The 72,089-nt window shown below is 40.9% G+C and overlaps 1 protein-coding gene across 1 annotated transcript; it reads right to left on the bottom strand.

Moving 5' to 3' along the window:
- Positions 1-27,744: 27,744 nt before the first annotated feature.
- LOC148018761 (amino acid transporter ANT1-like) lies at positions 27,745-34,254 on the bottom strand. Its single transcript, XM_087701447.1, has 2 exons — positions 33,806-34,254; positions 27,745-32,722 (listed from the first exon to the last, which is right to left on the bottom strand). Exons 1-2 carry the CDS (start codon positions 34,025-34,027, stop codon positions 31,685-31,687), a joined length of 1,260 nt encoding a protein of 419 aa, XP_087557573.1. The 5' UTR covers positions 34,028-34,254; the 3' UTR covers positions 27,745-31,684.
- Positions 34,255-72,089: the final 37,835 nt, after the last annotated feature.

The raw sequence follows: 72,089 nt of genomic DNA, 5'->3' as shown, positions 1-72,089 counted from the left end.
TGGCAATATCCATGGTCCTTTGTATCCTATGAAGAAACAAAATGTCAAACCAAGATTTAATTCCATGATGAATGACAATGCCTATAAGAAATGCTCATCTTTTATGTTGGACAAGAGAAGTGACTCTCTCCAATAGAATCTCAACACCACACTCACCCTCAGCCTCATTGTCCCCCCCTCAATCATTTCCATAACCAAGTCCCTTGTAGCACTTGTCTCCAACTTTTTGCACTTCACATCAAGATCTAGAATGGGCTTCCATAGTTTCTATATTCTTCCTACGAACCCCATTTGATATGGGGTGATTATGATATTCCATGTGTATGGAACACCTCTTGGTATTGGCTCTATTGGTAGGATAGCAATAGGATATGCAACACTCACAAATAGCTAGACACTCTAGGTTGATGGAATAATGATGGCACACTAGTGTCCTATTTGATTGTGTCAAAATATTGATAGAGAGCACTTGGCGTAACTTGCCCTTCCATTGTACTTGATTGTATTGCTTAGTGCATCCATAATATGGCCACTCTAAATTGAAACATCTCACATTAGGGGCAATATGGACTCAAAAGGGCCTTGCAAGAAATTAATTAGTCCTCCTTATTCTTGGATTAGTCCCTCTTCAATGGTCATCATTACATGCCTTTCTGTCCTCTAGCCCCCCTACATTCCTAGGCTCCACCCACTTTTTGTGGTGGACCCTATTTAGAAAAGAGGGGGTATCCCTTTCTTTTCACCCTAGTAATTAGCCCTTTTCATTCTCCAAGTTGGGACCACCACTCTTTCAAAAGTGTCGCATTAGCAACTCGGATTTACTTTTGCCCCCAAAAATAATTTTTTATAAATTTTCACAAAACTAAGTTTATTTTTCTTAAAAGGTACCCAATCATATTGCAAGTTGAAATGCTCATTGTCTATATACATTTTTGAAAGAAATGTGTGTGTGTGTGTGTGTGTGTGTGTGTGTGTGTGTGTGTGTGTGTGTGTGTGTGTGTGTGTGTGTGTGTGTGTGTGTGTGTGTGTGTGTGTGTGTGTGTGTGTGTGTGTGTGTGTGTGTGTGTGAGAGAGAGAGAGAGAGAGAGAGATGGACAAAGCTAGGCCAAAAGGGTAGCATCCATGATCCATGATCAATCCATTATCATTCACACAATCAAGTCAACTACAGTACAACACACACACATACAAAGATCAAGTAACCTAGATCTAACCATGGTTAAGCCAGTATGACCTAACCTTATTCAACTAAGGTAGACAACTGAACCAAAGACTATGAGTTTGACTCTCAACACTCCCCCTCAAGCTCAAGTGTGGTACTTCACTCCAAGTAGCTCTCTGAAATGCACGAACTTATCTTTACCCAATGACTTAGTAAAGATATTTGCAACTTGTTCTTCTGTCATCACATAGACCAAATCAATGTCACCTAATCACTTTTTCTCTAATAAAGTGAGAGTGTACCTCAATGTGCTTATTCTTAGAATGATAGATAGGATTGCTAGCTAGGAGCACACTACTCGTGTTATCACAATAGAGTGTGATAGGCCTGACTTCTTACATGCCCAAATTATCAAGAAGCTTCATGAGCCATGCTGTCTCACATGCAGCTAATGCAACACCTCTATACTATGCCTCAATACTAGAGAGTGCAACTGTAGGTTGCTTCTTACTACTCCAGCTGACCATACTACTACCAAGGGAAAATTCATACCCACTAGTAGATCTCCCATCATAGGCACTTCCTGCCCAGTTAGCATCTGTATATCTTGTAAGCTCCAAAGGCTTACCATGCTCATAGAATAGACCATAATCTGATGTATCCTTCACATATCTCAAGATCCTCCTCACTGCATCCAAGTGTGGCTCCATAGGCTTTGGCATGATATATCTAATCAGTCCAACTGAATAGCTAAGATCTAGTCTAGTAATGGTAAGATAAATCAAGCTACCCACCATTTGTCTAATCACTCCAACTGAATAGCTAAGATCTAGTCTAGTAATGGTAACATAAATCAGGCTACCCACCATTTTTCTATACATAGTGACATTCTCAATCTCATGTCCAACATCTACAAGTAGCTTAATATTTTTCTCCAATGGAGTGCTCAAAGACTTGCAATCCAACATATCATACTTGGTTAACATGTCTTGTGCATATTGCTTTTGCAACAACCAAGTACCATGAGGTGTAGAGACAATCTCAATCCCAAGAAAATACTTCAATACATCCAAATCTTTGACCTAAAATTGAGCATGTAACATTTTCTTGATCTCTTCAATTCCTTTGACATCATCACCTATAATGATCAAGTCATCCACATAGATGACTAATATCACATAATCAACCCTTGTCTTCTTTGTGAATAGGCTATGATCAACCTTGCCCATAGTGAAACCAAGTTTCTGTAAGTATGCACTTATCTTAGCATTCCAAGTTCTAGGTGCTTGCTTCAATCCATACAATGCTTTCTTCAATCTACACACACGTGTAGGAAAATCTGGATGTACATGGCCCTCGAGCTGATCCATGTATACTTCCTCAACCGAATCACCATTGAGAAAAGAATTCTTCACATCCATCTGATACATACTCCATCCTCTAGATGATGCCAATGCAATTACTGTTCTCATGTTGCCCTTTTAGCAACAAGGCTGAATGTCTCCTCATAATCAAGACCATATTGTTGTGCATACCCTTTTGCCACAAGTCTTTCCTTGTATCTTTCCAATGTGTCATCTGATTTGCACTTCATCTTGTATACCCATTTGCAACCAATAGGCTTTTTGCCTTCATGTAGTTGCCTTTAGGAAGTTTTCCTTCAAGCAATTCAACCAAATCCAAAGTGTCATTTTTAGCCAATGCTGAATATTCCTCATCCATTGCCTTACACCAATGATCATCCAAAATAGCTTCAAAAAACTTTGTGGGTTCCTTGAAGCTTGTGACTTTTTCTATATATGCATAGTGCTTCACTGTGTAGCCATTGTATGTTGAAAGGGAGCAACGAATCGAAGGTTGGACTCGAGAGCTATGGCAGGAGAGCAAGAGCAAGAAAGCGAGAGACTAGAAATGGGAACTCCAACAGTCACAATGTGTGATCGGGCCTTCCTTTATTCAAACGGTCACTAAAATAATAAAGAATAAAGTGACGGTGACGGGCGCCTGCCACCTACAATGTGTAGTGGCGATGACTGTCAGTGTAGTAATACACAGGCGGATAGGCGGAGGCGCATTTACCCCCAACAACCTCCCACTTAAAGGCAAAAGGAGGAGACTCTATTCCATGAGACGAAGAGACGTCATCCTATTCGACCCAAGGAAGGGGATACGCTGAAGGACTCTCATCCTCTTCTGCCCTGATCCGAGAAGAGAAGACACTGAAGAACTCTATCCTATTCTATCATACCTCTACTCTCATCTCTATTCCGTCATACCCTAAAGAAAAATAATTCAAAAGCAAAAATTGCAAATGACCCTACTAATGTGGAAGCAACAGTTGGAGTTGCGAGCACGGGAGTCACTAACAGAGTCATGGGTGCAGATGATAACCTTTACTAACCGCGATACCATAGGTTTTTTTTTCTAAAAAAGTTCTATCCAAATTCAATAGAAATAAGATAAGTCTCTTGAGAAATACTAACTTAAGACCAAGAAACTTGGTTACAATAACTGGGAAGTTAGAGACCCCAAAATCTAGATACCCCTAGTTAAATTCCAAGGGAAAGATTTCATTATGTAAAAATCAATTGTCAATCACTACTAGAATTAAGCATCACTTGAAAGTTGCATGATTGATTGAAGTCATAACCGCTTGCAGATATCAATCTTGTTTGTGATCTTCTAGATTGGATCCTGATTGAATTAAGTGTTGGAATAGATACAAATTGAGGAGCCCTATACCTCCCTCGAGGATAGGTGATGAATCCCCATACCAATAGGGAATGTTCTTTTTACCGTTGCAAAAGCATGGACCCCGACTTCGATGGCAAGAGGTCTCCCAGCAAGGATCGTATTAAGTAGGAGAGGTGGATAGGGTGCCAGGGGGCTCTGGCTAGTAAATCCCTTTTTGCACCTAGGAACTACTTGGTCCCCTGTATGGCCAGAGTTCTACTTGGAACACCTATAAACGCTAGCTATAGGTGGATTTGATCTTGGTGACGTGCAAGTGCGCCGGATGAGGCAGCATACGAAATTGTAATTTTTTTTATTTTCTCATGTATGGGCAGGAGAACACACATTATGGAATATAATCAATGAATTTATTTTATTCTGATTGTATGTCCATGAGTAAATTACATAAATGAACAACTGTGAATAAAGGGATTTTAATTAATGAAGCTATTATTATATGTTTTATGTAATGTAGTAGGTACTTAGATAACTAAGAACTTCCATAGAGGGAAACAGGTGGATGGATTGCTGACGAATCCAGTCCTGTGGCATGGTGGTCTCGGTTAGCTGAGAGGTTTTCCCAAAAACAAACGCTAGGAAGAAACTCTAGGAAGGGTCAATTCGCTGACTTACCTAGGGTTTGGTCTCAGAACCCGAACTGTAAATTATCTTAGGGGAAAGTTACGGCGGCTATGCTAGAGCATTGCGAGGGATTTCATAAATCCTTAGTCTGCTACTAGAAAAAAGTGTTGTACTCCATGAACCAAGGGTAATGGCAGTCGCTCTTTCTGGACAAAAAGCCTCTCCAAGGACACCTCCGGATGTGAGCTAGTTGTTGATAGGTGATCGTTAGATCAATTAGGAACCTTCATGTTGATCCTCCGTGGGTAACGGCAGGATGCTTCCACTGTGGGGTAGACCTAGGGTTAACCAATCAAGCAAAATCCAATCATTCTGGTTAAAGTACAGATGGCGATGGTTGGAAGAAGGTAAACTCTGAGCGATAGCTAAAACGTTATCCATCAAAAAATCAAGGTGGGTACGTCACATATATTTTTAATGATCCAATATATTTGATAGTTCCTTACCAAGCTTTCCCCAAGAAACCATTCGTCTACCCTATAGCTCAAATTTCCTCTCACACTCTACGTAGGTCAATGTTTGGCAAATAATTGCAATGCGTCCAGGTTTGATACCATGTTATGCTCAATGTAAGTGTGGATGAACATTGTGCTCAAGAATTTTATCATTAGAAACTAACTAGGTGAAGTGCAAAAACAACCTTTCAATGATTTTCCAACTAATCGTACATGCATCGCTGATAGAGACTAGCACCGAATTTCTTTGTATTACTAGTCTCCTTAATTGAGGAGTGAAAAGAAAAAGAAAAAGATAATACAACATGTACACATGTACAACAGGATGAGGAAAGACGTCATCTCATCCCACGCCCATCAAACTTCTGAGAAAGACAATTTGCTATGTAGAGAGGCTTTTTGTGAGTAGATCTGCAGGATTCGGGTCAATCGAGATCTTGACAAGATCAACAGACTTGTCCTCAATGACCCCACGTATGAAGTGATACCTCACCTCAATTTTTTTTGTCTTCGCATGGAAGACCGGGTTCTTGGCTAACTGAATAGCACTCATAGAATCCGAATGCAATATAGGGAGAGCATCAACACCAAGGTCAGCAACCAAACGACCCAACCAAATGGCCTCCTTGCAAGCCTCAGCGGCTGCAACATACTCGGCCTTTGTAGTAGAAAAGGGCCGTGCATTTCTACACCCTGGACATCCAAGAAATAGCACCTCCAGCATAGGTGAATACATAGCCGGAAGTGGACTTCCTACTAACTCCATGTCCTGTATAATCAGAGTCAGTGTACCCCATGACTCCTGTATCCTGGCTGCCATAGCATATGCACATATCTGCAATGCCCTTCAGGTACCTCATGATACCCTTCACGGAATCCCAATGCTTCTTGCCAGGTGTAGCCATATAGTGTGCCACAACACCAACTGCAAAGGCAATATCTGGATGAGTGGCTATCATGGCATACATAAGACAGCCCACTACGGATGCATAGGGAATCTTGCCCATCTCGGCCCTCTGCTCATCTGTCTGCAAACAATCAGCCTATGATACCTTCACATAAGAAGGCAATGGACAGCCAATAGGGTTTATGTCCTGCATGCGGAAGCGCTCAAGGACTTTATGAATGTACTCCCTCTGTGACAAGTAGAGGAGTCCCTGATGCATGTTGCGTCTAATGCGTATACCAAGTATGTGAGCGGCCTGTCCCAGATCTTTCATCTCAAAGCTCTTCTTGAGTTGAGCCTTAAGAGCATCTAGCTCATCATGAGCTTTCCTTGCTATCAGCATATCATCCACATAGAGTACCAAAATCAATAAAGAACCATCACGGGCTTTCTTCGGGTAAAGACATAGATCCATAGCACTCCGGCTATAGCCCTGTGACTACATAAAGGCATCAAACTTATGATACTTCTCCCTAGGTGCCTGTTTCAAGCCATAAAGACTTTTCTTCAATTTGCACACTAGGTGCTGCCTGCCAGGTTCTGCAAAGCCCTTAGGCTGCTCCATATAAATCTCATCATGCAAGTCCCTATGTAAGAAAGTCGTCTTGACATCCATCTGGTATAAATCCAAGTCAAGTTGAGCAACCAAAGCCAAGACTAAGCGCAGGGTAGTCATCTTAACCACAGGAGAAAAGACCTCGTCAAAGTCCACACCATGCTCTTGCTTAAAACCCTTTGCTACCAATCTAGCCTTGTATGCCGGCTTCGGATGTCCAGGGGTACTTTTTAGCTTGTACACCCACTTTCATGGAAAAGCCTTCTTGCCCGTAGGCAAGAAACCAAATCCCAAGTGTCATTCTTATGCAGGGAGTCTATCTCAGACTGCATAGCCCTCTCCGATGAGTGACTGTCACCCCTGCGCATAGCCTCATCATAGGTGAAAGGCTCTCTTGCATCTATAACCAAGACATAATGTGAAGGCTGAAATCTATCAGGTGGACGTCTGTCTCTAATAGACCATCTCACAGCAGGCTCTGATGCCTGCCCAACTGCCTGTCCAATGCCCTGACCATGAGTATCTGCTGCAGCTGTAGGCTGTCCAACTGGCTATGCGAGAGCTCTCAACTTCTCCTGAAATATGACCCTGTGGATCTCAACAACTCTCTCAGGCTGCCTATGCATTTTGTCTTCACGGAAGACTACATCATGACTGTGGATGACTTTCCGTGCCTTCAGATCCCAGAGACGATAACCCATCTCGCCTGCATCCCCATAACCAAGGAAAATGCATTTAACACTCTTGGGATCGAGCTTACTTCTCTTGTCCTTGGGCACATGGTAAAATGCCTCACATCCAAAGACACGAAGATGTGCATAAGAGGGAGGTTTTCTAGTCCATACCTCCTCTGCAACCTAAAAATCCAAACCACTAGAGGGTGATCTGTTTATGCATGCATAGCTGTACTAACTGCCTTAGCCCAAAAGCTATGTGGTAGGCCTACATGGCTAAGCATACTGCGTACACACTCCTGGATGGTTCTATTCATCCGCTCAGCCAAACCATTCTACGGGGGGTGTAGGGGGCGGTCAACTGACGCTTAATACCCCTCTCATCACATCACTGCTCAAAAGCATGTGAGACATACTCACCCCCATTATTTGTCCACTCAGCCAAACCATTCTAGGGGGGGTGTAGGGGACGGTCAACTGACGCTTCATACCCCTCTCATCACATAACTGCTCAAAATCACGTGAGACATACTCACCCCCATTATTCATCCGCTCAGCCAAAACATTCTAGGGGGGGTGTAGGGAGCGGTCAACTGACGCTTAATACCCCTCTCATCACATAACTGCTCAAAAGCACGTGAGACATACTCACCCCCATTATTTGTCCTTAGGCATTTTAGACTGGTTCTCAACCAATGCAAGCCATCTCTGAAACATAGCCAAGACATCGGATTTCAGCTTAATGGGATAAGCCCAAACTTTTCGTGAAAAATCATCTATGAATGTAACAAAATACTTTGCACCACCCATAGACTGACAAGGCATGGGCCCACAGACATCCGAATGTACCAATGCCAAGGGCTCACTCATGCGTGGCCTACCAGACTTCTTATGCATAGACCTAGTCTACCTGCCATAAAGACAATGCTCACATGAATCAAAACATGCATAATCAAGGGGTGGTAAGTACTGCAAACTAGAAAGCATTTTTATTTCCTTCAAAGACATATGGCCCAAATGGGCATGCCAAAGAGATACATGTGGGATAGAACCCACAGACAAAACATTATCAAGGAAAGAAGCTAATACAATCAAGGGGTAGAGACTGCCAGCCTTGGCACCTCTCGCAATCACAAGTCTGCCACGAGTGATCGTCCATGTAGAGTCTCCAAAACATACATGATATCCTACGTCATCAAGGTGTCCAGCTGACATGAGACTGCATGTCAAAGTAGGTACATGACGTACATCCTGCATAACAAAACTATTGCCAGAAGTAAACTGCAGCCTAGCATCACCAATGCCCACAATATCAAGAGAGCTGTCATCACCCAAGCACATAGAACCCGAAACAGTATGGTATGAATGAAACCACTATCGGCAAGGTGCCACATGAAAGGATGCACCTGAGTCCAAGAGCCAACACTGTGCATACATAGAGTGTATCTCTATCATCTGTGAAGCACTAGAAGAAGTTGCTAGGATATAATCATCATCATCAACATTCTCAAGCTGCATAACATTGATCTCTTCAATTTTAACACTAGACTTTGCAGGTACTATGCTGCAATCAAAAGACTTATCCTGCACTTTGACTTTCCCCTTATCTTTGCGCCTTTCATTGCACAATTCATGGCATTGTGGCTTAATATAGCCCTTTTTCCCACAATGGTAACAAGTAACATCTGCATTCCTGCCATGAGATTTGTACATGACTTCCCACGAGACTTGGACTGAGATTTCTAAGAATCCCGTCCATGGCCACTACCACTGCCATGCTTTCCATATCCATCATTCTTGCCGCTAACTTCATAGCATGAGACACATGAGAGGCATCCAAATTCTTACGATTAACCTCTTCCTGCAGAAGAGCACTCTCAACATCAAATAATTTCAAGGTAGCAGTAGAGGCACATAATGCAGTGCGGAATACATCCCACGACTCATTAAGAGTACCAAGCAAGAAAAGAGGAGTGACATCCTCTACAAAAGTGATGTCCTACAAAGTCAAGTTCTTGAGTATAGCATGGAACTGGCTCAAGTGAGCAGACATAGTCACATTCTCCTTCATGCGCGCAGATCCATAAGCTGCTTCAGCCAATACATCTAACTCGCTGGAATTTTCTTGTCATAGAGATTTTTTATCTTTTCCCACAACTGCCAAGCACTCTGTTCTTCCTCAAAGACATTATAGAAAACCTGTTCTGTGAGAGAAAATACAATATTGGACTTGCATAACTCATCAAGCTCAAGCCATTCCTCATCTGGCATAGTCGCAGGCAGATGCCCGCTTAACCTCAAAGGTTTGATCTGTGATTTTTGCACCAACACCTGCCAAATCTGGCTCTTCCAATAAGAGTAATTTGTACCATCAAGCTTAGCGCCATAATGCAGGTTGGAAGACTATAGACAATTCAAAAGTGCTTGTTGTTTACTGCAGAAAATGACAAAAAAATCACCAAAATCAAGGAAAAATGCCAAAGAAAGTGGAACCAAAGTTTCTGCCCACCAAGTACTAGTGAAAGTACATCATTTCAAAGTGTTTCAGCATGAAAATTCCATGTCAGTCCATACATATATGCTTATTGTAATAATTTTCAGCTTTCAATAAAAGAGAGCTAACAGTGCCAAAATCGGATCCCAAGGCAATCAGATACTGCCAAGACCAAAGCCGGCATCATGCAGGCATAGCGTAAGAATATGACAGTCGATAAGCATGAATCCAACACCCAAGTATGTCATACAAACATCTGCCAGTGAGTAGGCACAACCCCCAGGCAACGAGGCAAAGTGTTCCTGCCACTACCAAAACTTGACACAAGTAGGTGTCCATTCACAAAGATACAGATCCAAAACTGAGACTTAGCTCATAAGCATACCGTGAACCAAGACATATGATGTATCATCCCAAAAGGTAAGAAGTCCCAAAGTCTCAAGTGTCTGTAACTGCTCAATAGCATGTAGCGGCTCAATGCATAAAAGTACAACCTGCTCAATGTCTGATAAGCATTCAAGAATGCTCCCACTGGCACAAAAGTTGTATGTACAATCTCAAGAGCTCAAGCCAAGGCAAGACACACTGCCAATGACATAAGTCGAAGACAATACATCAATAGTACATCCCGAACATGTAGACGGTAGAGCATCCGTATGTAGCATCCATAAGCATGTAAGACATCAACTACATCCCAAGATACAACTCTAGCAAGACAATAAATAGCTCAAGTAAGCTCTGAGAATCCAAAGTCAAGCCAAGACCGAGCTCCAGTAGCAATAGGCTCCAAACAATGTAACTAGCATGTAGTAATGGCATAGGCTAAGCATGTCAAGACCGGTCAGACATAAGCAACATACATGCCATAAGTACATCCAAGATGGAGCATCCAAATGCTTTACAAAGCAAGCGCAAGCTCAACCAATGATCCCAAATCAAATCCAAGCTCTATGTCGAGCCCCAAGTGTCAATACATCACCATATATGCCCGAAACATAGCCTGAAAAGCATAGGCATAAGTATACATGAGTAAAATGACTTCAGCCCAGCTATGTACAGTAGTGATTAACTATTCAAATTGAGAATTTTAGCACCAAAGTTAGGTCCAAATGTTTGCCAAACAATAGGCATACATTCCCCTAACATCCGAGCATCAAACGGGACCAACCGAGCATCAAATGACAATGCCAAACAAGATGTAGCATCAAATGTCAATGTAACGCTATCATAAAATGCTTGTGGATTGTTATGACAGTCCCAAAATAGTGTTAAATCAATTCAAATGCTATGCCAACACATCAACCATCAAAACCAAGCATCAAAGCATGTTCATATGCCCAAAATGGAGCCTTTCCAAGTGCCAATGGAGGGGGAGAGCTGCTATTGTGACTATCAATGCTGAAGACACATATGGGAGGGCTGCGTCATTCGGCCAACTGTAAATGCTGATCCTAGGGCTGCAAAAAATGGTGGCCAAGCTTCGGAGGGGTCCGGTTAAAGCCAAGGAATGCCTCAAACAAGCTCCAGCAAGTCTTGTTCAAAGGCAAGTGAGATATGAAGCAAGGGAGCTTCAATGGTGGCTATCCCAATCTTATTTATAGCCTGTGAGACCTAAGAACTGAAGTAAACCTTGAAGAAAATGATCAAATACCTCTGATGTCATGCCCTAAAGGTGCCCAACAATGCCAGGAAGGTGCACGGGAAGCCGAGGAGTGACGGGAGCTCGAAGGAGTCGGATATGGCTGCCGGGAAGGAGACCCAATGCAAGTAGAGAGTCAATAGGATGCTGAGAATGCTATAAACCAAGCTCAAGAGTCGGAAAGCAAAGCTATGATACTAGTTGAAAGGGAGTGACGGATCGAAGGTTGGACTCGAGAGCTATGGCGGGAGAGCAAGAGCAAGAAAGGGAGAGACTAGAAATGGGAACTCCAACAGGCACAATGTGTGATCGTGCCTTCCTTTATTCAAACCGTCACTAAAAGAATAAAGAATAAAGTGACGGTGATGGGTGCCCGCCACCTACAGTGTGTAGTGGCGGTGACTGTCAGTGTAGTAATACACGGGCGGCTAGGCGGAGGCGCCTTTACCCCCAACATATGTAAGCCTATCCACATGCTTCCTGACTCTTTCTGATCTCCTCAACTAAGGTGAGTATGAGACTCTCCTCTCTCATGAGGTGATATGTATCTATGTCTCACACCAGGAGTCACAACTGATGGAATACCAAACTCACTATCCAAGTTATCAGTGCCAAGTGAATCATAACCACAAGTGAGGGGCCCTATAACATCATCAAGTTTGCCTTTGCCTTTATCCACATTTCTCCCCCTCACTGGCATACCGGTGTCAATGGACAAAGATGCTGAAGTCCTCAATCTACCTGTCCAAGGACTAACTAATGTAGTACATCTTTAGAAGGCCCTGAAATTTCTACACTCTCATTTGTACCTGCATGTACATAAGTCTCCTTATCAGCATCATCATCCATCAAGATGGTCTTCTTCTCATGCCATAATTTCAGCTCATCAAATACTACATCTCTTGAAACCAATGTATCTTGAGTAGAAGGATTGTAGCATTTGTATGCATTCCTATCTTGTGCATACCCAATAAAGATGGCCTTTTCTGCCTTTGGATCAAGATTCTTCCTCTTTTCATCTGGAACATGTACATATGTCAAACATCCAAAGACCTTAAGATGGCTAATGTCTGACTTTATCTCATAAAGCCTCTCATGAGGAGTCACCTCATGGATCCCTACTATTGGTGTATGATTCATGACATACATAGCAGTAATTACAGCCTCTACCCAATATGCATTTGGTAGGCTCTTCTCATTCAACATGGCTCTAGCTGATTCCATGATCACCCTGTTTTTCCTTTCTGCCACATTATTTTGTTGTGGTGTGTACCTATATGTCAATTACCTTTTTATCCCATGGAATGCCAAGAAGTGATCAAAGTCTTTAGAGATATATTCTCCATCACTATCAAATCTCAAGCATGAGATGTAGCAAGCCAATTCTTTCTCCACATGTCTCTTGAAGTCCTGAAAAGCATCCATGACATCACTTTTATGCTTCAACACATACAACCATGTGTACCTACTATAGTCATCTATGAATGACACATAGTAACATGATTCCCCAAGAGATGCATTCTATGAGGGTCCCCATACATCAGAATATACAAGTTGTAATGGTCTAGTAGTAGTGCTTACATGCCTCATAAATGGAAGCCTTGATTGCTTCCCAAATTGACATGACTAACATACATGTCCCAATCCCACATGCTTGAACTTAGGGAGTCCGATTACAACTTGTTTATGCTGCATATTCTTTAACTTTTGAATATTTACATGACCAATCTTTGTATGTCATATCTCAATGTCCCTTATTGCAGTATTGTCATGTGAAAACATAGCAGCATTCAATGCTGGAATTTTTGTATCCAATGTAAACATTCTGCCATTTCTTTTGCCTTTAGCAATGAGTTTGCATCCTTGATCATACTCTTCAATGTAGCATCCATCTCTATTGAATCTAACTTGTAGATTCTGTTTAGTCATTTGTCCCACAAAAAGCAAGTTTTTGGTTATGGAGGGTACATGTAACACATAATGAGTCAATATGACATAATCGGTAGCATATTGAGCACCAGTTACAAACCTATCAAGTGACCTTAAAGGTCTAGTCAACCTATGAACTAAAGATTTATCATTTGTAGACTACGGGGCTTGCAAACCTACATTTACAACTTATTTTCTTGAAATTTTAGCATATTTTCTTAGCACATCTACCTGTCCTAACTAGTGCTATCTTGTTGAGAGTGTGGTACATCATGGGCAACACCTTGCCGACTATTTTTAGCATGATTCTCTACATTTTTAGGGTCATTTATATCAGGTATTTGCTACTATATCTATAGGTACATCTTCCCTGAATACAACCACTCTGACCTCCTTTGTCTTTTCAAGCTCTTAATGTAGGCGGTCTTCATGGAAGATAACGTCATTGTTGTATACTAATTTCCTTTTCTTGAGATTCCATAATCTATACTCCATTTCACCCTTGTCATCATATCCTAGGAAAATGTATTTACAGGACTTTGTTGCTCAAGTTTGTTGCATTCTTCCTTGTAGATATGCACAAGTGACTTTTTAGCCAAACACTCTTAAATGAGAATATGAAAATGGCTTGCCTAACCACTCTTCATAAGAAACTCTCCCCCCAAAGATATTCTTGGCGAGTGATTGATTGAGTGAATAGCTTTCATAATAGCCTATGCCCAAAAACCATGGGGTAATGTAGCATGAGATAGCATAGTGCGGACCTTATCCTAAATGGTCTGGTTTATAAGCTCTGCAACTTTGTTTTGGGGCAAATTATGAGGGGCAATGAGCTCCCTCTTTACCACTTTATTGTCACAAAAGTCCTGAAAATATTTTGACATATATTCCCCACCATTGATAGAGTGAAGACACTTGAGTGTCTTATTAGTCATATTTTCAGTCAATGCAAGGAATTTCTTGAACTTGTGCAAAGCTTCCTCCTTACAATGAATAGGATATACCCATAATTTTTATGTAGCATCATCAATGAAAGTGATAAAGTACTTGTTTCCCCCTAGAGACAACCCTGGCATTTAACATACATCTAAATGTACCAACTTTAGAGGAGAATATTTCAATAAAATAGAATTTTAATGCAATTTTGAGAATGTTTACCATAGAAGAAACGATCACAATGGTCAAAATTAGCATATCTTAGACACGAAAATAACCCAAATGAGAAAGAACTTTCATTCCAATTTGACTCATGTGTCCCAACTGGCCATGCCACAAAGAAACACTTGGTTACTTGTCGGTAATGGCAATAACATCATCATGCACACTAGATACATGCAATGGATATAAGGTATCACTCTTATAGCCTCTAGTAATGACCCTAGATCCCTTACATATTTTCCATTTGCCATGTCCAAAAGTAGTATGATACTCATCATCATTTAGCTCCTCTATTCTTATCAAGCTCTTCTTGAGCTAGAATACATATCTCACATGATGAAGAGTAAAGACCGAACCATGCTGAAATTCCAGCTACACACTGGCAATGCCTACAATATCACATGCATAGTTGTTCCCTCAATGGGGACAACACCGTGTCTTCCCACCACTATAATCAGTGAACCACTCATGATAGGGTGTAACATGAAATGAAGCACTTAAATCCAAAATCCAAGTATACATGTCCTCATCGAAATTTGCTACTAATAAGTGTGCACTAAAGTAATAAGAGACAGAGGATATCACCATTGCTATCACTCTCATGGCTGGCTACATTGACTTCCTCTATCTTGACATTGCTCTTCTTTACAGGCTGGTAGTCCTTTTTCTCATCCTTGTTGTTGTCAATCTTCTTATCCTTTCCTTTTTCTTTCTTCCACTTATAGCAATCATGCTTAAAGTGACCTTTCTTGCCATAATGATGGCACTCTATATCTTTTCCATGAGATTTATTACATCCTTTATTTTCAAATTTCCACTTCTGCCGAGACCTGCCTCTAGTATGCAATGCATTGGAAGACTTGCTAGATGCATTATTATGTCTATTCAGCTCTTCCATAAGCAAATAGCTCTCCATATCATTAGAGTATAGTAGCATCGCATTAGAGTTGCTCATGGCCATCTTGAATGTATCCCAACTTTCAAGAAAAGTGCATAACAAGAAAGTGGCCTTGAACTCATCATCAATATTAAACTTCAAAGCAAAAAACTAGCTGAAAATTTAGTTGAACTCATTGAGGTGTATAGACATGGCTATACCCTCATTCATGCAAAGATCCATCAACTTCTTTAGCTAGTAAACCTTGCTAGCAACATTCTTTTAAGCATACAACTCCTCAAGTCTCACCCACATAGTATAGGCAAAATCCAACTTCTCTATGTTGAACAATGGAGAGTCTACAAACTGAAAGCTCAATCACAAAGCATGCAAGCTTATCTAGATTATCCTAATCTTCTGGATCTATGTCAGTTGGTTGTATCCCCTTAGTCTTAATAGGCTTCACCTGTTTCTTTTGCACCAAGATATTGTAGGACTGCTTCTGCCATATGGCAAAGTTATGTGCACCCTCAAGCTTATTCATATGCAAAAGGTTGCTACTATCACTGCTGCTAGCCATGATTGAAGCCCAAAATGATAGGAAATGTCACCAAAGATAAGCCCAAATTGTCACAAAACTGACCAAGAAGACATGCAAAATCCAACCAACAAGATATTTTCAAATTTTGATGTCTACAGATGGTACCTGCTATTCACAATGTATGAAATCAAAATGTCTATATAAACTGATCTATTTCAGCCTAGATATGAGGTGTAAAGCATGTGCAATCATTGCTCAAGCATATGCTATTGTATTAGTACCAAATCAATACTAGAGAGCTTCACAAGAAGCATACAACTCAACCAAAATCTCTTACAGATATGGTACCTACAGCCTACAATTTTTTCACAACCAAGACAATGTTTTCAAGCTCCAAACTAAGCTCTCAGCTCTATCATAGCATATCCAAATGCAAACTTAAATGCTAAGCATCAGTACCACCATATGGCATACCCATATATCATCGAGACATGTGTAGCCATAGTATGCATGAAGCTTTTTCCTTAATAAGTAACTTCACAGCAATTAGCAAAAGAATGGCTAAAAATTGAGAAAAATCACGTCAATGCAAGCCACAAAGTATATAAAAACCTCTGCCAAGATATCTAGTAATGATCAACATCAAAATAGCATCACATAAGTTTGTTACATGAGCATCAAAGGCTCTACATAAGTATTGGACTAAAATGTACAACAATTCTTGTCTTGTAGACCCAAGACTTGAAGCATAACCACTAAAAAGAGTGCTCCAATGTGACCAAGAATGCCTATGGAAGTTGCCAACCTTTGCCCAAATTTTAGAGTGGCTACTAGAGCATCAACAACAAGCCAAAGACCAAGTTGGAGATCAATAGGTATGTTGTCCAGAACTAGGTGCAATGCTGCAAGACCATATTGTCTAGAAGAGGCTGCTCCTGTGCAAAGGAATCCTCAATACAATGCTAAGGCTCTTGTTCAAGTGATAGGCATGAAGATCATGACCAATGGAGTGGCCCCAAGTTTGCAAAGACTGAGTTGTAATATGTCAGTCAATGGGCACAATTCAGGACTATTCACGCTACATGTTTTATGAGGTGATGCTTGTTGATGAGGTTCCACTTTTGGGAAGGTTCAATGATTACTTGTTAAGGTCTTCAAGTAGAGAATGCAAGTTATGAGGGCTTTGATATACTTGGGAAGCCCATGAGCAACAATGATTTTTTATGCAAGTGGAAAGTCCAAACGATTGCCACCATTAACTACACACTTTTCCCACTAACTACTGCTCAAGCTGTTACTCCAAAAGCCAAGTTTTGATACCAGTTTGAAGTGCATGGATCCACAGAGCTTCAATGGATTTTTTAATGTCAATGCAAGTAGAGTAAGAGAGAGAGAGAGAGAGAGAAGTAGACATAGACACAATATGTGGGTACAATGATAATGTACCACTTAGGTTTTTCAAATAGGTATATGAATATATGATACAACCCCAAAGAGTACATTTATACCCAGTGTGGGCACTGCGGGAACAATAGCCCTTTATTCCTAACATAAACTATTAAGAACATCTATAAGAAGATCATTCAAAATAGCAAGCTGAAGGGCTTGATGTCAATGGTCTCTCAAAATACCAATCAAATGTTGCTTGCATTTTGAGAATGCCTTTAGAAGCTCCATTTGCTAACCCTCACCTTGGCCTCTAGCATTATTGAAAATTTTCCTAAGAAAGAATACAATTTTAGAGAATAAAGTAGATTTAGATAATCTTTCAATAGAAATGACAAACTTTAATGCTTGCACACATCTTGTCCATGCTCTACTATACAAGGACAGTGATAGCATTGGAAGTAATCAATGTTTTCTTTCCTTACAACCCATAGTAGTTTGCTTGCATCTTTGCAACTTTTCTTTTGCAATATTCTTATCCTTCTCCATTTTCTCTAGAAGTTATTTTAATGAAGCATTCTCCTCTTCCAAGGTTGAATTTCTTAGTGTGTCCATTGCCATGTCTTGTTCCTTGTCTTTATATTGCCTCAATCCTTCTTCAAGCTTTTGCACTTTGATTTCTTAATCTTGTAGGGATTTTTGCAACACATTTAAAGAACCCTAGGATTCTAACAAAGATTGATGAGTGCTGTACAACATTGATTGATAATATTGATGCATATGAATATTTCCATCTAAGCATTTGTAATAACCCAATAGACCATTTTCATCATCCCCAATAAATGTAAGAAACAAAGAAGTGGAATTGAAAGATGGATTTAGCCTTGTATAATCATTAGGATACAAGAAACCATTTACCCAAATACCGATATTTTTCTTTCCCTCTAAACGATGTTGGGAAGCAGTTATTGCATCTAACCCACGCTTGCTATAAGGGGACTTTGCAATACATACTCTTCATCTCTACATGAACATGAAAATCCACCTTTCTCATATGATTGCTTACATCCATGAGTGGTTCTATTAGAGTAAGAGAGAAAATGAAGTAGATTAAGTTTTCATGGGATAATACCGATTTGCAAGGGCTAGAGGGCCAAAGAAAGCATGAAAAATACTTAGATGCATATATAATATGGTTAGGCATTACTAGAGACGGAAAAGATCATGTTTTGAGAAGGGAGGAAAAAGGTCACTGTTTGAGGTTAAAGTAGTCTACCCTACTGATGTGGCAATTAGGAGGAGTAGTGGAGCATAAACTAGGTATGTAACTACCTCTACAGGATCCTAAGTCTCACATGTGTGGGTTTTAAAAAATATGAGCTGGTTTTGAGGGCCTTCAATATTAAAAAGTATATAGAAAATGAGTATTTCAACTAGTAATATGATTGGGTGCCTTTTGAGAAAAAAGTATTTTTTGTGAAGATTTTTTTAAAATACATTTTTGGAATAAAATTAAATCCGAGTTGTTGATATTTTAGAATAGTGGTGGTCCTTTCTTGAAGGATAAACTAATTTAGAGGGCCTTAAAATCATTTTTTTGGAACAAAATTAAATTTAAGTTGTTGATCTTTTAGAAGAATGGTGGTCCCTTCTTGAAGGATAAACTAATTTAGAGGGCCTTTAATGCAAAAAATTGTTGAGAGTCAAGCTCATAGTCTTTGGTTTAGTTGTCTACCTTGGTCGAATAAGGTTAAGTCATACTGACTTAACCATGGTTAGATCTAGGTTACTTGATCCTTGTATATGTGTTTTGTACTATAGTTGACTTGATTGTGTGAATGATAATGGATTGAGCAGGGAGCATGGATGCTACCCTTCTGGCCTGATCTCTCTCTCTCTCTCTCTCTCTCTCTCTCTCTCTCTCTCTCTCTCTCTCTCTCTCTCATGGTATCAGAGCACAATGAAAAGGACCACCTAGATACTTTTAAGATAGGATTTGAAAGACCTTGTGCAACACTCATTGGCTGATGCAAATCCAAGCTACCATAGACAGTCTTAGATGAAGGTTCTGCTCTAGAAGACGACTCTATTTTTGGATCTCCTAGTCTAGATGATTGTGCAACAGGCTTGGCAAAGACCACCACTCAAAGAGTAGCCATTTCTTGTAATGTCTGAATGAAGAGTTGAAATTGGTGGAGTATTAGGAGGTGATCAACAAGAAGGCCTGAAATTGAATAAGGTGTGCTTCAATCACCTATCTTAGCCACACATGTGAAGAGCACGGGGGTGTTGATATAAGAGTCAAAAGAAACTTGTTGGTATCTAGTTTAGCTGGATTGTAGATCCAATCGACGCACAAGGTTGTTTTGAATAAACCAGTGGAGCCGCAGGGCGTTACGTGCTGGGCATTGGACAAGACTTGCAGTTGACGAGATAGTTGCTGAAGAGCCTGCAGGTTTCCAGATGCTGCTGTTGGATGAAGGTGTGCAATTGCTTAGCATTACAGGACTCTTAAACATAATCAGGATTACCATGATTCAAGAACTAAGTAGCTTGGAGGTACATCCATGGTAGGAGAGCAGTTGAAAAAAAAGTGTGGGGCACTAATGTGAAGCCAGTCCGTTCAATATGCATGATAGGCGAGTCCTCTAGCCTAGGCACATGTGTTACACCAAAGATGTACCAGAGTACAACATTTGCCTCCTCCAACTTCCTATCTTGTTGCACCCATGTAGGTAGGCCTTCCCCAATTCGTGGGTTTTGATTTGGAAATTCACTAGTAGGAAACAACTCATCCTTGCTATATTGTGTCACCAATAAATTGTGCTTCAAGAATGTTGCCCTTCTAAGGAACTTTTCTTTGGGGCCAGCAAGAGGCAAGCAATTGGAGCCTGGAATTAGCTTATACCCTGTTAACTGCCCTATTTTGTTGACAGTTCTTGTATTACGCACAAAGCTGATAGAGGATTGCAATCCCGAATAGCTTTTAACTTAGACCTCAATATAGTTTCTTCAACATAGAAGGCATTGTTATGAATGTTTTTTGGGCCAAAACAGGTTTGTTGGACAATATGACCTTGCTAGAAAAAGTTTACTACCTCAAGAATATTCACGAGTTTGTTTCACTGTCAAATGATTGCACTAACAAAAGACTAGATCTCCGTGCTTGAAGTCTTGTTTTTTGATGTGCTTGTCAAACCAACACTTGTGTCATGCCTTCTCACAAAAAGGGCATGGGTTTTAGTGAGACAAGTCCTAGATAGGTGTTCTAGGTATAGCAAATGATTTGTCCATGCTTCTTTGCTCTCCCATCTCTCCTGGATTGCTATTTTCAAGCTTGAAACAAAGAATTCCACTAGTAGAATCGCTTGAGTTCCGTATGTCAATTTGAACGGTGTCTATTCTATAATCATTTTGTAGGCCATCCTATATGCCCGTAAAGCTACCACGAGCTTGTTGTCCCAATCATTGCATGAAGCAGAGACTACCTTCATTAGGAAATTCATTAAGATTTTCTTCATGGATTTAGCTTGATTGTTAGCGTGAGGATAATGTGTCGAGGATTCTCTATGGATTATCAAGAAGGTGGATAACAACAAGTGAGCAATCACTTCATTGTGATAAAGTGTGTGTCTTGGTCACTAACAAAATCTATGGGACAACCCAACCGTGAGTTTACTTGCTCCCAAAGAAACTTGATCATGGTCCTAGTGTCAGTTTTATGAGTTGCTCGAGCTTCCATCCACTTGGTGAGATGGTCTGTGTGGTGGTAACAATGATGTACTTGGCTTGTGAATATTGTGCCACAGGGCTAATTGGACCAATGAAGTCAATTTTCCATTTTTCGGCATGTGGTGATTGGGGTCAACTCCATTTTGTCCTTATGAATAGGAACTTTGGTCCATTAGCACTCATCACAGTGCTTCACAAACTTAGTTGCATCATGGAATAGCATAGACCACCATAGTTGACATTGGAGCACCTTGTGTGCTATGGTGTCTCTACTTAAATGTCCTCCAATAATCTCGCCATGTGCCTTCCTGAGCACATTGTGCATTTTATATTCACAAACACATCTCCTTAAAAGTCCATCTTGTCCTAACATATATAATTGACCAACAATCAACTGATAGGGTTGGATCTTCAAAATTAGTCTTTTTAACCTAGCTTTTTCTGTGGGTCATCCAGGCAATCTATTCTCTAGGATATGGACTATATCATCCACCTAATAGGATGTGAGATTTGCTCTAAACAAGTCTAGTTTGATATACATTCTAAAAAGATGTGCATCCGGTACGTCATCAATGATGCCCTGTCTAGCCGCTTCATCTGTGGGCATGTGAGACATATGATCTTGTATATAGTGTTGTTTACCTTTGCATACTACCACAAAGAATTCAAATTTCAAAAGTACAAATAACCATCAAGCAATGCATCTTGTTGCACAATATTTGTTCACAAGATAAAGCAATGCTTGATAGAAAATAATGTCTAAACTTCTTTACAGCAAACAACATGGCTAACCTTCCCTCTCTATTATGGAATAGTTTATTTTCGTACTAGTTGAGTTGTGTGCTAGCAAATACTCACTGGATAATCAAGGTTATGCTCACCAATTTGGCACAACACTACCCCCATGGAAAACTTTGATGCATTAATATGCATATGGAAGGTAACGAACCAATCTGGGACTCTTAAGATAGGAGCTAAAGTTAGAGCCTATTTAAGCCTTTCATAGGCTTTCTGAGATTCTTCGGTCCACTCGAATACTATTGATTAGCTTATACAAAGATCTAGCAAAATCAATGCATAGTTTAGCACAAACTGCTCGTAGTACCCTTTGTGGTCTAAGAAGCATTGAACTCCCTTGAAGTTGGTCAGAGGGGGGAAGTTCTACAATTACCCTAAACACCATATTCAAAAATATGGGAATTTCCCATAAGTTTGGGACACATGGTCAAATCTTTGGATTTATCATAACTTGAACACTATAACTCCAAATCAAGTGCTCTATAGCTCAATAGATTCCATTTTTCAAACGCTTTCCAATGATAGGTCACATCAGATGGTTTTGAGAAACTTATGGGCATGTTATTCGGGTGTCACCTTTTTAGTATTCAAAAAATGGGAATTGAGAGATTCACAAACTCACTAATATTTTGTTCCTAACTTTTGAGCAACATGTGGCTATCTCATTCCTTGACATAACGTGCCTCACAATCCTCTTTCTTCATGTGGCTACCTCTAACTCAAAGTTGTACTCACAATCCTCATTGGAAGAGGCTATCTCCCCTATTGGTTGTAGCTCTTAGGCTTACTCCACTCCAAATAAGGATGTGGTGCCAAGCCAGACTAATCCTACTTACTCATAATCTACTACATCTAGGTATTCTAGCCAAGTTCAATCATAATGTACCTTGACAACTCCTTCGTTCACTCTAAAAGTGTTTGCTTTGATTTTCTCAATCACTCTTCCATCCGTATCATATTCTATGGTCTCCACTTTCTCTTCTCTTTTCTCATTGATGGAACAACAGTCTTTGTACTCATCATCAGAATCCTCATACTCAAACTGTGCATTTTTTTCAAGGTTCTTGTCCTCAAGTTTTTTCGCACTTGTAATGAGAGCCCAATTGTATAACAAATTTAATTCATGCACCTTAGTCCATCACCACTCCTTACTCTCCATGAGATCCTTGAGGGCCTTTAGGTTTGCAGCTAGGTTGCTAGCTAGCTCACTTTACATGTACTCGAGGATTCTATGGAGTTCCAATTTGTTAGTTGGGACATGATAGGCGATTTGTATTAGTCGACTGATGGAACTCCTTGCCATCATGCATAGAGGCATTGTGGATAGGTTAGAAGTTGTGGCTTTGTTGGGTTTGCTAGAGCTAAGTCTACTACTTGCCTATATTCATCCTCATCATCCGAGAATGGCAGATCGATGGTTGCCACCACATGCATCTAGTAACGCTCATCCTCAGGACAAGGAATGTACTTAGTTAGAGGTCCATAATCACTTCTGGCCTTTGAGTCACCCTTTAATATGGCATAGATGGCATCTAGGTTCATTCATGAGGTTTTCCAAGTGTCCATCTCTATTCAAACTGCTTCTGATCTATTGCCTAAGAATATCAAGCTAATTAAATCCTTTATCACTCGTGCATTCCTCATCCAAGGTCTGCCTTGCAGGATATCATAATCCACTCCCTTCAGGACTATGAAGTTCACAGAGAATTGAATTTTTGATATCTTTAAAGGTTAATCCTTCAGGACTTCAAAGGGTCTAATGTTCATCCCATTCACTAGAGTGACATTGAGCCATGAAATTTCTACCAATGGGTTTCCCTAAGATTGCAAGCTTGGATGGCTAAGTACACTAACTCCTACTCTTGTGACTACTATCCCTTTTCACATTGTATCTCCTAGGGTGACAACAAGTAAGACTGTGTGCATCTCATTGCCTTCCCAAAAGGCATTTACTTATGGGGACTTAAAAATTGGGTTCAGCATTAGGCTTGGTTTATGTGTCACATTGTCATGTTCAAGCAAGTCTTGTGGTTCATGTCTATTAGTTTGTTCTACCCATTGCTTTAACACTTGCCACAGTGCAAGATTTTGTCTAAGCAATTCTCCCTGTGGCAATGTTACACGAGTTGATAAGTGTGGTGAGAAAATTGCCAATCGTCTTTCCCTCCTCTACTTCATGGGCTTCTTGCCAATGCTCTTGGGCAATTCATCTATTCATGGTATCCATGTTCTGTCTATGTAACTATGCATGTGGTGATGTTGCATCTCCTACTCTCAACTACATGGGAGAGATTGGTAGGCTCATGTTGAGAGTTCATTGACCTCATCCTTAATAATAGGCTCATCATCTTGTAAGTGAGATTGTGCTTCTTTTATCCATTCTTTGACCTTATCCATAGCCTTTAATTTCTTGTTGGGATTAGGGTACTCTTCAACCTTAGCACTTTCCTTCTCCCTCATCTTAGGAGTAGATGTTTTTGCTTTTGCATCACTAACATGCTTTCCCTTTTTTAAAGTGGTCACATTCTCTGTTTTGAGCATTATTTTTGCATCAGTCCTCTTTCTTCTCCTTTACTGACTTTTCTTCCCTATAGAGGCTACATCTAGATTACTAGGTCTATGTAACGAAATACTAGCATGCTTTATTTGGGCTCATGCCATGAAATTTATGGGGCTTGATATGGCATTGTTGTTAGGTGACTCGACACAAAAAAGTTTAAATGGCACAGATGGCACAATTGTCAAACTAGTGGAGGGTTTCTACATAGGGAAATTGATAAATAGGTATGTGACTCCGCATTCAAGACACCTTAAGTCGGTCTTCTCTCTATTTTCTTGCTCCTTTTTAGGGCACATGATGAGATATGCCCTAGATGGCCACACGTCCAACATGCTATGGGTTCATGGTTATGATCTCCTCCTTGATCTCTACCTCTCCCTTTATCTAAAGCCATGATCGGCACAGGTCTAAAGTCCATTAGTATGGGATTACCCTCCTCATCATAAGAGATATAAGGGTTCATGTATGAGTCTTCCTCCAGTGGTTCCTCTACAAAGTGCACTGGAGCATCGCTTGGTGGATGGGTCAGTATACGTCCTAGTGGTCTAGGGATCCTTGTTGGGCTGATGTTGATCCTTGGAGCCACTGGCTTTGAATCATTAGGTGCAAAAAGAGCCAAAGGGGCTCCTCTTTCAAAGTTACATTGCCTAACTCTTGGATAGTATGGTTGAGCATACGGTTGCTAGTATGGCAACCATCTTGGCAATCGGCAGTGCATAGCATCATGCCCAAAACTTCCACAGTTGGCACAAGGTTAAGACCTATTGGGTGAGAGAAAGATGTAAATGTCCAAGACATGCTAGAAAAGAGCAGAATTATGCAAGTTTAAAGTGGAATTTAAAGCTTGATGGAAGCGGAAGACGTAGATCCAACCATTTTAAGTAATGGTGGAAGATGGGAATGCAAATTTTAACCTTTGCAATGGTTGTGGATTTTTTCATTAATTTTTCGAGTGTTAGACCGAAGTAAGAAGAATTCTTGGCCATTCAAGACCTCAAGTTGGGACATGTAGGATTTTCTGGAACTTGAATTGGTCTTGCAGAATGGTGAAGAAACTAAAGCCAAATTTTTGAAGGGCCATAATTTGGCTAAGATAGGCCCTAATTTTTTTCACATGAGGGGTGATGGGGACTAAAGAAGAAGTGCCTATTCAAATCACACAACATGATTCCTCTATTTTTTTGCTCTTCATTGCCACCTTTCATGTGTAAAATGGCTACTTGGATGGAGATCTCAGAAATGAGTCTTTATCTCTCCTTCCTCTCTCTCTCTCTCCTCTTGATGCATGGTTCTAGATTTCGATTGGGAGATGATGTTAAGACACAATGGAGCATAGACTGATGTTTGGAGGAGCATTAATGGCTATTAGCAAGCATCATGACCTTCCAAATACGAGACATATGTGAGATAAAGTACAATTTTATGAGTAAGTGATACATTTCATTGTTTTATGATAGATCTTGATTGCAAATGGTTGAAAATGATTGCTCTTGATTGTGAATGGCATCTTTTATGAGAAACATTAAGAAAATAACTAAGAATCAATTGTCTATTGATTTTTCCATAAACACACAAAACTTGCAAACTTGCAGTTTTAGGGTAAATCATGAATTTTGGGGGTTTTGATATGTAAATGCTGTTCTCATGAGATGAAATGAGAGATGAAAATAATTCTCAACAATTCTATTCAAGTCACATCAAAAATTATAAAATATAATTATTTATTGATAAATAAATAAGTAATATAAAAATTTAAAAACAAAAGTTTTTTACACTTAAGAAATAAGAAAAAATAATATGTATATCTCTAGACATATGGTAGGGCTGAAGCATGAGGTTTAGCCTTAGTTTAGCCCTATCTTTACGTTAAAGTGAGTATTTATTGCTCTTTATCAAGAAAAATATATCAAAACACTCTCTAAACCTACCATTGATATGCAGAACCCTAAATGGTAGGGAGGAGAGGAGGGGATAATAAGTGATGATTACATGTTGAATCTCATTTTTCTTATGATGCATTTTGCATCATATAAGATACGTGTGTTTTGAGAATTAAAGGATTCAATAGCACGAGCATACTTGGTATTGACCCTATGCAACGCATAAATTATGCTTAAAATGAAAGCATGAAAAGAAATGGTTTTACACTCACTTAAATGAATAAAAATGGTTGAGCACTATGAATCATTCATAGTTGCATTGCATTCAATATATGGTATCATTCTGAATGCATGGCAATTATCTTCATAAACATTGACCCATGCTGAGGGTGAGGTATCCCAAGTCGTAGGCCTAGCAATTGGTTTCTTTGGGGAGTGTGCAGTAAGGATCATATTCTATCTCCAAGAATGATTGATTTTATAAGAGAGAAATATCATATGGGTTATATGTGTTCATGGCACATCTCGAGGCCAATCCTTGAGATGTAGGAGAGCCGAAGTGAACCACAGTAATTAGCCAAGGGGTGCTCCCTGTGTTTGTTTTACGTGGTGTATAACACCAATATGTGTAGGGGATCCTTGTGAGGAGTTTAGGAAGGGTTATCCACTGAACTATGAGCCATACAAATGCAAATATCTAAATTAGAAGTTAGGTTAGTGTATCTCTTAGATTCCATGAGATAATTTGATTGACCATAGAGGGAGCCTTAGAGCCAGTGTCAGCTAGAGCCTTAGAGCTAGTGTTTGTTTTACGTTGTGTATAACACCAATATGTGTAGGGGGTCCTTGTGAGGAGTTTAGGAAGGGTTATCCATTGGACTATGAACCATACAAATGCAAATATCTAAATTAGAAGTTAGGTTAGTGTATCTCTTAAACGCCATGAGGTAATTTGATTGACCATAGAGACCCGCGGCTAGAGCCTTAGAGCCAGTGTCGGGCCTATTTTAGGTCTTGACATAGGTGGTGCATTTGCTGGGAGTCGCTAATAAGTGGTGATGTCTGAATCTTGGTCGATAAGGGACCAATTTATTAGTGTATGCCAAAAGGTAGTGAGGTAGACCCAAAAGATTGTCAAGTCAAGCTTCAGAAGCAAGAAAGAGCTGCATAGGCTAGATGGCGGGCTAAGATTATTATAAGATACTCTCCTCAATAGAGTGGTCCAATATCCCTACAAGGGAGGGGTCTTAGTAACCCTAGTTCCATGAATACTCCGTTAGGAGGAGGAGGAAGTTCTAGTACTTCTCCTCTCCCAGTTGGTTAGTCCACTTTGAGTGGGGTCATAGTTCCCATAGTTCAAGTACCTTTAGTGAATCCAGTTGTAATGGCACAACCCATTATAATCCCAATAGGAACGCTAGATTTGCTAGCCTTAGGATTTCATCTTCCCATTTTTAATGGATTAGTAAAGGAAGATGCAAAACTCCACATTGATGAATTCCAAAAGTTAATGTTCAACTGTTGAATCCAAGATGAAGGACACTTGATGATGTTCTTTAATATGACTTTGAAAGGACAAGCTGCAGTATGACATCACATCCTAGAAGCCAGAACCATAACTACAATTGATCTATTTTTTGTGGCATTCCAAAGAGAGTTTGCCCCTGAAAGGGGAGTTCAGTATTGGCTATGTCTTCTCAATGTAACACATTAAGAACTTCATGAGAATGTTCGAGGCTATGCCAAGAAACTGAAGGAAGTATTTCATAAATTATAGACTTATATTTACATTCTAGCTATTGCTCAACTCCAATACTTTTTTCATGGGCTAGACTTTAATATCTAGGTACAATTGAGTGGTATTTCTCTTCCCAACATTGATATAGCTATTACACAAGCAGAGGAGGTAGAGTCGCGATTACAAGTGGCCTATACCTCTAGGGCAAACTAGAATCGGAGTCTAGGTGCTGGAAATACTTTGGCATTGACAAATGGAGATTGTTCCTTTATCCTTGTCATCCTAGCAACGAATGAGATTTGGGCCAATATTCATTAATTTGTTGGCCACCCTTTTCAAGAAAGCAATGGACTTGGTCAACATAAATGGCATGATCATGGCCCCCTTTGCCCTATAGCACTCTATCAAACAAGGGTGCCCCTTGACACCCCTACTCTTTGCCCTATTGAGTCCACACATTGCAACCCCTCAAAGTCAATTTCAAATAGTCCATATAAGTCCCACTTGCCTCCATCCCTCTTGGCAACTCATACTTGGTGAATATTGAACAAATGGGCAAGACAATAAAACATATGAGAGAAACAAGGTGATTACACGAATGTACAACTTGATAAGCCAAGTGCATATGCAAAAATATCTTGTAGAGTGGAAACTATGAGATAAAAATAAGATAGATTATCATTCAAAGTCTCTACAAGGGTTTTCATAGCCTTCATTGGAAACACACTTCTCAAAAGAGTCCATGAAGGATAGAACACCTACCTCACTAACAAATGACTCAACGTGCATGCAAGAATGAGGATGGCAAACTATCGTGGACACATAAGAAATAGGAGAAATAGACAATTTATATCATTGGAAGCATATACAATGACTTTTAATAACCCTCATTGGATACACATTCCTCAAAGAAGTTTGAGGGATAGCGATAAGACTTACCCCACTAATCAATGGCTCCACATGCATGCAAAGCCAAGGAAAACCATCATGGATGAGAAATAGAAGAAATTCAAGGGGTATATGCAAGGGACACTAAAGGAGAGGATGCAATATAAGCAAGCTACATGAGTGTCAATGGTAACAAGATTGACAACACAATTAGGGAGTAGCATATGGGCATCCTTTTGAACTGACTCTATAAATAATATGATTTATTTATTTTTTTGTTCTTTGGTTTATTTGTTACATTCTTGGGACTCTAATAACCAACATTACACATGCATTTTGATTATTAGACATTAAAAAAAAGGGTATGTTGAGAAATATGCCACAACAAAAACCCAACAACTCTAGAGCAAACACAATAATTATTCAATTTCAAAAAAGGTATACCAATTAAAACCCAACTTGTAGAGAAAACATATGGTGCAAGACACGGGTTGGTTACACTCATTGAAAAGCTATATGCTTGACACGAGGAGAGGTATGTTATTATTCAATTTCGTTGGATTAAGACTAGTTAATAGACTTTTTTAAAAAACTTGCTTTGAATGTTTACTCATTGTGCAAAATTTGACTTGGAAGCCACTCTGAGAGGATGAGCTATCTGATAAAGGAACCATGGTGGCTGCCTACAACATTCAAATGTAGCTTGTAGTCCAACCACTCCTGTAGAATTCACACATGCCAACCCCTCAAAATCAATTGTAAATGGTCCATATAAGTCATTTCCTCTATCCCTCTTGCCAACTCGCACTTAGTGAATACTAATCAAATGGGCAAGGTAATAATAAACTAGGAGCAAAAAAGTATGATAACATAGATGCACAACTCGATGAGCCAAGTGCATAGACACAAATGCCTTGTAAAGTATGAGATAAAAGTAAGGCATACAAGGAATTTCAATAGCCCTCTCATTGGATACACCCTTCTCAAAAGAGAACATGAAGGATAGCAAAAAGATGTATCCCACTAATAACAATGGCTCATCCATGCAAGGCCAAGGAGGGCACACCATTATGAATGGATGAGATATAGAAAGAATAACCCACAAATGTACCCCACTAATAACAATGGCTTATCCATGCAAGACCAAGGAGGGCACACCATTATAAATGGATGAGATATAGAAAGATTTCAAGGAGATGCAAAAGATAGTCCAGTGGAAGCAACAAATGCAAGTATATGAGTTCCAACCCACCCTCTTACAAGGTACAAAATCCAAAACATTAGTTTCAATTGAAAGAAAAGAAAAAGATGCATGTATGCTTGTTAGACATGTCTGTTAATACTAACCCAACGATTATAGACTCCTCTCTCTTCCCAATGGGCTCTTTGTTACTAGGCTTTATTTTTATGAAGTGTTGTCTTTTCACCTCCTGCACTCTTCTCTACAAGGATGACACTGCACAAACTTGCAACTACTACTAAAGCCTTCCAAAAACAAACACTAACCAATAAACCATTTCTTTGCTTTTATGATTATAATGTCTACAATGAGAGCCTTCCAAACACACACTATCCACCATGCCTTTTCTTTGGTTTTATGATCATAGTGTCAAAATTTAACAACGCATTTATTTACATTTTCTTTTGCACTAACCAACTAAAGTAAACATAAGTGAAAACCAATGCCCTCTTAATGCATTTCAAAGACAACTTTTATGTTTTCTTTTGATTTATAATTGAATCACATGGCTCTTGCTCCCATGACATGCCATAAATCACCCATCACATGGCCTTCATAGAAAATAGCTATGAAGTTAATCAACATGAGATCAAAGACAAAATAGAATGCTTCAAGATTTGATGTGCAAAAACTCGCTACATATAGCAAGCACACATTCCCAAAATAACATGCATATATCATTCGCTAAAACACACAAGCACATTATTAATGAAGCACATCAACATATTGAAGACCAAACATTTCAATCATCAATCAATTCAAGTGACACTAGATATATCTATATAATATATACATAAACATGCATACATACATACATTCATACATACATATATATATATATTATATTATATTATATATACATCAACTCTCAAAAAATAAACTTTATGAAAAATTCAAGATCATTAAAACAACTGCCTACAAAAGACTATGAACACTCCACAACATACCAGACGTTTGAGTAAGTTTACCCTCATCTAATGGGAAGCCCACATGTGCCATTGAGCCAGCCAATATAGTTGATGACTATTAGCTAGGACCCATAGAGAGGTTTGTTTAAGTATAAAGAGATGACACAATTTGGCATTAACAACAATACCAATGGCTAAACAAAGCAATATACCCTCCCAACATATGTATTTAAAGTTCAAGAAGAGAGATGAAGTCGTGTGTATACTAAAAAGCTCAATGAGCCAATGCTACATTAGAACTAAAAAGCTCAATGAACCAACGCTACAATAGACTGTAATCCTTGAGCCACTCATTATGCATGAGCATTCAAAATGAAGACAGTCCCATATTACCCTCCCAACATATGTATTTAAAGTTCAAGAAGAGAGATGAAGTCGTGTGTATACTAAAAAGCTCAATGAACCAATGCTACAATAGAACTAAAAAGCTCAATGAACCAACGCTACAATAGACTGTAATCCTTGAGCCACTCATTAGTTTAGTGTCCTTTTTCCTGAAGTTTAATAAATTGGTCACTGGCAATGCAGGTGTTCAACCCACGACCTGCTGGCCTTCAACACCATGGATGTGTGTGTGTGTGTGTGTCTCAGAATCAATGCTTGTGCCAAGCATAAAGATAAAATGGGAAGTGCTAGTAGTCTGGTTACTTTCAACCAGAAAAATACCGTAACTTGAATAACAATACCATTATTGCTGGCCAAAAAGATCCACACAGGTAGTGTAGGTTCCATATAAAGCAAATGCTATGCCAGCACTGATCAAAAACCAATCCACAGACTGATCAAATAGAGAACATTGTTCCTTAAACACATGTAAATGGAAAAACGCAGGGAAGACAAAAGACAGCATAGCACACACAGTACTACCTACTAAAGAGATGAAAATCCCAAAGCCTGGAACAGACACAGCTACCAATGCAATCACTAGGATGATAACTCCTCGTAGGGCATCTAAGAAAAGCTTGAGTAATCTTGGATTGTAGACCCCTATCCTTGTTGTGAGGAACTCACATGCCAAAATCTTGGCTTCTGCGATTTCATGCACTGGGTACATCATAATAGGAAATGTGAAGAAAAGAGCAATACAGAGACCTACTTTCACCACTATAGTGGACCAGTCATTGGGCAGATTCAGTGTCACTATGTCCCTCGTGTCATCTCGAAAGGCGAAGTAGCCCATCAGACCAAAGATCATGTATACTGAAGTGATTAGGAGAAAGGCCAGAGCCAAAACCTTGCCAAAATTTTGAGGCTTCCTCATTGACCCTTCTAGGGTCAATGTCATCCCAAAGCCTTCAAAGCAATATAGGGCTATGCCAAAGGCAAAAGGGACAGACTTCCATCGTGTGAAGGCAACTATGTCATCAAAACCTTGAAAACTCTTGCAGTCATCCTTTATCACTACTGCCATTGCCAGCACATTGCATGCGTCAGCAAAAATGCTGAAGGGTGCAAGATTTGAAAGAGAACGCACCCATGCAAGGAGTACTTGGAATGGGAAAAGAATAAATATAAAGAGGGGCTGCTGAGAGGTGCCTCCAGTGAATATGGAAGACAAGTTCTGCCCTATAAAAATTAGATACGCAACACAGCAACCAGACTGCGTGATCAGTATCATCAAGTCGACCAAATTGTGACCAATATGTCCATACGCATGGTTGCCCAAGTCTCCATATGTCATTATGCCCTGATGCCCCTCCTCTTCCAGTTTGTTTCTGCATTTCACCTGCCATACAAACACATGCACTCACAAACTCAGCTGCAGACACACCAAGAATGATTGTAGCTTTGAAACTGAATACCCTAAAATCCATTCCAAAAACAAAAGAGCATCATGCAAACTCGTCAAGAATCAACCAGGGACCATTACACAGGATTGATATCCTCAAAACCAACACCAATAAGCATTCATTATGTGGTTGCAGTTGAAACCAAGCCTCTTAATAATCAACCAAGGAGCATGGAGCTGAGTCAATGCTTAAACCTAACATTACATTCCATGCCTGGCGACCTTTAGCCAATTAAGTAGAGAAAGCCAGCTGCCTAAATGAGTTACATGTTGATCCAGAAAAAGGATGCCAAGCAGCTACTGAAGGGTGAAATGAGGCAGTAGCAGCCTACACAAAAAAAGGCCCAATACTCCAGACTACCAATCAAGGAAGGTTCGGCACCTCTCAGAAGACTAATAAGGTATGCCTCCAATGTCATCTATTGATGATGATTAAAAGTACACAAATCAATGCCCAAGGCAGATCAATAGGAGCAACTTCTAACAAGTCCAGGAACCCGAATGGGACGCAGGGGCCGAGTCTGTGCGTACTGTGATGCTTCCAATTGGCCTATTCCGTGAGTTGATGGCAAATTCTATGGCATATGATAAAGAGCCAATAAAACGGCACATGCTTTGAAATTGAAAAAGGCTTGGAACCATCCTAATACTGTCTAAAACAAGGCACGGTTTATCTTACTCTTAGTTATTTTAAAGGCCAATAAAAGCTAAGCGCTGGTTAAACCATGCATAATCATGGGATTAAGTTAAGACTGGCTTATTAGCAAGTATATTACTGGGTGTTGTAGGGTTTCGGCAGTGATTATTTTTGTTTCCAAGGTAATGGGTGGCCATTAACACTCATCAAGGGTCACCATTTTGAAAGAGTATGACGAGGGTACTTTTGGTCTGATTTGCCTGTCAAAAGCCAAAGCACCATCTGAAGGTTCCTCTTTCCTTAACCCTGCTGGGGGGCCATATCTACTGGTACACAGAACGAATGTCTAAGAGAGAGGGTAAAGGGAAGGGGTGCACACATACCAGGAGCATCATGCAGTAATAGCTGAGGACAGAAGCGACGAGGACAGAGGCAGAGGCAGCCGCCCACCCGCTGGCTTTGAAAGTGTAAGGCAATCCCAGGACGCCCGTGCCGACGATGGACACGATGATGTTGCCGAAGGTCTTCCGTGACGACACCGTGCCGAACTTGCAGTAACTCAGCACCAGAGGAGGGCTGGTGTTCTCATCCTCCTCGTCCGCCATCTCTCTCTCTCTCTCTCTCTCTCTCTCTCTCTCTCTCTCTCTCTCGATTCTTAAGGCTGGACTGGAGGAACGTGAAGACAATGCACAATCCAAAAGCCTCCTCTTGCCATCCCCTCAGCCCATCGCAGAGCCATGGCCTTTTCTGATTTGCAAAACCTCTTTTGATCATCAGAACCCCTTCTTCCAGCCCCTAGACCCTCGCTTTTTATTATTCTAATCACAAAGTCACCATTCTTCCGAGCAGCCTTTTTCACTCAAAAAATTTTAGACCCCATCCATTGCATCTCTCGAATGCACAGTGCCAAGACCAGATACCATATTCTCTAGGCCTACTTGCACCCCTGTACATAACTGTTGCATGGCGCAGTTGGCACAAGTGAACTTCATGCGGGCCCCAAAGGTCAAAAGCATAAAATGTTGAAGTTTCACATTCAAATGCCTTGAGGGCAAGGTCACACCCAACACCATTCCCCCCTACTAATGGTAGGTCGTGCCTAGCAACAATGGGGCTAGGTCATACCCAGTCCCCCCCCCCCCCCCCACAATGCTAGGTCGCACCTAGCAACAATGGGGGCTATGGGGTTATCCAAACTCCTACTTACCCTGCTACACCCAAGAAAAAGTAGGTTGCTATTTAGGCTTAGTGGTAATAAATGGGGATAACCAATCAATGATGAGCATATTCCCTACAAATCTCCTATTGTCCAATCGTTGTTGATTGTTAGTCTTAAGATGATGAGCCTAGCTATTACACTACCATTGACCTACTCATCCTCTACCTAGCACAACCATAAGGAAGTCTAACACGTTGTTATAGTCCTCCTACCCATATTGCAGCTAGCACGACCTAGCTCTAATGTTTGTGATGGGTGCACAATACATGGATGCAAAGTCTAGGTGATATTCTACACTATCTGTACTATATTAAAATTCAAAGAAAATATCAAACCTCTTTCTTATCTTTTTACATTGTAGACCTACCTAAGTCTTTTCAACTCTCTCTCTCTCTCTCTCTCTCTCTCTCTCTCTCTCTCTCTCTCTCTCTCTCTCTCTCTCTCTCTCTCTCTCTCTCTCTCTCTCTCTCTCTCTCTCTCAACAATCAATCAATCAAAACGATGCATCAAAGGACCATGTGCATGGTACTATCAACCCCATATAAGAAACAACTAGTGAGTCCAAACCCACATTGCTTGGTCATAAAGACTTATGGAGTAACTTATCTCATCCATCAATCTAAGACTCATCCTTACATGTACATAGATAAGCAATGAAGTGTAAGAGAGAATGTGTGTGTGAGTGAATGCGAGTGCATGCGCACATGTGCAAATGCATGTGTTTTGATTCTTTGTAAAGTTTTGCTTGTTTAGGTGGGATTCACATGTGGAAATGGTGTGTATGTGAGACTTTAAGGCTCGAAAAGGCAAGCACCAATGTGCATAGTTCATGATCATACGATAGGGTTTCTATGGGAGTTTGTAATTAGTGAGGCAAAATTTGTTGGAGGAACTAAGCTTCCATGAAGCCATCGAGGGAATGAGGAGAGTGTTCCATGTGGCAAGTCCTATGGTGAATAGTGGCTTCAAGGATCTAGATGTAAGAAGGATGATGTAAGTAATTTATTGGAGGTATGATGGGACCTGAAATGGGCCGACACTGGCTATAGCACTAGCCGGACCTCATGCTCATGACACACAAACACCCTCGCGGACCAGGAGCGTCAATCTAATGCTGAAGGACAAACTATCCTAAAGCTTAATTCATGCGTTTATAGTTTATAGTCCAATGTTCCCTTAAACTCCTCAGAGGGAGAACCCAAAGTACATAGGCATAATGCATCGTCACACACACATAGGAGGCACTCCACTGACTAATAGTCGGAGCCCCACTGCAACTCTCCTACATCGCAGGGATTGGCCCTTTGATGCGCTGCTAAACATATAAGACATACAAGCACCAACTCCTCTCAAGGTACTGATATTTTACGTTCCAGAATGTACCGTTCCTCACAACAATTTTCCCTTAGGACCCAACGACTAACCTACAGCTTAGGATATCCTCTCATGCTCATCGTTGGTTACAACCTAAGGAAGACAGGTGCCATGCATCTAGGAGGTTTTTCTGATACCTTTTAATTATTATGCTTAATGCAAATCGTGTATGGCTATGTGCTCAGACAAAAGGAAGATCAGCATCGTGCATAGTGCATAAAACATTCTTTCCATGAATTTCACTAACGCGTACTGCGTTGAAAGGAGGCACCGAGCCATATACTCATGCTACCATCCTCTTTATTTAAACCGTTTCCTATATGCCAAGTGTAATGCATAAATCAAATCTTTTCTTATCTTTCAATGTTTTAGCCCCTCTTCATCTAACTCTTAGCATTTTGCATCCTTAATCGGTTAGATAGGGTTTCTATGCATTTTTCCCTTTTAAAAGAACAATAAATACGCACAAAACATAGATTCGGGGATAAACCGAGGCCAACCTCGTGCTTTGCCATCGTTATACATTGCACAAATGTAGATATAATTTTTCCTAATTTTTCTCGGTCCATTTCCTATTTTTTCCTTATTTTAAACCCATTTTTTCCATTTTTGGGCATTTTTTCCTATTTTTCTTTAATAAAAAATGACTGAAAATGAAAGTTGATTGTGGGCTGTGGCCCTTAGGTTCATTGACAGCAAAAACTCAGATTTAGTTGGTGTGACATATCATATTTCTCATTTATATAGCAAAAACCCAATATTACCCTTAAAACGCGTGTTTTTCATGTATTTTAACACTATTTCCGGCCATGTAGCCTTATATTTTCTGATTTTCAGGTTGCAAACAGTTGAAACTCGTGGCAAACAATATCATAATAAACTTTCATCCCATATGAACAAAGTTTCATAAAGCAAATAGCATAAAAATATCATTTTCTTCATAAAAATAGCATTACCGCTTATTTTCAGGTCTCGGTTTCTTGGTCTTGATTACGGGACTGATTTCCAACATGTATTTAATGCTCAGCATCTTCAAGAACAGCACTCTTCATGTCTTCATCCATCCGGAAGCAATCCGGTCTCATTCGGACAAGCTTTCCTCCACCATTCTTCATTGTCTTCTTCCACACAAGAACAGCCCCTTAAGGGAGAGAGAGAGAGGAGACAAAAAGACTAGAAACAGAGATCTCCATCCAGGCCATCATTTGACAGGCGAGAGGCGGCGATGGAGTCAGCATACAGAGGGTAGGCAAGGCCCACGATCAAATGGGTAGGTTGTTCACAGCCAGCATGATGCCTCCTCCCTCCATCAAGCGCAAATTTCAGCGCCTGATGGCGCCCTCTTCTCCCACGTTTTCTTCATCTTTTTTTTTCCCACGATTTCATGCTACATTAAAACGCTACATGCCCCCCCCAAAGGTCATGACCATTTGGCCAAACTTTGGTTCAAAAACTTTGGTCCACCTTTTCAAATCTTGCCCATTTGTTGGCTATTTCCCCATCCGGTGTCCAAATCGAGTGTTGTAAATTTTTGCGCATCTGGCTTGACATCCCGCATCGGCCGGTAACTCTTGACAACCTGCACAGCAGTCTGAAAAATTATCAAAAATCAACAAGTGTCGCTCGGGCGCCTTTAAAGCACTTGATGCTTAAAATCGTCCTAGCTAGAGCCGCCGCCTTCGACGTTGAATATTTTTCCCTTGATATTCGTAATTTTTAGCTATTTTTAAGCACTTCTCGACATCAAAACTCTGCTCTCAAGGTGAAGGACAAGTGGTGCACCTAAAGACCTTGTGGGATCCCCAACCATGTGGATAATATCCTAGCTGGGTGGAGCTACTTTTCGTATAGGAGGTGGTGTAGTACATGTTGGATATGGATAGCAACATGCTGAGCATGCCTTGCAACAAGGCCAATTGATTCTACATCTTGAATGGTTATTATTTCATGTGAATTTGAAGCCTTTGTTAGAGACATTTGATGATAGCTTTAGGCATCATGAAGATGAGGAAGAGCATGGAGCTATCAACATTAGTCAAGAAGGATGACTCAAGCCCTACTTTCACAAGGATGAGGGCATTTTGTGAATCTTATGAAGGGGCCTATGTTGGTGATCAATTTTTGATGGAGCATCAAGGGTGTGTCAATGGAGATGCAAATTGAGAGAGAGAGAGACACACACACACACACACGGACATAGTTATCTTCTTGGGCACTTCAATCATGTACCACTTATTCATTTTAGATGGGTATATAGTACAATGTCATGTAAAAGGGACATTCACACCCAATGTGGGTGCGAGCACGATGGCCCTTTATTCCCAACAACCTCCCACCTAAAGGCAACATACTTAAAGGTAGTGAAAGAATCAACTAAGTGAAAGTATGTACAAAGCTGAAAACCTATACTTATACAACTCCCATCATCATGCAACAATGAGCAAACCGCTTTGTTGGAAGACCCTTCATGAGAAGGTCTGCAGGGTTATCATATATATGTAACTTGACAAGCTTAGTGCTTTTGTTGTCAAGTACCTCTCTGGTGAAATGATACTTCACCTATATGTGTTTTGTATTTGCATGAAAGATAGGATTTCATACTAACATGATATCACTCTAACTATTGTCAAGAATCGTGTGGTGGGGGGACTTGTTTGAGCTGCTATGCCAAACACACACTATATACACAAGAGGAAGCTCACTCAAGAACACAATAAGAGAGATGGAGGCCAAAACGTTTTTTCTTACTAATTTCTTCTTCTTCTTTCACACACTATACAATGTACACAAAGTATAGATAAGATACAACATAAAGGAAAGTGGCCTACTAAGTCAAACAGTGCATAACAGACTACACTAATCGACTGACGCTATATCTTTGCTAGTTGTAGATAGGTGTAACAAACTAAATATAACAAGTAATAAGTTAGTCGCCATGTGAGTATCATAATGACCACCAACGTGCTAACTGTAGACCTGTGCACCCATCTAGCCAGGCGGTCCATCATCAATGTCTGCACGTGTTGAGCTTGCCATCTCAACACTCCCCCTCAAGCTCAACTCTATCTCTGCAACTCCAAGTAAGCTTCGGAACTTTCGAAGCTTCTCTGCACCCAATGCCTTTGTGAAAATGTCAGCTATCTGATCCTATGTGCTAACATATACCAAGTCAATCTCTCCTATAAGTACCTTCTCTCTCACAAAGTGGTAGTGCACCTCAATGTGTTTTGTCCTAGCATGGAACATTGGATTCCTAGCTAACTGTATGCTGCTCATGTTGTTACAATGAATGACAAATGGACCATCTCCCTGCACATCCAAATCACCTAATAACTTTTGCATCCATACCACCTCACATGCTGCCATAGCAACACCTCAATACTTAGCTCCGTACTCGATAAAGCAACTGTAGGTTGCTTTTTGCTACTCCATGTAACTGCTGCACTACCAAGGGAAAACATGAATCCACTAGTAGATCTTCTATCTGACATGCTACTAACCCAATCTGCATCTGTGTATCCAGAGACATGTACATCCTTCCCTGCCTCATAAAAAAGTCCATAATGTAAAGTGGACTTCACATATCTCAATATACGTCTAATTGCATCCAAATGAGGCTTTCTAGACATATGCATAAACTAACTGACCAGGCCAACAGCATAGCTCAAGTCTGGCCTTGTGATAGTCATGTCAATCAAACTCCCTACTATCCTCCTGAACATAGTAGGGGTCTTCTATCTCATCCCCAACATCAGCACTCAACTTCACATTTCACTCCAATGGTACTGAAAGAGGCTTATATGCTGTCATACCATACTTGGATAACATATCTAAGCCATACTGCCTTTGGGATAGCCATATACCATCATCACATTTGATCACCTCAATACTAAGAAAGTATCTCAGCTCACCCAAATCCTTCATCTCAAACTTCTTCTTCAAGAAGTCCCATTGTCACTGTCACTTGTAATAATCAAGCCATCTATATAGATGACTATGATGACCAAAGCTGCATCTCCCTTTCTCACATAAAGTGAGTGATGAGCATCAGAAATACAAAATCCAATATTGACAAGATACTCTCCAATCTTGTCAGACCATGCTCTAGGTGCTTGCTTCATCCCATAGAGCACCTTCTTTAACCTACACACATATGTGGGATGCTCTAAATCCTCATAACCTGCTGGCTACTCCATATACACTTCTTCTTGCAATTCACCATGCAAGAAGGCATTCTTAACATCCATTTTCTCTAATACATCACTAGCAGGTGCATACCAACTGTTTATCTCATAAAAAATAACATCCCTGCTCACTCAAAACTCACTTGTGACAAGATTATAACAATGATACCCTTTCTGCTCTAAAGAGTATCCAATAAAAATACATTTTTTAGCCTTTGGATCAAAGCTTCTTCCATAGCTCATCTGGCACATGAACATATGCAACACAGCCAAATACCTTCAAGTGTGATACATCAGGCTTCTTTCTAGTAACGCAATTTTTGGGAGTCATCCCATGAATTGTAGAGCTGTGGGGGTTCTATTCATAATATAGACAGCAGTATAGACAGCTTCAGACCAAAAATATTTTGGGATATTCTTTTTAGCCATTAATGCCCGTGCAACTTCTGTAATATCCATATTTTTTCTTTTTGCAACCCCATTTTGTTGTGGGGTATATCTATAAGTAAATTGCCTCTTTATCCCATGAGTCCTCAAGAAGCTAGTAAACTCATTAGAGAGGTACTCTCCCCTCCATCTGATCTCAAGCACTTCACTTTCAAGCATGCTTCTGTTTCAACAACTGCCTTGAAAGGTTTGAAGTGCTCAAATACGTCACTCTTTTCCTTCATGAAATATACTCATAGCTTCCTTGAACAATCATCAATAAATGTAACAAAGTATTTGCTACCATCAAGAGATACATTCTGTGTAGGCCCCAAACATCTATATGCACTTTACAATTAGCATGCTTTAGCTTTTGTGTTTGATTTTTTCCAAATAAAGAATAAAGTGGTTGGGTGCCCCAATAGTCAGGTTGTGCCCAAATACAATGACCAATAATAAATATTCAAACCATGCGCCCATGCGCATACAAAATAATAAATATATGTCAAGCGCTTCAATAAATAAGTGTATCAAAATAAATATTGGCGCCACGCCTAAGATGCGCGTCCACCAAAAATGATAATTTCTTCTAAATAACTTGAATACACGCTATCGCCCATCACTCCCACCGTCGTCTACTCTACACATCAACTGAAGCATTCACAATTGTTAGAAAATAATAAAATTAAATCGACAAAAGTGAATACCTAGTAGTCTTCAGCTACAAAATAAATAATAGGTTGGAACTCTATCCTAACATTAATTTAATACAAGTGCACACTCTAAACTCATAAACGTCCATTAATTTAAATATGTATTTTGCGAAATCACCCGCTATGAAATCACCCACTTGCATATTAAATTAACGTGACGCCCAAAAAGGACAGGCGTTCCCATCAACTTTTTGCACAAGGAATCCACCTTGTGTACGAGCCCCATCAAATAAATATAATTTTACGGAATCCATTGCAAAACCTCACGGAATCCACCATTGAATATGCCTTTGGCATCATACCCCAGGGGTGGGATAGCAATTGTCCTCAATTGCTATTAGCTCAATGTGGAGCGAGCACTGAGGCGTAAGCACTTAGGTCACGAGTGTGCATCCATTGGGCCTCTTCAACAGGATGATTTTTAAATTTCACCAAATATCTAGAATATTTACGGCCAGTTCTAGTGGTCATATAATCAATATCTAAAATTGTTTTGGGTTCAAGTATTTCAGTTGATTCTTCTAACAAAGGAGTATTTTCATAGATAGGGTGGACATGTAATTGGCCTTTGAAAGGTCGTAACAAACTGATATGAAAAGTATTGTGGATTTTCCAGTGTTGGGGTAGTTCTAATTTAAAGGCATTGTCCTTGATTTTGTGAATGATTTTGAAAGATCCATTAAATCTAGGAGCTAACTTTACAACAGGGTGTTTCTCAACATTTTGTAGTCTAACTCGCTTTTCAATTCGTAACCAAACATAATCATCAATTGTGAAATTCATACATTTTCTTTTCTTGTTAGCTTGTTTAGTATATGATTGCTAGGCTTTCACAATCATATCTTTAACTTCATCAAAAATAGTAGTATGCATATTGGCAATATCATCAACAACTTTAACTTTGTTTGACAATGAAGTAATAGGTGTAGGCAATCTATATCCATAAATGATTTCAAAAGGTGCTTTCCATGTAGCTGTATGTGGAGTGTTATTGTATACAAACTGAAGTAAATGCAAGTGTGTATCCCATGTTTGTGGTTTTGAAATTGTGTATGCACATAAGAGATCCAAGTTTGTATTGTTTGTAGCTTTTGTTTGTCCATTTGTTTCAGGATGAAATGCAGATGAGAAATCAATCTTTGTTCCTAGATTAGCAAACAAAGTAGTCCAAAAATTATTGCAAAATCTAGAATCTCGGTCAAAAATAATAACTTTTGGCAAACCATGGTTAGTGAAAATAGTTTTTAGAAACAATTGAGAAGCTTAAGATGCAGTTAACGTTTTCTTACATGGAATGAAATATGCATGTTTGCTAAACCGATCTACAATAGTCCAAATCATATCATGATTAGTGTGAGTGTTAGGCAAACTAGTAATAAAATCCATTGAAATATGTTCCCATGGTCTTTCAAGAATTGGTAAAGGCATTAACAAACCATACTGCTTACCATGGTGTCGCTTAACTCTTTGAAAAATTAAACACTCAAATACAAAGTTAGAAACATCAGATCCCATCTGGCCAGTAGAAATCTTCAACCAACGTACATAAAGCGAAAATAATACCTCTATGGCCTTGATATGGGGGACAATGAATTTCGTGCAACACAAATGATCTAAATGGAACAGTTACACATAACCTTTTCTCATAAAACATAAATCCATCAACATAAGTCAATGAATTAATTGGAATCTAGTTATTGGCAATTAATTTATTCCAATCAGCTTGAAAACCGAGGTCTTGATCATAGGTATCTTTCATAGGAATAAGCGAATCAAAAGAGATCACAGAAATATTATGAATACTTGGTTTTCTACTCAAGGCATCGGTGGTTGACATTGGATAAGTAGATGAAAACTTTGAATAAAAGTAGCCCATTTAATATGACGGTTAGACATTTGTGGCTGACTAAGGAGATGTTTGATACTTTGTTGGTTAGTTTTGATCATGAATTCAAATCCCATTAAATAGTGTTTCCATTGTCGTAAAGCTTGTACTATAGCTAGCAATTCCTTATTATAGGTAGAATACTTGAGTTCAGAAGGTTTAAGCTTACAACTAGAGTAGGCTATGGGATGGGAATCTTGCATAAGGATAACTCCTATTCCTAATCCACTAGCGTTAGTGACTACTAGGAAAAATGATCTATTAAAGTCAGGGAGTTGCAATATAGGAGCATGAGTTAAGGCATGTTTCAGTAAATCAAAATACTTTTGCTGATTTTCAGACCAATGATACACAATACCTTTCTTTAATAATTTTGTCAAAGGTAATGCAAGCAATGAAAAATTTCTCACAAATTTTCTATAAAAGCTAGCAAGACCTAAGAAAGAATGTAATTCATGCACATTTTTAGGTATCGGCCAATTCAAAATTGCTTCTATCTTTTTAGGGTCAACTTTACTACCTTCAAATGAAACAATATGTCCTAAGTATTCAATTTGGGTTTGGAAAAATTCACTCTTTTCAGGATTAGCATATAATTGATTTTCTTTCAATAATTTGAAAACCAAGGATAAATGTTCATAATGCTCGTTCTCATTCTTACTGAAAACCAATATGTCATCAAAGAAAACAAGGACATAATGCTGATACTTCAAAAATATGCGATTCATCATACAACTAAATGTAGCTAGTGCATTAGTTAAACCAAAAGGCATAACAAGGAATTCATAATGTCCAAATTGAGTTCTAAATGCAGTTTTGAAAATGTCAGATGTGTTTAGTCGTACTTGATGGTATCTAGATTTAAGATCTACTTTACTGAATATTGCAGTCCCTTGTAGTTTATCCATGAGATCGTCTGCCCTAGAAATCAGATATCTATTCTTGATAGTGATCTTATTTAGGGCACGATAATCAATGCACATCCTATAGGTGTTTTTTTTCTTTTTAACCAATAGGATAGGTACACCAAATGGAGAACTACTGGGCCTAATGAGTCCTCGCGTTAACAATTCTTCAACTTGAGTTTGAATTTCTTTCTGTTCAATTTGATTATGTCAATAAGGTGCTTTACATGGTGGTTGAGAACTTGGAATTAAGTCTATTTTGTGATCTTTAGGATGTGTAGGTGGTAAACTAGGTGGTAAGTCACTAGCAAAACAATCTTTAAATTGTAAAAGAAATTGTGAGTGCCTAGGATGCATCTGATTTTCCTTAACTTCGATTTCATTCACCCATATTAAGTATGATTTGCTACCTTTTCATAATGCACATTTAGTCTGTGTATGACTGAGCAATGGAAAATTATCAAAAGCGTGCATACCATGCAATGTGATTTGTTTTCCATGAGAATGAATCTTCATTGAATGAGTGGAATAATCTATATCGGGATTATATTGATGATGCTAAGGCTTTCCTAAGATAATGTCACTAGATTGCAGAGACACAACTAAGAAATTTCTACGTTTAGCATAATCATCAATTTTAATTTCTAAGTCATGCACTTCTTGTGTTCCATTCTATCTAATATCTAGGAATGCAGCCTTGATTCGATAATGAGTGGAAACAATATGTAAATTCAATTCTTTGACTAATTTTGCAGAAATAAATTGTGTGTGCTCCCATCATCATGTAAAACAATCTTTTCTTTACAATGCACAAGACATTTCATCGTTAATAAAGAATGGAAATTTGGTATACCTGGTAAAATATCTGAAGTAGTGCCAATATCGTCATCATCTTTCGTAAAATCTGACATTTCTTCATAGGCTTCATCTTTAGTCACTCCCAAGTAGTTGATGTAAACAGTTGGCTTTTTGGATTGACAATTCACCACTAGATGTCCAGGTTGATGGCATTTATAACAGACTATGGATTTGGCTTTAGAAACATTATTGGTAATAGCGGGAAGTTTAGGAATGTTGGGATTTGGCTGGCAAGATGGCTTAGGATTTGGATTTGTGTTTGATGGTGAAGCAAGGAGTCGTGTCCAAGATTTATGGAATGAAGATGGAACAAAGAAGTTTTGATTGAATCTTCAAAAGTTAGAGTTGAATTGCTTCCTACCAAAGTTACCATTGTTTGAGGATTGTTGTGGTCGTTTCTCCCACCCTTGAATTTTGTCTTCAGCATCATGGGCCAAGGAAATTGCATCCTCGAGAGTCGTTGGCTTGAACATGTTCACTTTCACATAGAAGTGACCAAGCAAACCAAGCATAAACTTGCACTTATGGGTCACCTTAGGTACATCTTCGAGCATTCGAAGTTGCAATAAAGCCTTCTAGAAACACTCGGTATATTGTGAAATAGGCTCGCGATCTCTTTGTTGCAGAAGATCCCACTGTTTGATTGCTTTTTCGTGGAATTGAGGTGGAAGAAAATTCTACAAAAATTTCTTTTGGAAAGTCTCCCAAGTAGTAGGACAATCAATGATTTTGCGGACAATAGTCCACCATAGTGATGCTCTGTCCACTAAATGATTAGTGACACACTTAATTTTTTCTTTTTTGGCATACTGCTCTTCATGAAAATAGTCATCAAATTAACTAATAAAAGCAAGAACACTCTTTCCATCGAGTAACTCATTGAAAGTACAGAATTTGAAATTTCTTTTACTTATCTTGGCTTCTTTCTGAATAGATTGTGCTTCAAGTGTCACATCAATCGTGTGTCATATAACATATTCAAATTGTGGTCCATCTTGATCGGCAGTAGATCGTTGAAGATTGGCCAATTGAGCTTGCAAAGTTTGATGTGCTCTCCGTTCCTCTTGAAGCTGCATCATAATTAGGTCTAGTTTTTGCTCCATCGTTGGTTCCAATAAATCACCTTTGGTCATAAGATCTTCCATATTTTGGTCGGTCATCTTGCAAAATTTTTAACAACCTCACACACTCGAAATCTTGTTAGGGGGATGAGCGTAGCTCAAGGTCAGGTTTACAAGGCATGTTCTCTCTCTTTTTTTTTAAATGGCTTTTTAGCAATCTTTATTCTCTGCGGTTATGAAAATTGATGTCGGCCTTCTTCCAAGTGGATATATCTTCCATATAGTTTGCGTATGATTCTCTACTTGCTGGAATTCGTCTTTGTCACAACGCAGGTGTGAATAGTGGCTTGCTTAAGGTGTAAAACGGGTTCGGGGTAGGTTCAATGTGAACAACTATTAGGTAGGAGATTAAAAAGTGGAAGTTTTAAGCTTTAGAAAAGCTTAGAAACTTTAAGCTTGAAAGCTTAATGATTTTGATTAATCGTTTTGAGGTCGGTGGCATGTCCTGGCTAATGTCGACGACCGTGAGTCCATGCTACGCCACAATCGATTGAACTTTTGAGCTTAAGCTTTCTTTTAAGCTTTTTAAGCTTAATCAACTTAAACTTCATGAAGCTTCTTCTCTATTCTTTGCTATGTCTGTTATGTCCAAGAGACTTACAAAGGATTGTTCAAAGAGGAGAGAGAGACAGGGAAACACCATATCCATGAGCCTTCTGACTCTCAAAGTCATTTCTTCATGTTCCACACTCACAAACTGAAAAGCACACAATACAAAGATAAAGTGACCTAGTGTAAGTGTAGACTAGACAGACTAACTCTAGTCAGGTCACTATCTGACTACTAACCTGACTTATTTAATGTAGTCACATGTAGACAGTTGCACACTTTAGCTGTCACATAGATGTCGGTCATAGATAAAGACACACTGACGGTGAGCTTGATTTCTAACACTCCCCCTCAATCTCAAAACAAAACTCAAATCATCTGCATCACTCCAAGTAGCTATCTAAGTGAATGAACTTATTTTTACCAAGTGATTTGGTAAATATGTTTGCTACCTGGTCTTCAGTCTTCACATGCTCCAAGTCAATCTGATCTGCTAAAACCATTTCCCTTATGAAATGGTAGTGAACCTCAATGTGTTTTGATCTTGCATGATAAACAGGATTGCTTGCTAACATGACACTACTCAAATTGTCACAGTACAGCTTGACTTTGCTGTCCAAGTGTACTCCCAAGTCATTCAATAACTTCTGTAACCACTTAGCTTTAGAGGCTGCTAAGGCCGCACCACGATACTCTGATTCCGTACTGGACAATGCAATTGTAGGCTGTTTCTTACTCTGCCAACTGATCATGCTACTACCCAATCCAAATGCATAGCTGCTGGTTGACCTCCTGTCATATGTGCAACCAGCCCAGTCAGCATCAGTGTACCCCATCAAGTCAAGGGGTTTCCCATATGCATAAAACAGCCCATGATCTGTGGTACTCTTTACATATCTCAGAATTCTACTGATTGCATCCAAGTGTGGTTTGCGAGGCTTCTGCATGAACTGACTGATCAGCCCCACAACATAACTCAAGTCAGGTCTAGTGATAGTGAGATAGATCAAGCTGCCTACCATTTGTCTGTACATAGTAACATTCTCAATCTCTGTCCCAACATCAATCTGCAGCTTGACATTCTGCTCTAAAGGCGTATCCATAGGCTTGCAATCAGCCATACCATATTTCTATAACATGTCATGAGCATACTGCTTCTGTAGCAGCCATATGCTTTGAGGTGTAGAGACAACCTCAATCCCCAAAAAATATTTCAGCTCTCCAAGGTCCTTGACCTTAAACTCAACCTGTAAACATGTCTTTATTTCAAGAATCCCATTTTCATCATCTCCTATAATGATTAAGTCATCAACATAGACAACTAGGAAAACATAGCCACTATCTGTCTTCTTCACAAACAGAGTATGATCAACATCTCCCAATCGGAAACCATGTTGCTGCAAATAACTGCTGATGCGACAGGAAGTCAGTTTTTGGTTATTGTTTTTCTTTGGGTTCAGGAATTTTCTCTTGGATTAGTAAGAAGCAGCCAACAGTGGCATTATCTTCTACCGAAGCAGAGTACAAGGGAGCTTGTTTTGCTGCATGTGAAGCAGTATGGTTGAGAAGGATTCTATCTTGGCAATGCCATTTCCTTCATTTCAGCCTCTTCTGGTGCTTGTTGATGGCAAGCTTCCCCGGCTGCACACCAAAAACATGGAGTCCCAAGAGGAATACCAAGAAAAAGGGAATTCTCTTGCAATAAAATCTATCTTGTAACATCAACAAGCTTTTATTTCATTCTTTTAATCATCAAAACAAAGAAACCCATATAGCCGACATACATGTGCTGGAAATTCTAGATGTACATAGCCTTCAGGCTATTCCATGTAAACCTCTTCCTGTAATTCTCCATTGAGAAATGCATTCTTTACGTCCATCTACCATAGTTTCCAGCCTCTAGCTGCTGCCAAAGCAATCACAGTTCTCACTGTAGCCATCTTTGCTACAGGGCTGAAAGTCTCCTCATAATCAAGACCATACTGCTACACATATCCTTTTGCAACCAGCCTGGCCTTATATCTTTCCAATGATCCATATGATTTACATTTTACCTTATACACCCACTTGCATCCAATAGGCGTTTTGCCCTCAGGCAACTGTACCAAATCCCATATACCATTTTCAGCCAAAGCTGAATATTCCTCATCCATAGCAGCACATACCTTTATGAATATTCAGCTATGGATGAGGAATATTCAGTGTAAGTATTCCTGTTACTTACTTGGTTCTCTAAAACCTGTTACTTTTGTCATATAAGCATAATGACGGGCTGAATATCCAGTGTAAGTATACCTGTCAACAGGTCGTCTGACCCTCTCTGGTCTCCTGAGCTGTGGCTCACTATGAGCTTGCCTCTCATGAGGTGGCACATAACGGCTCTACCTAGCACCTAACGTCATAACAGACGGAATCCCCAATTCACTGTCTAAGCTGTCACTGCTAGATGAATCATAATCTGCAGTGAGTGGACCTGTTACATCTTCAAAAACCTTTTCTTTTCCCTTATCTGTTCTCCCCCTCACTGACATATCCTTGTTAGTGGATGCAGTAGTGCGACTTCGCAATCGTCCTGTCCAAGGACTCACTGTAGATGATACATCACCTGTCTGACCACTCATGGAAGTACTCTCTGTAGGAGTATTTTCAGCATGACTCATACTGGGTGAGCCATCAGTAGGCACTGCAACAGGATTCCCATACCAGGATGCTAACTCATCAAATACCACATCTCTGCTTATGAGTGTCGCATGTGAAGAAGGTACATAATACTTATAAGCTTTCCGTTCCTGTGTATATCCTATAAACACACATTTCACTGCCTTAGGATCCAATTTCTTCCTCTTCTTATCCGGTATATGCACATATGCAATGCTGCCAAATACCTTCAAGTGCGAAATATCAGGTTTATGACCATACAGTCGTTCATACAAAGTGACATCATGAATCCCTGCTGTAGGGGTTTGATTCAGCACATAGACAGTAGTCATCACTGCTTCAGCCCAATAACCATTTAGCAGACATTTTTCATTCAGCATAGCTCTAGCTGACTCCATCAAAATCATGTTTTTCCTCTCTACAACACCGTTTTGTTGTGGTGTAAAACTACATGTGAGCTGTCTTCTGATCCCATATTTAGCAAGATACTTGTCAAAGTAATTTGAGACATATTCACCTCCTCCATCTGATCTCAAGCATGATATGTAACAGCCCAATTCATTTTCAGCATGCTTCTTGAAGTCTTTGAATGCATCAAACACATCATCCTTATGCTTCAAAATATAAAGCCAAGTGTACTGCTGAAATCATCAATGAATGAGACATAATACCGTGCACCGCCAAAAGAAGCATTATGTGAAGGACCCCAGACATCAGAGTGCACCAACTGTAAAGGCCTAGTGCTGTTTTTTACATGTCTCATGAAAGGAAACCATGCGTGCTTCCCAAACTAACATGCAGGGCATACACGACCAAAATCATTATACTTGAATTTAGGTAATCCAAGTACTACTTCCTTCTGCTACATAGATTTTAGCTTTTGTACATTGACATGTCCAATCCACTTGTGCCAAATCTCTACATCCTGAATGGCACTCTCATCATGAGCAAACATGGCTGCCTTAAGTCCCGGAATGGTCACGTCTAATGTAAACATCTTGCCATCCCTTCTGCCCTTGGCAATTAACTTGCAGCCATTTCCATACTCCTCAATGAAACACCCATCTTTGTTAAACCTCACTTGCAAATTCTGTTCTACCATTTGACCCATAGACAACAGATTCTTTGTTATGGTCGGTACATGTAATACATCATACAGGCCTTTCTTCTTGCCATCAGGCATCATAAGAGGAACAATACCTTTATGCTTTATGTCATGTTGGGTGTCATCCCCAATACATACATGACCATGTGTACCTGCAACCATCTCATCATACCACTCTCCATGCGGTGTCATGTGGTTTGACGTACCATGTGTCATCTCTATCATGTCTCGATGCATTTTTAGATACATGCTGCATGGCAAAGAGTCTATCAAATGGCTCATCATGAGCACCACTGGAAGATGCATAGTGCCCATACTGTGTGCCCTTTGCTTTCATATCTCCCTGCTTCTTGTAACAATCCTTTGCAATATGCCCATACCGGCCACAATAATGGCAATCCTTGTCCCTGTTGGACTGATCAGATGACTGCCATGAACCAGATCCACCACCTCTACCTCGGGGTGATCTCCCCCTGCCTCTAAACCCGCCAGATCCATGCTGGCCTTGTGTATTTGCACCATGCCAATTACTTTGATGTTGCTGCTGTCCATAAGCATTACGAGTGTCAACACGACCTCGAAATGAACCATGACCTCTAGATCCTCTGCCACACTGGCTAGAGTATAACACAGTGTCTCTACTCTGACATGCACTGGAACCTGTATTCAAACCAAGTTTGACTTCCTCATGCAGCAACAAGGCAACTAGCTCTTCTCAACTAGGGGGCTCTTCTCTAACAGAAATGGAAGTGTCAAAAGCCTTGTACTCTTTGCCTAAGCCATTCAAGGCAACAGCAATCATATCATCTTCTGATACACTTGAGCCAATGGTAGCAAGTTGATCAACTATGGTCTTAATCTCCGTGGTATACACCTGGATGCTCTTGCCATTCCTAGACATGTTGTTGAACTGCTGTTTCAACTGGATCTTCCTTGCATGTGTCATGGTACCATAATTTTTCATCAGTATGTCCCAAGCATCCTTCGGAGTCTCACATCCAGTGATTTGAATTACCATAGCATCAGATATACATAAAGAAAACCAATGCAGCACCTTGCATGCTCTTTCATTCCATAGCTTGTAAGCTCTTTTCTGTTCATTTGTTGGATTGTGTGTAGGCAACGCAGGAGCAGCCTCATCTCCTGTACATAGATCCCAATAACCTCTGCCAACCAGAAAGTTTTTCATTCTGAATTTCCATAATGCAAAGTTCTTGTTGTCCAACTTCTCTCCAACTATCTGAGTGATATTGTCACTCCCATGTGCATTAGCCATGATGCAATAGACTGTCTATCAAGTGCATGACTCCCTGCAGACCAATAAGTATGACTGACCAAGTTCAGTCCGTAACAGTTTATGACAGTTTTCTGCACTAAATTGCAGAAAAAAAAAGGGTATTTCAGCCCACTAACACCCCAAAACCACCCACAAAAAAGTGGTCTCAATTGTAGGTATAACTGTCAATACATAAGCTATGTGTTTGCTTCAGCTTAAGCTTCTGTAACCTCACTGCCAGGGTACATACATGCAGTCTGAAAACTGTAAACTGTGAGTAACCAGCAGCAATTTCAAGTCCAAAACTGAGTGGAAATCATGTCATACATGTTTCAAAACCTTCCAGATAGCTGCTAGTACATTTGGTAGTCAAGACATGAGCATAGAGGCACAGAACAGTGCATAACCAGCACATACAAGTGTCAACAAATTTAGTTGCAGGTTGCAGTCAACCAAAATTTAGCATAACAAGCTCCAAGCAGCTCCAAAATGTCTTCCAATCATGTCATACATTTACTTTGTAGTGGCAAGTTCAATACATGAGCATCTGAGTAGGCATTGACAACCTGTCTTCATTGACCAATGGCATAAACTTCATGAACTATTTGTAATTAACCAAGACAGTGTGACTGCATTTACTTCAGCTTCAGAATTCAGTTTTCAATGATGCTCATTGCTTGCTTCAATCCTCCATACATTCAGCATGTATAGGTCAGTTCATATAGATGATGGAACCCCCAAGATGACCTGTATTGCTTCAGTAATACACAATGCTTGTCATTGACTGTGTATGACAGTTTTTAGCCTGTCAATGATTTTCAAATCTGAGTATTCTGAGCAATAAATCTCAGCTCCAAGACATTTGATCCAATGTATACATGCTTTGACACATTCTTGTGCTCCAAGATGCCTTCTAAGTGTAGTACAAGGTTCCCATATATCAATAATGACTGAATGCATGCTGTCCATTCATGTTTACAGCAGTTCAGAACTGATTACAGATCTGTGTCTGTTACTCCAGCTCATAACAGAGCTCCCACACAAGCATTTACCTCTTGTACACTTCAGATACCTTCAAGAGTGAGCATACATGCCCTATGAGTCTTGCCCAAGTGCCCCATTGAAGTTTGACAGGTTGCAGTCCACCCAGCTCAACAGGCGCAGTTCACGCTGATTTCCAGATCTGGTTGACAGCTGGTCCTCCTCATCATGAGGCTCAATGATCACTTACATATGCTCAAAGATGCCCACCAAGGCTCCCAGAAAGGCCTCAACCACTGTGATAAAGCATAGAGTCCAAAATGAGCAAATGCATACCTTGACAGAGTAATGGCAGCCTGTTTTGTTTTCAAAAAACCTTGTTCTTCAGCTTCTTCAAGTCTTCTTGACTCCCTCCTGCTCCAGAGAGCTCAACCTGGCAAAGCTTTGATACCATGTTCAAAGAGGAGAGAGAGACAGGAAAACACCATATCCATGAGCCTTCAGGCTCTCAAAGTCATTTCTTCATGTTCCACACTCACAAACTGAAAAGCACACAATACAAAGATAAAGTGACCTAGTGTAAGTGTAGACTAGACAGACTAACTCTAGTCAGGTCACTAGCTGACTACTAATCCGACTTATTTAATGTAGTCACGTGTAGACAGCTGCACCCTCTAGCTGTCATAGATGTCGGTCATAGATAAAGACACGCTGACGGTGAGCTTGATTTCTAACAAGGATCTTCTCAGGTGGTCCTCTGCCCCAACAGAGACTGGTCCTTCATGACCCAATAGTGTAGCAGGGTGTTCTTCACCACTAGGAATGCGCTAGTATTGACGGATTTTCGCGAGACTAACTGTAGAGCCTGTTTGTTCCAAGAGCTTCGCCTTCACGCGAGATGGTAAGCGATTGGAAGCCCTCGATCTCAGCTTCGCTTTGATATCACTGGTGTGCAAATCGGATGCCATATGTGTACGTAGCGAGTGCCGGAAGGTCCCTAAGAACAAAAGAACTCTACTTTAGTTCAAAAAGCAAGAGAGAGGATTTGCACGACATGAAGAAAATAGGCCATTGGGTACAATCTCCCCCCATGCCTTGTGTGAGCGCTCCACAAAGCATGTATTTAATATTTTATTCATCTCCAAGCTAAAAAATAGCCCAAATTTACAATTAGCACACTTTAGCTTTTGTGTTTGCTTTTGTCCAAATAAAGAATAAAGCAGTTGGGCATCCCAAGAGTCGGGCTATGCCTAAATACAATGACCAATAATGAATATTTAAACTGTGCGCCCATGTGCATACAAAATAATAAATATATATCAAGTGCTTCAGTAAATAAGTGTGTCAAAATAAATATTGGTGCCACGCCTAAGACGTGCGTCCACCAAAAATGATAATTTCTTCTAAATAACTTGAATACACGCACTATCGCCCAGTGCTTCCCAGCGCCACCGCCACTTGCTTTACACATCAACTGAAGCATTCACAATTGTTAGAAAATAATAAAATTAAATCGAAAAAAGTGAATACCTAGCAATCTTCAGCTACAAAATAAATAAATAGGTTGGAACTCTATCCTAACCTTAATTTAATAAGAGTGCACACTCTAAACTCATAAACGTCCATTAATTTAAATATGTATTTTGCGGAATCACCCACTTACACTTTAAATTAACGTGACGCTCGAAAAGGACAGGCATCCCCATCAACTTTTCGCACAAGGAATCCACCTTATGTACGAACCTCGACAAATGAATATAATTTTACGGAATCCATTGCAAAACCTCACGAAATCCACCGTGGAATATGACTCCTGGCATTAGGTAATCATGAGAGAGACCAACTCATCAAAATTTGGAAATGGCTTCCATATGTATACTAAAGTAACAAATGATTTCCATGCTTTCTTATTATTGAGTCCACTCAAAGTGGATGAAACCAAATCATCATCATCAGGCATTGCATCAATTGCTGGTAAAGCATTTGCAATGCTCCTCACCTTCAACACATACTCATTGATAGACATTTTCCCTTTCTTCAATGTATTCAACTCTTGCTTGAGTTGAATATTTGGTGCCTTTGTATTTACTGAAAACATGTTCTCAAAAATTGTACAAGTTGAATGTGAAGTTTCTGCATTCTTGATATGTCCCAGCATAGTATTATCAATGACTGTAGATAGACAGTACATCACCTTTTCGTCTTTTGCATTCCACTCTTTCCATGCCTTTAATTCATCTGCAGGGAGGGATACCCAGCTCTGACTCCTTTTCTTCATCTGAAATAAACTCATAAAGGCCCTTTCCATGTTGAGATATTGAGCTCCACTCGTGATGTGCCAGGGCGACCGTTGTGCATTTATGTCACCGACTTGTTAGCTACAGATGTGGTTGGTATGGTACACCGTCCATGAATAATAGCTAGAGGACAGCTATCCTTATCTACTCTAGTTCGTGGCTCAATTAGTATGCCACCTTAGTTAATTGAGTTTGGTTTGAGACCCATATATAGGGTTCTTCTATTTCTCTGTACTAGAGTTCTTTTGGCTTACACAACTAAGAAGAGGAAAACTGTTTTCAGCCTCCAACCTTTGTGTGTATTCCCCCATTGTGTAAGTGAGAAAGCTACAAGTGAGACTCCTTCCTTCTCTCCCACAATCTTGACATGGTATTAGAGCCTGGTTCGTGGTAAGGAGCTCAAGAAAGCAAACCAAGTTCGCGGTGTTTTGGTAAGAGGACTAGTGTTGCTTTCATTTTTCGAGTTTGGGAGCAAGTCTCTGCAGAGGTAGCACAACCAGAAAGTGCAAGAGTGCATTGTCTCAGGTTGAGATGCCTTTCGCGGTGTAGCAAGAGGGCAGTATATGCTGTGGGTAAGGGCTTTAGCCCTTGATTGCCCTGTTTTTTTGATTCGAGGCCATTTCGGGGCCCGTTTTGGAGGCGGAAGTTTTCCACGCGCACTCAGGAAAAGGCCCTGTTTTTTGCTGTGCGACCTGTTGAGAATCTTCCAATCACACCCTATGTATGCCCCTTTGTATGGAACAGCTAGGCTAGGGAGATGCAGTTCATTCTAGAAAGAGAGACAGATCCCATAGGCACAGTGGATGTAGTGTGCTACCAAGCAATCCTATAAAATGATGTACTTGACTATCACTTTCATATATGATGATAATGCAATAGTACTTGTCTCTTTCTATCAAGTGTCTGTGTCATTGTCAGTCCTACACAAGAATGTGTTTATGAGTTCAAGTTTCAATCTTGAAACCTAATTCACTTGTGTTACAGTCTTGTCTACATTGTCATGTCAACATGAGTTCTCTCTTTATCTTCCATCCTCCATAGCTTCTGCCTCTGCCATGCTCTAGATCCCGCATCTCTGACATGGTATCAGAGCGCAACTGAGCATGGCTTAGCTCTCCTCTACTCTCTCTCAGCTCATCTTAACCTCAGGTCAGCTCAAGTCGAGCTCATGGTTCCATTTCTCACCTCCATCTCTACTTGACCTTCCTTAGCAACCATAGCCAACCTGCACCTTGCCTGCTTCAAGCTCTTGTATCTCACTCCACAGGTCAAATCTCTTGGAGCTTCCTTCTGGAAAAGTGTTTCCCTACTTCCAAAGGTTCTTTTGACACCTCAATCAGTGACATTGGGCTCCTATAGCTCCAGCATTTTCATTCTTCATTGCTTCTGTCCTGTGGCCACCATAGCCAGCCTGGACATACCTCTGATATAGGCTTGAGATCTCCCTCTACAGGTCAAATTAGCTTATGACCTCTTCTTGGAAGATGTTCTCCAACATTAGGCGCAACTCCCTATCACATTAATTGATGACATTGTTGCTCTTTGGCCCCGGCATTGGAGAAATCGACTGCGCCTGTCCTGATCTGTGCCTGATCTGATTTCGTCACTCTGACTACCTTGCGCGCGATGCAATCATGACGAGTACTATAAGGCTTTGATAGCCCATGAAGTAAGCTATCTTTCTATAAAAAAAAGTTTTGAAAATCATCAAGTACAGCTCCTGCAATCTGCAAAAAACCAGGCCCATGTCTGAAACCCTAAATTGTCAGCCATAGCCTTTCTCATCAAAGCTCAAAAATATCATCATTTTCTCTCTCCTGCCACCTGGGCCAACCCACTGCCACTTTGATCTACTATCCCAACACCAAATCAAGGAGGGAAAGGACCTGGAAAGATTGAAGGACGACCGAACGACCTCGAACAAGAAGATTCAAGCTCAACATCAACACAGACATAGTGTGTTTTCACACTGTCATTACTTGTGTCTCTTGACACATTGTAATCTCCTCTTCCACTGATAAAATCTCAAAATTATGGAGTTGATTTGCTACTCATCCTTGGTCATGACAATGGACGAATAAGAAGATCTTAATGCAAAGCAACATAGAAGTCTTGTTTGCATCACTTGCAGGTAATGATGGAGCTGCCTACACTCAAGTACATCACAGCAACATAGAAGTCTTGTTTGCATCACTTGTAGGTAATGATGGAGCTGCCTACACTCAAGTGCAATCAATGATTCCATCTGAAGACTTTGAGGACACTCCAATTACCTTGGTCATCATACAAACACTAAAAAAGAATGAGATGTCTTTACTTGAGGGGGACATAGACATGAAGACTGAAGCAGCAAGCAAAGTCCATGGGGAACCTGACCAAGAAGACCATAAGATCAAAGAGCAAAGGAAGAAAGACAAGAAGATTCTCCATGCTGACAAAGAAATAGTAGATGCTGAAAAAGACCACAAGGGCCTATCAGTCCTTGTCTCTCATTTTTTGTTTTAAAAGCATTGTACCTGCCTTAATATTCCTTTCATAAGCTTGTAAAAACTCCTCATGTAGCCTTGTACTACAGCCTCTGTATACTTTGTGAGGCCCCTGTTATAGCCTTTGGATGTCCACCATGTTTATGGTACCCACACTTAGCCTTTTTTGCGACAGCCTCTGGTGTTTTGCCATGTCTATGGTATGCCCACACTTTGCAGGTGTTGCTCTCACTAAAGCCTCTACACACTTTGTACTTTCAGGTTGTGATTGAGGAGGGGTGTTGAGAATCTGCCAATCACACCCTATGTATGCTCCTTTGTATGGAATAGCTAGGCTAGGGAGATGCAGTTCATTCTAGGAAGAGAGATTGATCCCATAGGCACAGTGGATGTAGTGTGCTACCAAGCAATCCTATAAAATGATGTACTTGACTATCACTTTCATATATGATGATAATGCAATAGTACTTGTCTCTTTTTATCAAGTGTCTGTGTCATTGTCAGTCCTACACAAGAATGTGTTTATGAGTTCAAGTCTCAATCTTGAAACCTAATTCACTTGTGTTACAGTCTTGTCTACATTGTCATGTCAACATGAGTTCTCTCTTTATCTTCCATCCTCCATAGCTTCGGCCTCTACCATGCTCTAGATCCCACATCTCTAACACGACCACTGTTCTATAGGCCGGTGAAAAGTTACAGTAGAAATTGCATCATATGCTTGTGCAGCACAGAAACATTGAGAGTTACAGAATCATCCTTGTTGCTTGTTGATGCAAAATCGTCACTAGGAAGTGATTGTGTGGTCAAATACCACTTTCGTTAGTTTTGCAGATTTGCCCTTGTGAGGCTGAAGCTGTGTTTTTTGCAGTGACAGAATTTTTTGCAGTGTTCTGTAATGGTGTCTGGTTCTCTTTCACAGATTGTCACTGAAAAGCTTGACAAGAATAACTTCCAAGCATGGAAGTTTAGAATGACGAATTTCCTTATGGGAAAAGGATATTGGGAATTCGTTGCAAGAAACGAAGAAGAACCAGTTCTTCGTGATGTTCCCAATCAACAACAAATGCAGGCATTTAAAGGATGGCATGAGAGAGCCAAAAAAGTTATGTATTGGCTGTCTATCAGTATTTCAGACTCTATGATTGTGCATATTCAGGATGTAAGTATGCCAAAGGAGGCATGGGATACTTTGTCAAAAATGTATAGCACAAATACGCAAGCCAGGAAAATGCAGCTCAAGCAAGATTTGCACAATGTGCAAAGAGAAAGTATGAGCATCAATGACTACCACATGAAGGTGAAGAAGATTGCAGATGCACTTGCTTCCATTGGGTCGCCAGTGGAAGATGATGATTTAGTTTCTGTGACCTTGAATGGTCTAGGAAAGGATTATGCACAGTTCCGAACATCCATTTCCGTCCATGAAAGATTTCTTGATTTTGAGGAGTTGATTGATCTTCTAATTTCTGAGGAGTAGAGAAATGGTGGTGCATCTTCTTCAGGAGGAACTTCAAAAGAAGCTGTCTTCTAATCAAATGCTGGAAGAGGTAGAGGCAGAGATAGAGGAGGCCGATCTGGAGGTCATGGTAGAAATCAGAATATGCAGCAAACTCAAGAAAACCAGTTCTATGGAGGAGGATGTGGTAACTCTAGAGGCAGGGGGAGCCAAAGAGGTTGTGGTGGATGGCAAAGAGGCCAAAATGCAAACAACAATGTTGAATGCTACTACTATGGTAAAATGGGTCATATGGCTAAAGATTGCTATAAAAAGCAGAATGAAATCATGAATGGAAAATTGCAATAAGGGAATTATGCATTTTCTAGTAGACAGGGTGATGACAGAAATGAGCATTTGTTTATGGTGTAGCACATGACCAATTTTGTGACAAGTGTAGAAGAAAGCAACGATGTATGGTATGTTGACTCAGGTGCATCAAACCACATGATAGGTCATGTAGAATGGATGTAGGATGCAAGGAAAATGGAAAAACCAGGATTTGTGAAGACTAGTGATGATACTGCACATCTTATTGTGCAGATTGGAAAAATTCATTTGTCTATGTAGGATGGGAAAAAGAAATACCTGTCGGATGTATTTCATGTCCCGAATATCACCAAAAACCTAGTTTCTGTTGGTCAAATGGTTGAGCAGGGCTTGTAGGTCAGATTTAATCCTCATGGATGCTTTGTTGAGGATATGAAAAATAAAGGTCGCTTGATAGCAAAAGGAAAGAAGAAGGGCAGAATGTTTACGTTGGATGCAGACATGCCTGAATTGAGTGCAACAATGTTTGCACATGGGACCAGTGTAATTGCAGATATTGATATCTAGCATAAACGCATTGGTCATGTTAATGTACAATGACTTAAATCAATGCAAGCCCAAAATATTGTTGCAGGATTGCCTAAATTCAAGGTTGCAGAAATGCATAAGGTATGTGAAGCTTGTCAATTTGGAAAACAAGCAAGGAAACCATTTCCTAGACATGTTCAAGAGAGTAAGAAGCCATTGGAATTAATCCACTTTGATGTGTGGACTACTAAAGCTGCATCTATTGGAGGCTGTCATTATTTTGTCACTTTTATTGATGATTATAGCATAAAAATTTGGGTGTATTTTATGAAAAAGAAAAGTGAAGTGTTTGGGCATTTCAAAACTCTTAAAGCTATGGTTGAAAAAGAAACATGCATGCAAATAAAATGCCTAAGGTCAGATGGAGGGGGAGAGTACCTGTCAAATGAGTTTGTAAGGTTCCTGCAGGAGCATGGCATAAAGCAACAATATTCATGCAGTCATACCCCACAACAAAATGGAATTGCAGAAAGAAAAAACATGCATATTGGAGAGGTATCTCGTGCCATGCTCAACGAAAAAGACTTGCCAGATGTTTACTAGGCTGAAGCAGTTGCTACAACAGTCTACATAATGAACAGGACTCCCACTGCAGCAATACATGGGATGACTCCAGAGGAGAGGTATACTAGTAGGAAACCATATATTTCTCATTTGAAAATTTTTTGCTCCATTGCCTATGTTCATGTGCCAGACAAGTTGAGATCCAAGTTGGATCCAAAAGCTGAGAAGTGCATCTTTATTGATTACTCTTTGCAGTGAACAGGACTCCCACTGCAGCAATACATGGGATGACTCTAGAGGAGAGGTATACTAGTAACATTATCCCCCTCCTAGACGAGTGCCAGTCCCATGGCACTCACCGTCGTAGGTAGCAGGCTATAGCATGCACCGAAGACGTGGGTGACAAGGATACCTGTGGTTTCCGTGGAGGAGTGTTGGTGGTGGTGTGGCAGAAGGTCCTGGGGGCCTGTTGGTGGCCAAGGTAGCTAGTGGAAGGTTGTTGGAGTTGGTGGTAGGGCTATTCTATGTTGGGGATCGCATTGATGGCCAGCACAAGTCGCATTGATGGCCAACACAAGTCGCATTGATGGCCAACACAAGTGTTGGTTTGTTGGGGATTCTGCACATGACGATTCTTTGCGGGCTTGTCGGATGGTAAGGGATAAGCATTCAGAGTTGAGTGTTGATGAAGAGCGAACAACACCTTATACTTGCAATTGGAAAACCTCACATGTGGTCTCTCCTTAAGGGGTAGTGCTAGTCTTCTTATCGTGCACAAGACATATTTTGATTAGTTTGGGAGACAAGTCAAACTCTAAGCAAGCCTAGAGTATTGTTCTGCACTTGAGGACCCAAACTGTGGATATACTTCGGTGCAGATATTATGTGAGTGCTCGTGCATACTTAGATATTACGTAGTTAGAAGACCATGGGCTAGTTTCTCATAACAATGCGTGGATGAAGCAAAGTTGTCCATGTGAAGAAGAAGTATACGTGAAGGTATATGAGACATCCTTTGCATTGTGACTGCACGATGTAGCATAATTGAATACAAGGACACCGCACTTTCAGTAGCTAGAAACTATTGGACTTGCTTGATGAGTACGGTGTACTTTTGGTCAGGGTGACAGGTCTGACCATAGGCGAGACAAGCTCCCCAGGTATGTCCTACCCTTGATGTGCCCTGAACAATTGTGAGTGATGGTAAAGGGCTAGGGGACTAGGGACGAAGCCAGTCGACCAAGGTCACTAGATGTACCTAATTTGAGGACCCCTAGGTGCTGTGCTGTGATCGTGGGTGCTTCTTATCTTTTCATTCGTTTCTTTTTTTTTTCTTTTCTTTTGTTTATTATTTTTTCTTTTTTTCTTTATTTTTTTCTTTTTTTTTCTTTTTTTCTTTTTTTCTTTCTTTTTCTTGTGCTTTTTTTTTTCCGGACTTGCCTGAGTACAACCATTACAATATATTGAGGTTATCAGCCTTTCAATGGGTTGGAAAATTTCAAGCTTCGAAGGCTCAGGAAATGGATAGTACAATGATGATTGTGCCCTAGCCTCGTTGTTAGAGAAGCAGTTGTTGAGATGGGGAGACACACTTGAGATATTGCAAACCTCCTTGCGACACATGCAATGTTGGTACGATTGAGGTAACGACTGCCGTGAGCCAACTATAGAGCTTGACCCAGAAAGGGAGCGTGGCCCATGAATGTGCTTTGGGCCATGCGATGTGGGCGGTCAGCAAGGGTGATTCGTGCTCTCGGCAGCGTGGCTTTGCCGTGGCTCCTTGTGGGGTCGATGGTCTTGCGGTGATTGGGCATTGAACACTGTTGCACAAAGACCTGTATCATCCTGCATCCACTTGTCACTTCATGAGAGTATATGCTCGCTTGTGTTAAGTGCATCGAACAAATGCAATCATGATAAGACATAATTTGTCAGAATTCTATGATGTCTATTGGGATGCATATTTCATTGCTTGTTAAGGTCGCATACATTAACGAGAAGTAATGGGAATGTGTACAAGTGGGGATCTTGCCCCTTTACTCATCAAAAACAAAATGTTCTGGCATGCTAACTTGTCGAGCTACTTGCACATCATAGGGATTTAGTCGATAGGTACGAGGCGGGGTGAGTCCGGTTGGCTAGGCAACCGGGGCGGTGCTAGTGCGGGGTTCCCGTGAGGCTGGGCATGGAACATGTCGACTGGGACATGAATGGTGTAGTCCCGGGCCGCTACCGTTTCCAGAATGTCTTTAAACAATTCATTAAATTCTGCCCTATCCTTGGCCGCCTTGTCACTTCGTGAGCACCTGGTTCCCGAGCATGCATTGGGGGTCTGTGCAATTGGCATTGCCACATTTTGTGTGCCTCCCTGAGCGTCCGCTCCCCTGGCCCGCGGATTCTTTGGCCTTCGTCCGGGGTGGTGTCACTTGGGGCCGTGTTTCTTGGCGTACCTTTTAAGAGTGGGCACGTAGTGCACTGGCGGAGGGGCGTGTGCTGCATGTTCCTGTCGGCTGCGGAGAGCGTCCTTGCAAGCTAGCTGCCCTTGGTTCCTCTATGTTTTCCTCGCGGGGGACCTGTAAGATGCAAATCAAGGATTAGGATTTATCAAATGATAAGACCATTCATAGGTAAGGGATTATAGTGCAGGTTATCAAGTGCATAGGATGAGAAGGGGAGGGGTAGGGCATGCGGTGCTTGTTGCAGAGGGATGGTCCCCGTGATGTATATTTAGCCTCCTGCCATTTACAGATCTTGGTTCACAGCGAGTTACATCGGTTGGCGGTCATGGATTTAGGCAGGGCTCCTCCTCGGAAGGATAGACCAGAAAGGGGGAAAGGTGTATAGAAAGGGACGGTACCCCATCTACACCATCAGAGTCGTTGGTCAAGGCTTCCTATGGCGGTAATGAGGGTTGCATGCCCTTCACTTGGAAGTGGGAATGGTCACACGACTTTTTTAAAGTGTGATGAGAGGAGGACCTGAGGAGCTTAGCCTGTCAAACCCAACTCTTCTCCCTGCGCTTGACTATCATTGCTTGTGTGTGTTGATAGTATCTATACAGGGTGACACAAAAATCATTGTTTATATATACATCTATATATATACAGATACGAATCCATGTCATCTCACGAGGATAGAAACCAATTGTAGAACTCAGGGTTGTACTAGAGCATGGCACACGCATCTAGTATTCATGGTAGCTTACTCAATACCGATAGATATTTTGCCACATCGAGTAGCATGGAACCTTGTCTGAGTCTACTGGCAATATGTAACTCCTCCTCAGTGAGAACCTTATCAAATAGAGCATTCTCTTGGCTAGTTCCAACTAAGTCCGTACCCTGAATGGCAGTCAGTACTCGAAGGGAAGTTGGTGCCACATAGGTTGGGTCTCTTTGAGACCGCCGCCATTTGGCCAATCGCTCCTCTGAGACTGTCATGATCTGAGCCCATAGTTCGGCCATTACAACGCGGCTTTCGCACCAATGCTACTCAAATTGACTTTGGCCTACTGACAGTCGCTTTAGTTGCTCTATGTCTATGAGATTCGGTCGGCAGAGCACTTCATTGAACGTGACGGTTAAGCGCAGTTCGTCAGCCTCCTCGTCAGAGATGAGTCGCATGCGTTCATGCAGGAGCCTGTCGTATTGCTCGTTAAGATGTTCTTGCTCTTCCCATGATAGAGGAAAGGACAAGTAATCTCCAAGCTGCTCCTTGGGGATTATGCCCATGTCCGCAAGGACGTAGACACATGTGACCACTTTGAGCTTAGCATCCAACTCAGTTAAGCATTCTGCGATACTTCTATGTTCAACGAGGGCTTTCTCGGTCGCCATCTCATGCAAGGTTCTAGGAGTTTCCTTAGGCTTTAGCATAGCTGGAGGCTCAGGCCTAGATGAGCAAGATTGGTCAACGCTAGGATTTCTTATGCTCTTGGGGTTCTCATGTTTCTCTTGAGGTTTTGTTGCTATTTTGTCATGGTTCTTCTCGGATGTGACTGGTATGGATTTGTCACCTTGTTGTGATGACATTGTATCCACTCTTGATTGGTCAATGCGAGTTCTATTATCAGTGGATAGAGTGTTGCAAGCAACTATTGATGGTAACAGCTGCTTTGATTTTTCAGAACACACGGATGTGTCTAAGGTTTCACCGCTATTAGGAGAGGCATTAATGGGTTCATTGATGGATAGACTCGATGCGTTATTCATCGGCTCTCCGACGCTCTTCGTCTCAATATTCTTGGGGTCCACAACCACCTGTGATTGTTGTTGTCTTCATTGCTTTCTCCTCTTTTTCTTGGTCAGCGCAGGTGCATCTAATGGCTCAAGACCTTGGGCTAGGTCGACCGCTGATGTGCTTGGTTGGGCCTCAGCATTTCCCTTTTCTAGTGTGTCCTCATGGGACACAATCGTGGCCTGCTGAATAGCCTTACCAAGCTGTGAGGGCACAACTGCCTCCCTTTTCAGGGAGTCTAGCTCTTTAGCCAACTCCCTTGCATGTAACTCCTCCAGCCTAGGCTTTAGGCACTTTGAAAATGCTGGAGTTGTCGAGGAAGTTGGTTGTGACACCTCCTCCACAGGTAAACTTCTAAGGACATGTTCCACAAGGGGCATTGTCACAGCCAAGGGCTGTGACTGCTGTGATCCCTGATTGGAAGTAGTAGCAACTAGTTTAGTGGGCTGGTTACCCTTGGTGGATTGCGGTGTCAAGTCCCTAGGGCGATCAGAAGTGGTTGTGTCTTTTGTTGGCCTTTGAGCACTCATTTGTGTAGATCGAACATGAGCTGATCTAGTCGCATTAGGTGGCTCAGGCATATCCTTGGGTCGAGAGCTACAGATGGCATCATGTCCCACCTCTTTGACGGTTGGAAGCCTAGATGGAGATAGAGATTGAAATTGAGCAGTCGCCCTTGAAAACTGCTGTAGTGCTTCCTGTGTCTGTTTGGGAGAAGAGGGCGTAGGAGATCTAGGACTCCTAGGTGGACGTGGCACTAGCTAAGTGATTTTCTCAAGGCTATTAGATGATTGTGCCATTTGCTTTGTTGAGCGAGTAGCCTTGCCATGAGCAATGTTGTGCCCATGATGTTTGTTCTCCCCTTGGGAAATCAAAGGCTCATTGGGCACTAATGGCTTTGGTGCATGCTCAATGGTTACATATGACATCTGCTTATTAAGCATGCTAGGTTGAGGCTCTTTCTTTCGAACACTCATGTCTGGTTTCTTGCCTCGAGACCTAGAGTTTCTCTTAGATTTTCTCCTGTGCTTCGTTGCTTTTGATGCACTCTAGCCTTCAGCTGATAGAGGTGGTGTAGTAGGGGATTTGGCACCCAAATCCATCGGTTTCCTGCGTAATACCCTTGAGCACATAGCAACGCTTTGGATATCCATCGTGGCGTTGTGCTGACCCTCCATTGATGCCTTCGTCTATAAGGCTTGGGTTTCTTTTGGGGTCTTCTACGATATTTGTAAATCCACAGCCTGTCCTTGGCATTGTCTCTTGACCTTCTTATATCCGGCATGGCCTCACTCAATCACTGGTTCTCGTTGTTCGACCTGTGCTTGTATTCACTCTTTGAACAACTCCTTGCTCTCATTACTAGGCTTGCTTGGTATGTTAGAATGCTCCTTTCCCTTCCCTCGAGGTTTGGTGAGGTCACCCTTGCTAAAAGTCGTGATTATCCTCACACCTGGTAGTGTTAGGTGTATCCTCTATGCTATATAGTCAGCTTCACACTTCGTTGCCTTTTTGAAGGGCCTTCCTAGGAGGATTTCCTTTCCACAATTCTCGCTATTTGGAGGAACATAGAATAGGACTGGCAAGCTTTCTGTTTCAATAGTTACAAGGATTCTGCACTTCCCTAGAAGTGCTTGTGGGTGTTCCCCGTAAGGGTTAAGAGTTGCATCTGTCCGTTTAAGCTCTGGTTGACCTAGTAGAGTCCATGCTTCGTAAGTCAAGATATTGAAATCCGCTCCTTCATCAATGAGAGCATCAACACTATGGTCTCTTTCTGCGGTGAGTTTGACCCTAAGATAAGCAGGTGGTACTATGTCTTCATCTTCCAGGTCTTGGCTTGTAAATTTAAGCCTTCTAACAAATGCCCTTGAGTCCCCACTTGCATGACCAGACGTGGATTCTCCACCAACGTCTTGGGTTGTCTGTGCAGTGTTGCTCAAGGTACATCTCTCGTCAAGAGTGTCATGTCTAGTCATCTTGGCCTTTATAGCTTGCTGATGTTGCATTTCACTCTGACTAGACATGGTATGAACACAATGTCTTTGTGTTCTCGTGGTGTAGCCTTTTTTCCCTTGATGGCTAGATTGGCCCATTGAGGTTCTAGGGTCTCTGTTTGTCTCTATTCGGGTATGGGCTTTTGGCTGCTCTTTTGCAAGTGAGAATCCATGCTTGTGTAGAGCCATTACTTCGCTAGGGTCCAATTTGGAAGACCTATCACGGCGCACGTTTTCTCTCCAATCTACTTGGGGGAGGTGCGGAGGGAGTAGAGCCCCCTCTGCGGGGGTCTGAGGGGGGCAGTCCCCCCTGGCCCGCAGGGCCGTTACGGTAAACACCATACGCAATTTGGAGGACTGTTTATAGCCAAATTTTGAACTACTTGCTCTAAGTTTCAGCCCAGTGATCGATCTATGATATGGTTTTGGCTATGTATGGTTTCTCGGTTAATTTCACTGTCTTCAGGTTAAAATTTGAGAAAATCTAAATTCGGCCCAACAGGTCCGAATTACAGGGGCCGAATGCTCGATTCGGACCCGTCCAAGGGCTGAGTAGAAAGGGCCGAATGTGATTGGTTCGAATGTCAAATTCAGCCAGTTCGAATTTGGATGTTCGAGGGCTGAGTGGGTTGCTCGGACGGGCCGAATGAGTTTTTGGGCCGAGTCGGCTAGGCCGAGGCGGGCCGAGGGCCGAATCAGGTGGGCCGAGTCAAGTGGTCCGAGTGGTAGTGGGACGAGGGCCGATTCTGGGACTTGGCCCAGAATCGTCGTCACTCGGACACATCGAGCACGGCGCGTTTTTTGCCGGCGCGATGATAAATCGCCCGAATCACACGATTCAGGTCACGGCCTGCCATACATATCTCCAGATCAAAGCTATGGATGGAGGGGAAGAGTTGTATATACTTGGAATAGCCAATAAACTCCAAAATGCAAATCGGCAAGCAAATCAAATCCTCTCTCCCTGTTTTGACAACAGAAACCCTAATGCTGATTTTCTTTGTTTTTCTTTGTTTTCTCCTACTCTAATGCATCCAAATCACAAAGTAAATACCTACACTACTCCATCTCACAACATAAACCTCAAACAAAACAAAAAACCTACTTGCCAAGGAGATCAAATACTATCTTCAACCCCCTCACTTTCTACCTATCTCAAGCATCGGTTCGGGAAAACCCTTACTTTGATGCTTGATTCGAAGCGTGCAAGTGCTCAAGGCTTGAATCCGTTGGTCCCAGCAATGGAACCAAAATGTGGGAGCCTTCGCTCAATCGCCAAGACCCACGGACCGCTTATTGCTTCAAGCGTTCCAAGCCGAGCACTAATGGCTACCTCTCACATAGCTGACGCACCATCCATATCTACGGGTGTAGTGAGCTTACCTCCATGCCGTCCGAGTTAACTCCTCTCCCGCGCACTCCGGTAGCTCCACGATCCAAGTGCAAGCTTCAAGAAGCTCCATCCTCAAGCTCCACGCTCCAAGCTCCATTGCCGTGAGCAAGAGAAGAGAAGAGAAAAGAAGAGAAGAGAAGAAGAGAGGAGAAGATGGAGAGCTTCTCCTCCTCGGTCCCTCACCCTCACACACTCACTCCCTCACACTCTCACACTCCCTCTCTCAAGCACAAGCTCAAGCAAGCAAGAAGAAGAAGAAGAAGAAGAAGAATAAGATGAGAGCTACTTTTGGCCACATACAAGAATGAGCTTCTCATTCACTTTTCAACTTTATATACAAAACCCTAAATCCCTTTTGGGCGGTCATCCCCTTTTTCCCTTTTTTACATGGCCGGCCATAGCCTAGGCCCTTTTTTCCATTGTCATTCTATCTTCCTAGCTTCCTTTCCACCGCCCGTCTACATTTACAAATTGCACAGATGAGAGCCCGACGCTCTTTTACAATATTTCAGGGTGCGCTTTTTAATTTAAAAATGTGCCTTTCCCCTTTTGCATTTGCCTTGGACTTTTAAGGTTGCCCTCGCGCTTTTGGCCTTTTCTCCTATTCTTTCTTTAGTTGGACTACCTTTTTTTCACCTTTGCCCTGCAACTTTTTTATTTCCTTTTGCTTTCTTCATGTTGGGGTTAACAGTGGGTTTATAAGGTGAAGCACAATGCAGATGGTTCTGTGAACATATACAAGGCAAGATTAGTAGTCAAGGGGTATGCACAAACATATGGCATTGATTATGAAGAAACATTCAATTTGGTTGCAAGGATGGCAACCCTAAGAGCAGTCATTGCTATGGCTACATCAAAGGGATGGTCTTTACATGAGATGGATGTAAAGAATGCCTTCTTGCATGGTGATTTGCAAGAAGAGGTCTATATGGAGCAGCCACCAGGTTATGTGCATGCTATTCATCTTGAGTTTGTTTGCAGGTTGAAGAAAGCCTTGTATGGCTTGAAGCAAGCACCTAGAGTATGGTTTGACAAGATAGGAAAGTATCTTGTCACTATTGGCTTTCAGATTTCCAAGGCAGATTTCTCACTTTATGTGAGAAAAACAGAGAAAGGTATTATGCTACTTGTCATTTATGTTGATGATTTGATTATGACAGGTGATAGTGATGAAGATATCCTTCATGTGAAAATGCTATTGAAGCAGAAGTTTGAGATGAAGGATTTGGGAGAGCTGTGTTATTTCTTGGGCATTGAGGTGATTAGATCACCAAGTGGGATGCGGATCTTGTAGAGGCAGTATGGATTGGACATGCTGTCCAAATGTGGGATGATAGGCTGTAAGCCTATTTCAATTTCTTTGGAGCTGAATGTGAAGCTGAGCACAGATGCAGGTGAGCATCTGGAAGACCCTACTATGTAGAGATGCCTAGTAGGAAGTTTGATTTATATGACTATTACCAGGCGAGATTTGAGCTATGCTGTTGGATTGCTAAGTTAGTTTATGTAGGCTCCAAGGAAACCGCATTTGGATGCGGCTAGACGCATATTCAGGTATGTGAAGTCCACATTGCAGTATGGACTATTTTATGAGACTAGGGTCTAGATACAATTGCATGGATACACTGATGCTGATTGGGCTGGTAGTATTTCTGATAGACGATCTACCAGTGGATATGTGTTCTCTTTTGGGAGTGCTGCAGTCACTTGGAGCAGCAAGAAACAGCCTACAGTTGCCTTGTCGAGCACAGAGGCTGAGTACAGGGGTGTAGCAATGGCTGCATGTGAGGTAGCTTGGTTGCATAAACTACTTTATGATATGCATCAGCCTACAGATGGGCCAGTTGTCATTTATTGTGACAACATGAGTAGTATACACTTGGCAAATAACCCAGTCTATCATGCTAGAACAAAGCACATTGAGGTGCATTATCACTATGTGCGGGAGAGGGTTTTACTAGGTCTTATTGATCTAGTTTATGTCAGCACAGAGGATCAGGTAGCTGACATATTCACGAAGGCATTGGGCGCAGAGAAGCTGCGCAAGTTCAAAGACCTGCTTGGTGTGCAAGAATGGGGATTGAGGTCGAGGGGGAGTGTTGAGATATCGAGCTCCACTCATGATGTGCCAGGGTGACCGTTGTGCATTTATGTCACCAACTTGTTAGCTGCAAATGCGGTTGGTACACCATAGATGAATAATAGCTAGATGATAGCTATCCTTATCTACTCTAGTTCGTGGCTTAGTTAGTATGCCACCTTAGTTAGTTGAGTTTGGTTTGAGACCCATATATAGGGTTCTTCTATTTCTCTGTACTAGAGTTCTTTTGGCTTACACAACTAAGAAGAGGAAAACTATTTTCAGCCTCCACCTTTGTGTGTATTCTCCCATTGTGTAAGTGAGAAAGCTACAAGTGAGACTCCTTCCTTCTCTCCCACAATCTTGACATTCCAATGAGGAAATTTGTCACACGAAAGTTCCATGAAGGGTAGTTGTTCTTGTCGAGCTTCTCAATAATGGGATTTCCAATGTTCTTTGCCATTATCACAAAAAAGGATACAACACAGCAAGCTAGCCTTCCGCAGGCTTTCACAACAAGTGCATAGCAATACACCAAGCAACCTTTTTCATTGATTTCTCAATAGTACATGCAATCTGCCTATGTAAAGTAATATAGTATATCCATTTGGGCAACAGCTACATCCACATTTGGATCTATGAGCAACTGGGGGATACTCTTCCGAGTATTCAAATCAGATTCATGATGCATGAAGGCAAGATACCGGTGAAAATGAGGTGCAAGACAAACATTAGTATTCTTAAAAGTAACATGTACTTTGGTAAAATGAAGATTAGAATTTAAACATGCCATAGACCTATCCCAAGACTCTGGAATAAAAGGCTAGGGTTCTATCATAGAATCATGTAGCGTCCATTGTCGTTGACGAAGAATGCCGTGATCATAGCGAAGTGTATCCAGCATTGTCTGGGGAGGAAGGTTAATGTAATTAGATGGAGAGGGAAATGGAATAAGAGGAGAAAATTGTAATGGAGGATAAGATAAGTCATAGAATGAGGGTAAATGAAGTGATGAATAAGGTGGAAAAGATGGAGAATGCATAAAAAAGGTTTGAAGGGAATCTGTCGAAAAAACAGAAGGAATAGGAATGGTAGGAAGAGGTCCAAAAGAGGTAGGCTGCCTCCACAGGCACTATCCAAGAGAGAGAGTGGAAGAATGGGAGAGCTTCTTACCCGTTGCTTGCTTGCTCGAACCTTGCTTCTTCTCATTCACTTCAGCCTTCAAAATTAGCCTCTCTCAGTGGCATAGCTCTGATACCATGTCAAGAATCGTGTGGTGGGGAGACTTGCAAGAGCTGCTGCGCCAAACACACACTATATACACAAGAGGAAGCTCACTCAAGGACACAAGAAGAGAGATGGAGGCCAAAAGGTTTTCTTACTGATTTCTTCTTCTTCTTCCACACACTATACAATGTACAAAGTATAGATAAGATACAACATAAAGGAAAGTGGCCTACTGAGTCAAACAGTGCATAACAGACTACACTGATTGACTGGCGCTATATCTTTGCCAGCTATAAGTAGGTGTGACAAACTAAATATAATAAGTGATAATTTAGTGGCCATGTGAGTATCATAATGACCACCAGCATGCTAAGTGTAGACCCTCCTTCTATAGCCTGGATATCCACGAGACTGTCCCTGTTGTGAAGGTGAATACATATACCCTAAAGTAAATTTCCTGCAATTTGAATGACGAGCATAATTTGGATTCATAAAGCCCTACAAATGCCTTCTACTTCCTAAAGAAGATACACAAATGCCTTATGCCCTTAAGGTATCTCATGATACCCTTTACTACTTTTCAATGCTTTTTGCTAGGGTGTGCCATGTACCTGCTAACCACTCCCACTGCAAATGCTATGTTAGGACATGTAGCAACCATAGCATACATCAAGCTGCCAATAGTCGAAACATATAGAATCTTGGCCATTTTAGCCTTTTTATAATCAGATGTAGGGTTGTCCTCTACACTGGAGTTTCACATATGGAGCCAATAAAACACCAATGACTTCCCCCCCTCCATATCAAAACGCTGCAAAATCTTAGATACATACTCTTGCT

The sequence above is a fragment of the Lygodium microphyllum genome, chromosome 20, assembly GCF_053477565.2.
Source record: "Lygodium microphyllum isolate KBCC chromosome 20, Lygodium_microphyllum_v1.1.10, whole genome shotgun sequence".
Lineage (NCBI taxonomy): Eukaryota > Viridiplantae > Streptophyta > Polypodiopsida > Schizaeales > Lygodiaceae > Lygodium > Lygodium microphyllum.
The sequence above is the reverse complement of the archived record's forward strand: the minus strand, read 5'-3'. Positions and strand labels throughout refer to the sequence as shown.

Excerpts from the sequence above, each read along its gene's own strand:
- LOC148018761 (XM_087701447.1), bottom strand. The coding sequence starts at position 34,027 with ATGGCGGACGAGGAGGATGAGAACACCAGCCCTCCTCTGGTGCTGAGT. Across the intron at positions 32,723-33,805 it reads ATTACTGCATGATGCTCCTG|GTGAAATGCAGAAACAAACT; the intron begins GTATGTGTGCAC and ends TTTGTATGGCAG.